This window comes from Lactuca saligna, chromosome 8 (assembly GCF_052625555.1).
Source record: "Lactuca saligna cultivar CGN05327 chromosome 8, ASM5262555v1, whole genome shotgun sequence".
In the NCBI taxonomy this organism is placed as follows: Eukaryota; Viridiplantae; Streptophyta; class Magnoliopsida; order Asterales; family Asteraceae; genus Lactuca; species Lactuca saligna.
The window spans coordinates 286,774,130-286,846,218 of record NC_136424.1 but is presented as its reverse complement, the minus strand read 5'-3'; the positions used below and the strand labels follow the sequence as shown (position 1 = coordinate 286,846,218).

Here is a 72,089-nt window from a genome sequence, read left to right as displayed (position 1 = left end):
ATTCATTGAACTGTTTAATGGCATGTTTCAATCTCGAGTGTGCCCTTCAGGTTTTGTGACTGGGATGCCGAGGATCACAAAACAAGGTGTGAAGTAACCATGCAAATTACTTGGTACCCTTAAGTGTTTACCCCTCAATCGATGTGTCGGTTAACCACACACGCTCCATCGATACTATGATAAACATTAAGTTACCCTTTGCCTACCTTGTTAAATACGAGTTAGTGTGCCGGTTAACCACACACGCTCCACTAACCGACTTAAACAAAGTGCAAAGTGTAATTTCATGGATTAGCACCTTATTCACATTTTCCTAAGTAACTAAGATTGGGTATTTATAAAAGGTTTAGTTACTTAGTATTTATCATTAATACTTTTAATGAAGGGAGAATTTTAGTCCTTGTCCTACCCGTTCGGCTAACGACCCTCTACCGGTCAAGGAAGCGGTGGGTGAGAGTGGACACCCATTAAACTGCCATTTTATAGGCAGTAACCTTATACCCCCCTTATAGATCGGCTTCGTGAATGAGGCCTACTAACGGTAAAACTGACTTTACTCTTATACATATATATATATAAATATTATTAACTTATAATATTATAAAGTATAAGGGTTGAATTTTAACTTTTAAAATTCTAAGGTCTAGTTTGGAATTAAAGTATACATGGGGGTAACTTTACAGATTCCAAAACTTGAGGACAAGTTTTGAAACCTTTCAAAACTCTTGGCTTTTTCATAACTTATGAGTTTAATTAAGGTTTAATGGAAAAAAAATCAAGTTCCATAACTTGAGGACAAGTTATGGAAGACATTAAATCATTTAATGATGACATTAATAATAGACACTCTTCTATTTTCATAACCTATGAGACTTAATGACACTTTAAAAAGAAAAACTTTTCACTTTCCATAACTTGAGGACAAGTTATGGAGTTCATAAAAACCATTAAGATCAAATATTCCAATTAACACAATAATCAAATATTTTTTCTATGATCTAGATTAAACTCATAAGTAAAGATAATTCACATCAACAATTTTCAAGAAATTAGATAATCATATAAACTAATACAAATCTTGAAACTTTGACAATTATCCTTTGAAGACTCTTAGACTTCATAACCTAAAGAGTTAATAAATGAGACATTTCACATCCATAACTAATACAAATCTTGAAACTTTGACAATTATCCTTTAAAAAAACTTTTGAGTTCCAAAATTTTATGACACAATTTGTAACTCCTTAAAACCACTTAGATCAAACTTTTAAAACAAATAAAATAATCATATCGTTCTATCTTTTAATAAACTGACCTAATTCAACTCTTATAGTAAAGTCACTCAAATTTTAGAAATAATTAGTTTTTCATAAAATCAAGTAATTATCATAAAATTTGACAAACTTCATGTTTTTTTTTCTTTTTTTTCATCAACTTGAAAAAAAATACATTTGCATAAAATATAGTAGAAAACAACCCATGGCTCTGATACCACTGTTGGGTTTTGGTATAATACAACATCCTATGGTGCACATACAACCCTAAATACCTTGGATCTATGTTTTCACTAATTATACATGCAAATGGTTTCCAAGGCATTAAACCTATAACTAGCATGCATTTTACATAAACCATATAATATACTAGTTAGGGAAACATACCTTTTATGTGGCTTGAAGTCTTGATGTATTTGGCCTTAAGAGCTTAGCACCAATAGTATGAAATGCCTCAAATGGAATCACAACACACCTAGGACAAAGGTGGCTATTGAGAGAGAATTCCATGCACCAAAACACCTCTATATTTCTCTAAGAAAAGAAGTGGTGATTTTGGCTATGGAGTAACCTATTTATATGTAGGATTCCAAGGGTCATTGGTATCACCCATAATCTATACCCATGGGTTTTATGATCCATGGTTCATGTGGCCCAACTCTTTATGTATCCATACATAAAATTGGTCCAACATGGATCATAAGCCCAAGACATATAAATATAACTAATTATCATAATTAGTCCCCATAGATTTAATTAGTCTCTTTTGACCACTAAATTAATTCAAAATTAATTCTTGATCAATACTAATTAAAACATATGATTTCATATTAATATATTATAACTTATAATATATTAATAAACCATAATTAACCTTCTCTCAAAAGTCCATCCTAACAAATTGTCCTGATGATATGCAACCCAAATGGACCATGCTACTCTCGGGTCGAATACATACCAATAATAGTTATGGGCTTAGACACCTAATCCAACAGTTACGAGTGGGAAGTAATCTATTTATACTAGTTTTCTCGTGGAACCGGTTCGATGATGAGTCAATGTGGGCAATTTGTCACGGAGACAGGCCATCTCCAAACTTCAGATCTTAGATGAAGTAGATGTGATTAAGTTGCAAGTAATTCATTTATTCTTGGATTTTGCGTTTCCAAGGGTGTCTCCCTGGAAAGGGATTATCAGGTTTCAGAAGAGAGGCACGATGGGGCCTCAATTTTCAGGTTGTTCAAGATCTCAGCCCGGGTGGGCAATGTGGCATATCACTTGGACCTGCCAGAGGGGCTTAGCCAGACTCACAACACCTTCCACGTGTCTTAGCTTCGGAAGGGTTCATGGTTGAGTCCGCATACATTTCATTAGATGACATTTAGATGGATGAGAGTCCGAACTATATCGAGAAGCAGGTTGCGATTCTTGATAGGAAGACAAAAGGTCTTCGAAATTGCGAAACAAGATTGGTATAGGTGCAATGACAGCACCGCAGGTGTTCCAAATGGATTTGGGATCCAGAAGAAAGATACGAGAGTTTTACCTAGATTTTCTTGGGATAGCAGACTTCGAGGAAGAAGTCTAGTTCAAGTGGGGGAGACTTGTAACACCTGTTTTGAGTATCAGTTAGAAAGTACCATTTAAGGGAAATGTTATGCATAGACTTGATGAGTTGGGAGTCCAACTCATCAAGTAGGTTCGAGGCATTTTGGACACGAGTCGAAAGAGACTTGACGAGTCGGAAGGCCGACTCGGTGAGTCAGGGTTGTTTAAGGAAAACCCCAATTTTAGGGTTTGACCCTATATAAACATCATTAAAAACCCTAGTAGCCTCCATTTTACACCCTAAAAGTTGTGTACGACCACACACTCCCTAGTGTGTGAAGTGTGTGCATTTGAGAGATTAAATTTGGGAATTTGGGAAGGAATCCAAGTTTGGAGAAGAAGAATCAAGGGGAAAACATTGGATCTAGCACCTATTTCGTATTGGGCATCTGTCTGAGGTATTAATCTGCTACTTTTAGCTTTGATTTCTTTATGGAGATTATGGCCATTCTTGAGGAAATGGAACCAAGTTTGGATCTGGACCTATCACAAGGATATGGTTCTAGATCTGGAACTTCTTAGGTCTCAGATGTCATAAAGTTGTCTCGGTGGTGCACCCTAACTCTTATCCATGCATTTGGGACTTGTAAGAAGCTTGTTGATGTGGTTTTGGCATTACGAGACTTAGTATGAACATAAAGTTGGCAACTTTACGTGGTATTATCACTAGGAGAATATAGATTTGAAGTTTGGGACCTTAAATCCCACTGGAAAGGACTGAATACGTGGGAACTCGTCGAGTCATTCTTGTGACTCGGCGAGTTGAAAGGGTTCACGGTCAAGGGTATGCGACCAAGGGTGTACGACCAAGGGTTTATGGTCAAAGGTGTACGGTTGGTGGTTTACGGCCGTAAACACCAAGGAACTCGACGAGTCGGCGAGTTAAGTAGGGAACCCGATGAGTGAATGATTGTACTTGGCGAGTCAAGGTCAATATGGACTGTTGACCTTGACTATAGACTTTGACCTTGACCAGGGTTGACCTGAGGGTGTTTATGGGATTGTGTCAAGCTAATCACCTGATGATTATGGCTAGTTGAGAAGGAGCACCGTGTGGGATATGTCTGACTTCATCTTATCAGTTTAGTGTTTGATAGGTGAGTCTTCTCACCATACCAATGGGTCTAAGGCACCAAGGTCGGCCCATTTTATGGTAGTTGGTATACTTGCTATGTAAAAGTGTGTGATATGTATGTATGCATGATATACGATAGAGATAGCCTTTGTGGCTAATGGTAGAGATAGCCTTTTGGCTAGTGGTAGAGACAACCTTTATGGGTGATGGTAGAGATAGCCTTATGGCTAATAGTAGAGATAGCCTTGTGGCTAATGGTAGAGATAGCCTTTGTGGCTAACGGTAGAGATAACTTGTATAGCTAATTGATATGTGATAATGGTAGAGATAGCTTTTATAGCTATTAGATATGTGATATGTGGTAGAAGTAGCTTTTATAGCTGATCGATATGTGATAATAGTAGAGATAGCTTTCATAGCTGATTGATATGTGATAACAGCAGAGATAGCTTTCTAGCTAAATGATATGTGATATGTGGTAGAGGTAGCTTTTATAGCCACTTGCTCTGTATTATGCGGTAGAGATAACTATTACAACATATACAATATGTGTTATGTGGATTGTGTGTGGGGTATGCTCTGGGGGACTCACTAAGCTTCGTGCTTCTGGTTTATAGTTTTGCTTTCAGGTATTGTCGATTTAGAAAAAGAAGGGCTCGGATTGATCGCGGTGCACACACCTATGATTTCCGTAATGAATGATTTTGGGACAAACTCTGATAAATGTTTTTAATTAACAATTTTTTGGAATGTTTGGAATAAACGGTATCTACGTTTAGCTATATTAAAAATAAAATTTTTACCCCTAATTTTTGGGTCGTTACACTCTAGTTTGCGGCTGTAAACTCCTTGTGATGGAGTTTCAACTCTTTTGCAACCCACTAAACTTAAGCTGACACACTCCTACACACAATCCTTAAGTGTACTAGGCTTAGAACACTCAAACAAACCCCTAACAATGCTAAAAGATAGTAGAAACATGTCTGACATTTGATTGGATTGATTGGATTTACCAGATAAAAATTCCGAGTTGTCACAGCAACGGTCGGCTGTGCTGCTCTGTGGAAGGAAGGTGGCATACGGTGGTCTCAGCTGAACGATGTCAACTTCTTCTCTGGTCTTCGACTGATGCAACGCCCTTTCCCGATTCCTGTCGGTCTTCGTTGTTGCCGGTGACAAGATTCGTTCGATGGTGCTATGTGGTCGGAGCCGATAGCGATGGCTGGAGGTGAAGGGAGGCATAATGAGGGTGGCGGCTGTGAGCTTTGTCCTTAGGGTTAGGGTTACGAGCAAGGCGACGGGTTATATACCCATCGTATACAATTTCCCCCATATTTACATTTCCAGCCCCTCTTTATCAATTTCTTTCAATATGAATCCATAATGTACCCTTTTAGCCCTCAGCATTCGAAATTCATTTCAATTTAGGTCCAATGTTTACCAAACAGCCCTCCGCTTTGAGAATCTTTTGCAAAACTAATCCAGAAACTACCTTTTAAATCCTATAATTAAACTTAGCCCCCAAAAATCTCACTTATGACATGTTCAACCCTTCATTCTCTAAACATTACAATTTAAGTCCTCATTTTACTCTTTAGCCCCAGCATCCCAAACTTTATTAACAAGTACGATGGTATCATTCAGATTAGTGAGATAGGGGGTTCACACATATACCCTTATAAGGTTGAAGTGTTTTCATATTCCAAAACATACTTAGGTCAATTTGTAGATTTTATTGAACAAATCATATTTATGGTCGAAGTAGACCTTTACTAATTTCAAATGTAACATCCCAAATTTCGAGTCCAAAAATTTCGTTTGTAATTAAGCAAATTATATATCCGTTTACTAAAAAAATTGTTAATATCATATCAACCCATAAACCATCATGAATAAGTCTAAAAATCACAACAACGAACGGTAGTATAAATCAGAGTACAATCCCAGAAAACTCAATGCGGAAATCAACAATGTGTGTGATGCGCTACTACGCCGCTAGCTCTTTCCCCTTGGATGAAGAGGTATCTGAAACCAACGTTGAAACTGTAAGCACAAAGCTTAGTGAGTCCCCCATCATACCACATACTAAAACCACATACATATTCTCGAGCAATTCTGGGGTGCCCGACCTACCCATGTCAAGCCATTATGGGGTGCTAACAAACCCATGTCAAGCCATTTTGGGGTGCTGACCTACCCATGTTAGGATATTATGAGGTGTCAACCTACCCTCCGGTCTACCTCAATCGAACTCAGTGACTATTTCACCACCTACCACTAGCATATAATATCATAACATAAACATGCTGTCAGACATATCTAGGGTGTCCGACCTACCCATTGGTCCTAGCGACCGAATCGGGGACCAATCCCCTCTTACTGATACTATCTCACAGATCATAGCATAGTAGCATACACACATGTCAAGCAATAGCAAACCAGATAATTATCACAAACACAATCATCTCAACTAAACATCTACTAGTGGGCCGGCCTTGGTGCTTTAGACCCACTTCTATTGGAAGGTAACTCACCTCAATGTCGTGTAGTGTCTACATTGTCCTCTGCGTGCAAATCGACTCTCCTTGACTCCTCTACCCCCACACGATAACCTTTCTAAGTTATCAATTTGAATATGCAACCCTAACCAGGGTCAACTCAATTCAGACAAAGTCAACATTGGTCATAGTTGACCTCCAGTTGACCTGACTCGCCGAGTTGGCCTACCAACTCATCGAATCCATACTCCTCTAACCCAAACCAATCCCCGACTCTACTCGTCGAGTCTAACAAGAACTCGACGGATCCACCTTCAATAACACTTCAGTCAGTCTTCAAGTAACTCGTCGAGTTCTTCCTTGAACCTGTCGAGTCCAACTTCAACATATGAATGTGTCCGGTCCATGACTCACCGAGTTGTATGAACAGCCCATCGAGTCTATCTTCATGGTTTGGTAGATTGCCTTGGACTCGCCGAGTCCGATGATTCCCATGTCCCTTATGATCCTAAACCACTGAAGGACCTTCTATCCTAACATTTGATCCAACAACATAAAGGATTTGGTGGTCATTACACCCGGACTCGCCGAGTCCATCCTTGACCATTACTATACAATCGATTTGAATGGGTCTTAACACATCAAAACCATAGATCTGGCCTCCTAGTATCCATTTTACACGTAAAGCTTCAAACTTGGTGTACATGCATGGGGCCTTTGGCTCAAAAAGCCATAAAAGAAGGTCTACAAGATGCATGGGGTGATTATGGCAACAAAGTGGGCACCTTTATGCCATAAAGACCCCCAATAACCCCAGATCTGAAGCACAAACTGACTTCCAATACTCAATCCCGAATACAACCTCTCTATGGCTTAGAAAGCTGTAGAAAAAGGTCCAAAATCAAGATCTAGACAAAGAATAGACAAGGTTTTTAGCTTTATACACCTAATAAGCTGGAAATATGCTCAAAACTCTGGATCTTCTTGTTTCCCCTTGATCTCACAAGCCTTATTCTCTTCTTCAAGCTTCAATTACACAAAATAACACCACAAGGCTCAATAACACACTAAGAACGGATAGGGTTTCGAGTTAGGGTTAGATCTGGACGATGGGGGCTGAGTTGAGGGATTATAATGTGTTTAAATAGGGTGCAAAACCTCAATTTAGGGTTTCACTCAAACAACGCCTACTCGTCGGGTCGGTCTCCCGACTCGTCGAGTAAACTACTTAAACTTCCTGCGGATCACGACTCTACTCGACGAGTTGGGCCTCCAACTCGTTGAGTCCCAAATAAAAACATAAGAAATACATGAATTATAGATATACCAGGAACTAGGTGTTACATCAAACTTCATCTTTTTTTTTTCAATCATAAGTTTTGTTAAATATATCGATTTTTTTCAAATTTACTTGAAAATCCATTTGTATCTCCTTTAACTTTCTACACGGCTTAGAAAGTTGTAGAAAAATGTCCAAAATCAAGATCTAGACAATGAATAGACAAGGTTTTCTGCTTTATAGCTCTAATAAGTTGGAAATATGCTCAAAACTCTGGATCTTCTTGTATCTCCTTTATCTCACAAGCCTCATTCTCTTCTTCAAGCTTCAATCACATAAAGTAACACCACAAGGCTCAAGAACACATTAATAACGGCTAGGAGTTTTTATTTATGGTTTGCTCTGGATGATGGGGGCTGATTTGAGGGGTTGTAATGTGCTTAAATAGGGTGCAAACCCTCAATTTAAGGTTTCACTCAAAATGCTCCTACTCGCCGAGTCGGTATCCCGACTTGTCGAGTATACTACTTAAACTTCCTGCGGATCATGAGTCTACTCGACGAGTTGGGCCTCCAACTCGTCGAGTCCCAGAGAAAAACATAAGAAATACATGAATTATAGGTATACCAGGAATTGGGTGTTACAAATCTCCCCCACTTAACTTTGACTTCATCCTTGAAGTCTGCTGCTCGGTCCTGAAAAAGCTCGGGGTAATGCTCGCTCATCTCGTCCTCCGGCTCCTAGGTCCATTCTGAGCCATTGTGGTGCTGCCACTGCACCTTAACCAGCTCCACTCTCTTGTTTCTCAGTTCCCTCGACTTCCTGTCGAGTATTGCCACTGGACACTCGATGTAATTCAGGCTATCATCCACCTGAATATCCTCTATTTGCACTACTGCCGATTTGTCCACTAGACACTTACATAACTAGGAGACGTGAAAAGTGCTATGAGTCTGACTGAGTTCAGCAGGCTGATCCTGTGTATATCCCACCTTGCCCACCTGGGCTACAACCCTGAAGGGTCCAATATACATGTGGCCCAACTTTCCCCTCTTCCTGAGTCGAATGACGCCCTTCCAAGGCGACACTTTCAGGAGCACCATGTCCCGACCTGGAACTCCAAGTTCGATCGACGCTTGTCGCATAACTTTTCTGCCTACTCCGAACCTGTTGGATCCTCTCTATCATCTTGAGTACCACCTCGGTACTCCCCATGACCCATTGACCAACCTCACCCCAGCATATCGGGGTCCTGTACTTCCTCTCGTACAACATCTCGAAAGGAGGACAGTCGATGCTCGCATGATAGCTATTATTATAAGAGACCTCCACCAACGGAAGGTAAGTATCCTAACTACCTCCAAAATCTAAAATACATGCTCGCAACATATCCTCCAGAGTCTGGATGGTCCACTCGCTCTGACCATCCGTCTGCGGGTGAAAGGCAATGCTAAAGTGCAGACGAGTACCCAGCTCGTCATGAAACTTTTTTCCAAAACCTGGAAGTGAACCGCACATCCCTGTCGGAAATCACTAAAACTGGCACCTCGTGCCGCGCCACTACCTCCCTGATATAGATATCGGTCATCTTTTCGGCCGAGATGCTCTCCTGAATCAGAATGAAATAGGGGCTCTTGGTCAATCTATCAACGACGACCCAATTCGAATCTAGCCCTCACGCGGTCCTGGGAAGCTTCGTGATAAAATCCATAGTAATATCCTCCCATTTCCATAGCGGGATATCCAATAGCTGGACCTTACCATGAGGTCTCTGGTGCTCAACCTTGACCTTCTTGCAGGTCAGGCACCTCTCCACGAACCAAGCTACATCCCTCTTCATACAGGGCCACCAATAATCAAGACGAAGATCCTTGTACATCTTCGTCGCCCTGGGATGGATAAAGAACTCGGATTTGTGTGTCTCCTCCATAAACACCTGGCGCACACCTCCATGATATGGGACCCACATACTACGGTGAAGAATTAATAATCCCCGACTATCATAGTCGAAGGAGGAAACCTGAACCATAATTCGCTCGCTCTTCCGATGTTCCTCCTTCATGGCCTCCTGTTGGGCCTTTCGAATCTGCTCCAACAACGGAGTCACAACTGTCATCCTCACGCAAATGTCCCTGATTGGTGCTGCTTTGCGGATGAGCGCATCGGCCACGATATTGGCCTTCCTCGGGTGGTACAGAATCTCACAATCATAATCTTTTACCACATCAAGCCACTGACGCTACCTCATATCCATGAGATACCTCAAGCTCTTGTGGTCCGTGTAAATAGTACAACGGACCCCATAGAGGTAATGACGCCAAATCTTGAGGGCGAAAACAACAGCCCCTAACTCCAAGTCATGTGTCAGATAGTTCGCCTTGTGAGACTTCAGCTGCCTCGAAACATAAGCGATAACATGCCCTCTCCACATCAATACCACGCCCAGACCTGAGATGGACGCATCACAATATACTACAAAATCCTCCATGCCCTCCGACATGGCTAAGATTGGCGCCTTGCACAATATATGTCCCAACGTCTCAAACGCGGCCTGCTGCTCAAGCCCCCAACGAAAAACCACGACTTTCCTCATCAATCGGGTTAGGGGCACGACTATCTTGGAGAAATCTTGAATGAATCTCTGACAGTAGCTCGCCAGTCCCGGAAATCTCCGAATCTCAGATGGAGACCTCGAAACCTCCCATCTCATCCCGACCTCCACCTTGGCCGGGCCAACCGAAATCCCATTTTGGTTGACAAGGTGCCCAAGAAACTGCACCTCACGCAACTAGTACTCACACTTGGAGAAATTAGCATACAAGCTCTCCCTCCTCAATATATCCAGAACCTCCTACAAGTACTCCTCATGTTGCTCCCACGTCTTGGAGTAAACCAAGATGTCGTTGATGAAAACTATCACAGACCGATCCAACATTGGTCTACACACGTGGTTCATGAGATCCATGAACGCGGCAGGAGCATTGGTGAGCCCGAAAGGCATCACCACAAACTCATAGTGACCATAATGCGTCCGAAAAGTAGTCTTCTACATATCCTCCTCTCTGACCCTCATCTGATGATAACCTGAACGCAAATCAATCTTGGAAAACCAAGATGCTCCCTGTAGCTGGTCAAATAGGTCATCAATCCTCAGGAGTGGGTAACGATTCTTCACTGTTACCTTATTCAGCTCCTGATAATTTATACACATCCGATGCGACATGTCCTTCTTCTTCACAAATAAAATCAGGGTCCCCTCAGGCTGAACTGCTCAGTCTAATGAATCCCTTGTCTAACATAGGTAAACATTGTGTGCATGCTAGGAGCATGGGAAAAGTGTTGGAATTCAAGTAAGAAGTTGATTACCGGAAACGACAAATAATGAGTAATTGATATGGTGATAAGTAAAACGTGTTTTGTTTATACTCAAAGGTTGAGGCCATGTGGGATTAGTATTATTCTTGTGGTTCACCTTGCATGTTTTGACTTCCAGAATAATTGAGTTTATTAAGAATAATCGAATTATTCAAACGGGCCACAGTCGTTCATATGTTGGAAGTAGATATAAATGAAGACTGTCGTGAATTGGTGTGTGGATTGTCTAAAAGAGTATTAGACATAAGCAAATGTTTGCTGCAACGTTCATGAGTGCTTATGAATATGATTTGAGCATTGGATTAAACCCACGCTCACTTGGATCACTATCTCGAGTGATTAGTGAGACGATAACATCTTATATTCTTGAAACCGAGATGTGTGAGTTGTATCTTGCGAATCGGTTGCACATTGATAATATGTAAACGCACTAGTAACTTGGTGTTATAAAACATATTGTTGTGTGTGATTCGGTGAGTGAGTGCAAGCAAGCATTGTATCAAAGTTTATCCGTTCCTTTTATTCAAAGAATAAAAGCGATATCTTTGGGCCCCTCGATGGTTTAGTGATGACATACGTAAATGCTTGGCCGGGCTAGGACTAATTTGATTTGTTCAATTAGTCTGTCGTCATAAATCAGAAATCGAGAAGTAGTACAAAGAGAATGATTAAAAATCATATCTCATACGATATCTAGAATGGAGGAATATATGATCCCTTATCTAAGGACACGCGTATCTGATAGGATCAGAGTTGACAGCGGCTTTGGAAAGCTACGATTGCAGATCGGGATCTGAAGTCATACGCAGAATAGTTGTTAGACTTATCCAAGTGGGAGACTGTTGGATTAGTGTCTAAGTCCATAACTATTTTGGTATGTACTTGACCCGATGGTGCATGGTCCTTTTGGGTTGCCTTCACCAAAGCAACTTGATAAGATGAATTATGGAGAGTAAGGATTAAATATGATTTATTAATATATTATGGGAATAATATATTAAAGGAGAAATCATATTGTTTAATTAATATTAGTCAATAATTAATTGGTAATTAGTTTTGTGACTAAAATAGATTAATTAAACTTAGGGGACTGGAATTGTAATTATAGGATAATTGCAATTTGGGCCATGGATTGCCTTGTATCAAGGGTCAGACGAATTCTATGGGGAAGCCCATAAGGAAATCGTCCAAGGGCTTGATTAAAAGGAGTCTATGGGTTGCTTAGGGCTTAAGCATCAAAATTAGGGTTTCCTTGTTAGATAACCCTAATAGCCCAACTATATAAAGACCCCTTCAGGCTCAAAAACGTGGCTAATGTTCTTGTAAGGGTTACACACGTTTTTGGCAGCCTCCAACCTCTCTCCTCTTCATCCTCTTGCTTATGGTGTTTGTGAACCATTAGAGGAGTGACACTTGTGACTCTAAGCCTTCCAAAGTCAATACAAGGAGGAATTGGGATTGTTATTGCTACATAACAATCAAGGTATGATCTTAAACCTAATTACATATTAATATGATTACTTGTATGCTAGAATTAGGGTTTATAGTCTTGGATTCAAAGCATGTACAATAGAGAAACCTAGATCCAAGCATTAGGGTTTGTATGAGCACATAGGATGTCTTATGACCAAAACCCATCAGTGGTATCAGAGCCTAGCTTGGTTTCAATTGTATTGATGCTTTGTATAACTGGGAAATTCGATTTTTTTTGGATTGTGGAGGCTGGACTCGCCGAGTCCATGGCTGAACTCGCCGAGTCCATGCAGACTCGACGAGTCCATGCCTGACTCGACGAGTCAACTCGTCAGATAATGCTTATCTCGGGATTTCTTGCTGTTTTTGCATATGGATAGTTACCTTATCATGTTAGATCAATATAAATCCGATTTTATGATATATATATATATGACTATATTCTTGATCTAATTAAAGATAATTATCAATTAACAAGATAATTGTTTCCTTATAAGATAATTGATTAATTATTTTGAGTAAATTGATAAATTGTTTTGCAAGAAATCATTAAATAAATCAAATATGGATAATTATGTGATTAAATGTTAATTTAAAATTATTTGTTATTTGATCCTTGTTGTTATGAAAGGTTTCATATTTTCCCCCTTTAGGTTTTATAGTTTAAATTTGAACCCAAAAGTTTTGCAGTTTTGAAATTTAAATAGTTAAAACCCTAATGTTTTGAAAAAGGTTTCAAAACTTGCCCTCAAGTTTTGGAATTTAAAAGTTGATTAAAAGTTTAATTAGGAATGTTAAATTCTGAAACCCTAGTAATGTTTTGAAAAGTTCAAATCACACCCTTATGGTTTTATTAATTAATTAAGGAGTATAATTAAAAGAGATTTAATAAATCCATAAAAGTTTAGGTTAACAATTTAATTGAATTAAAAGTGTAATTGTTAAAGTTAACCATATAGTATTTTAAAAGTGTAAAATACACCCTATACTATATATATAACATTAAAGGTTTAACATTATATATATATATATATATATATATATATATATATATATATATATATATATATATATATATATATATATATATATGTATGAGTAAAAGTCAGTCTTACCGTTAGTAGGCCTCATTCACGAAGCTGGTCTATAAGGGGTGTTTAAGGAAATTGCCTATAAAATGGCGATTGAATGGGTATCCACTCTTACCCACCACACTCTTGACTAGTGGAGGGTCGTTAGCCGAACGGGTAGGATAGGACGAAACCTTCCATTATAAGTATAATGAAATACAAAGTAACTAAATGTCTTTCAAATTCCCAATCTTAGTTACGTAGGCAAAAGTGAATTGATGCAATTCCATGAAATTACACTTTGTGCCCTTGCGAAGACGTTAATGGAGCGTGTGTGGTTTACCGGCACACTAAATGGTTCTAAGCAAAGGTAGCAAAGGGTGACTCAATGTTTTTCATAGTTCGGTGGAGCGTGTGTGGTTTACCGGCACATCGAATAGGTGATTGTAACATTTGAGGGCACCATGTAGTTTGCATGGTTATTCACACCCGCTTTGTGATCCTCGGCATCCCAGTCACAAACAAGAGGGGCATATCGAGATTTAAACATGCCATTGAAATGTTCAATGAATCTCAAAGGATCTAGGAGTTTTCATAGATTTAAAACTTAAATTATTTTTTTTTTTCGTTTTTCATGGTGGAAATTAGTGAATCGTCATTCACTTACCTTCAAATGTTCTTCAATTTGGGTTACGGCATCCCTCTCCCGAGTTGTAGAATATTGTGTTGGGTCCTAGCCTTGGAATTTCATTTGGGTGATTTACCAAGGACTCAATCAATCAACTAACTTGAATTCGTTTTTCTCCCGATGTCAAAGTTCGACAACTGTGATCTTCTCAAATCCCGTGGAACAAGCATTCCACATGAAGATGATATTCCACGATTCGATCGAGGAACAAGAAATCATGCTTCACTTCCTCCTCCTCCTCCAATTATTCTCCCTAACCCACAAGATTGTAAAATTGAAAGGTTCAATATCACTCAAGCCCTTTTGGCAAGTAAACATAAAGAGGGCAAGTCGGTGTGTGCACACGTCTTAGGGATGAAGTCACACATTGATAGATTAAGAATGATGGGACCCGTTGTCGGTGAAGCGATGGCTGTTGATTGGGTTCTACAGTCACATCCTAACTCGTATAGTGAGTTCGTAAGAGAGTACTATATGATGAACCACGACGTGACACTTATAGATCCCACCTACATGCTTATTGCTGCTGAATCAGCAATGGTTTGGCGCAATAGAAAAGCAAAGTTGATTGGTGAATCTGCCTTCAAGACCTCTATGGATACAGACAATGGTAATGAAAGACATGCAATGATCGAAAAGTTTGATCATAAGAAAAAGGCGATGTCTGAGGTAGTTCCATGTGTTGTTCTAAAGGAGTCAGTTTGCTTTTATTGCCAAGAGAAGGAGCATTGGAGACGAAGTTTCCCTATTTACCTAAGAGATATAAGAGATGGGAGAGTCAAAAGTATGACTACGCTTTAGGTAAGAATCCACTATCTAACTCCATTAAGTTCCTATTCATTGATTCTTAATACATGATGTGATAAGATTGCATTTGAATGTTTTGAAGGATCGGTGAAAAGAAAGGAAGCTTGATAAGAGAGCAAGATGAATCTAATCACAAGAGATGGATCTTGATCGCATGGACTTGAAGATTGGATTTTGAGCTTAGATAGTTATGATAGATTTGTTAGAAATTTTCCTTTTACATAGTTTTCAATAGATTTTGCATTGTAAGGACAAATGTTTTTCCGCTGCTTTTATAAATAAAACAAATTTTGTTTGACTTATTTATTTTTTTACTTCCTTGCAATGAAATCGTTATGAAAAATTGATGTTTACATATTTCTACAACGAATGGATATGATTCTTAGTTATGTTATTTATGGAAATGTCGAGAATTTACCAAATAGGGAGAGTTTCTCATCGCCCAAGTTTCAATTGGACAGAAACTTGGAATCATGCAACGTGGATGCACGATGAATGAGAAATTACGTATTTGGAAATTAGACTAATTCATTGATAAAGTGTCAAGTGAAGGACTAGGAGATCGAGTACACAAAGTTGTGTGTTGATCAAGTTCACCATAAGAGTAACAAAGATATTCGTCATGATTTACTAAAGGTTTAGTAAATATGATTATGCTTATAAGATTAAGTGTAATTCTGAATTGATTGAAAATGTTTAAATCAATAGCAGAACGAATTAGAAGAGTCAAGTAGGCAGAAAGATAAAGGTTTCTCCATTCTAAGAAGAAGGGAGAGTACCTTTTATGCTTTATGATAGGTCTTAATGATTAAGAACCATATCTCAATTGATCCTCTAAGTGAGTCTTAGTACAATTGTATGTTTAAGAAGAGGAATCAAGGATTGAAGAAATGGTTAAATCAAGAAGTCTATCATACTTTGTTCCAATAACAAGTCTTACAGTTAAGATTGTGACAATGAGTGAAAAGTATTAAAGGTTTATAACATTCATCAAATGTGGAAAGTTGTGATGTCTTGAATAAGACAAAGACCAACTTGGACCAATTTATGATTTGTTTTGATAAAAGCTACACTAACTCTTGAATATTTGTTTGTCGAGAAATGTTTTGATAAGAGAATCGTATATGTCAAGGAGTCAGTGGGAGTCTTAATAGTCTTGAAAAGTTTCAAGAACAAATCAAATAAACCTTATCGATCATCACTAGCACACGAGTTGAGGTTTACAACCTATCGTGAAGACATTATTTTGTTTCTGTGCCAATCCAATCGAGTTAATTATGCATGTGAGTCCTATGAGTTCTCATTTGAATGCATAAAAGGCAAGGACCTTGATCAATGGAAAGTACATTGATAGGAACACGTGAGCTACTTAACTACTTGGAAGACGTGGTGGGCAGCTGTGCTACCATAAGGCAAGAAATCAAGATTAAGGAAGTTCGATCCGTATGAGTTTGAATTTGTCGTAAACTTTGGTTTTTAACAAATTCACATGGATAGGAACACATACACCGTTTAAATCTAAGTGTCATAAGATTTCCTCCTTCATGAAAATGATTGTGAGAAAATGCTTTCACTAAGAAAGATTTTAAAAGATAGTGATTGTAAAATTTCATTCTCGAATTCGATCATGGTTATGACATCCCTTTCCATAATTTGAATTGTGAGGTTTGGCAATTAGTCTTAATTGTTAAGACACGCATATGAACTATCTAAGGCAAAAGTGTATAAGTTCAAGAAACCTTGATAAAAGATTATCAAAGCACTAAGTATTAGAAACATGAACTTAAGAAATTCAATAAGTATTGTTTTTCTGAAAGTTAAGATGTTTACGAATACATGTCGAAGCTAGTGGGAGCATAAGTGTTATGTTTTATAATAATCATCATGATAGTGGGAGCATAAATGTTATGATTGTATGATTATTAAGGCACGTATTGCATAGTTGGCAATATTAATTATACAAAACAAGAGTCATACTTTGCAAAGTTGTAAGGGTTGTATAGTTGTTTTGCTATAATTAAGGGAGAGAATATTATGCTTCATTTCAAATCTAAAGGATTAGGTTGTGGAATGTTAATAAATTTAGTCAAGGGTACATAGTGTGTTCTTAAAGTTTCGATTATGATTACGACATTCCTCTTCACAATTCGAATTTTGAGAACATAGCAACTAAAACATTATGCGTCGTGTCCCATACGCTTCGAGTATAGGATCGATTGCAAATGATTTAATGTTTTACCATTCTAAAATTTTCCAAATGTCTAGCGCATTTAGAGGGAAAAGGGACTAGAATCGGTTTTGACTAAAATAATTAAACAACTATCAAAGGACAATCCAAAGTTCGACGAGGATTGGTCGCTTGTGAGTAGTTGGAAGTATAGTATTGGAAATTATGGAGATGTTTCCATATTGGATGGACAATATCGACATCATTACGAATAGATAAGATTCTATTAAGAAATGAGTTGTCATATGGAAAATATGGAAGCGTGTCCATATTAGGAAGTAAATATTGAAAATCTATGTTTAGATTAGAAACTTTTATGCAAAAGGATGTTCAAAGGAATGTACTTTGAGTGAGAGACATCATATCTAAGGAATTGTCTTGTAACAATCTCCGATAGAGGACTTTGTAATATCATTGGCAATAGTCTTTGAGACTTTGGTGCAGTGACATTACAAAAGGATCGTTGCATAAAGTGTTAGAATCTAGTATATTCTATAAGTAACAAGAATTTGATATTCTTACACTTAAGAAAATGGATTTGGAGTTGTAAAATGAGAATGATTGGAAATGTGTTCAATTTGTCTATTTCACAAAAGTAAGAACCATAGGTAAACATTGTGTGCATGCTAGGAGCATGGGACAAGTGTTAGAATTCAAGTAAGAAGTTGATTACCCGAAACGACAAATAATGAGTAATCGATATGGTGATAAGTAAAACGTGTTTTGTTTATACTCAAAGGTTGAGGCCATGTGGGATTAGTATTATTCTTGTGGTTCACCTTGCATGTTTTGACTTCCAGAATAATTGAGTTTATTAAGAATAATCGAATTATTCAAACGGGATTAGTATTATTCTTGTGCTTATGAATATGATTTGAGCATTGGATTAAACCCACGCTCACTTGGATCACTATCTCGAGTGATTAGTGAGACGATAACATCTTATATTCTTGAAACCGAGATGTGTGAGTTGTATCTTGCGAATCGGTTGCACATTGATAATATGTAAACGCACTAGTAACTTGGTGTTATAAAACATATTGTTGTGTGTGATTCGGTGAGTGAGTGCAAGCAAGCATTGTATCAAAGTTTATCCGTTCCTTTTATTGAAAGAATAAAAGCGATATCTTTGGGCCCCTTGATGGTTTAGTGATGACATACGTAAATGCTTGGCCGGGCTAGGACTAATTTGATTTGTTCAATTAGTCTGTCGTCATAAATCAGAAATCGAGAAGTAGTACAAAGAGAATGATTAAAAATCATATCTCATACGATATCTAGAATGGAGGAATATATGATCCCTTATCTAAGGACACGCGTATCTGATAGGATCAGAGTTGACAGCGGCTTTGGAAAGCTACGATTGCAGATCGGGATCTGAAGTCATACGCAGAATAGTTGTTAGACTTATCCAAGTGGGAGACTGTTGGATTAGTGTCTAAGTCCATAACTATTTTGGTATGTACTTGACCCGATGGTGCATGGTCCTTTTGGGTTGCCTTCACCAAAGCAACTTGATAGGATGAATTATGGAGAGTAAGGATTAAATATGATTTATTAATATATTATGGGAATAATATATTAAAGGAGAAATCATATTGTTTAATTAATATTAGTCAATAATTAATTGGTAATTAGTTTTGTGACTAAAAGAGATTAATTAAACTTAAGGGACTGGAATTGTAATTATAGGATAATTGCAATTTGGGCCATGGATTGCCTTGTATCAAGGGTTGGACGAATTCTATGGGGAAGCCCATAAGGAAATCGTCCAAGGGCTTGATTAAAAGGAGTCTATGGGTTGCTTAGGGCTTAAGCATCAAAATTAGGGTTTCCTTGTTAGATAACCCTAATAGCCCAACTATATAAAGACCCCTTAAGGCTAAAAAACGTGGCTAATGTTCTTGTAAGGGTTTACACACGTTTTTGGCAGCCTCCAACCTCTCTCCTCTTCATCCTCTTGCTTATGGTGTTTGTGAACCAGTAGAGGAGTGACACTTGTGACTCTAAGCCTTCCAAAGTCAATACAAGGAGGAATTGGGATTGTTATTGCTACATAACAATCAAGGTATGATCTTAAACCTAATTACATATTAATATGATTACTTGTATGCTAGAATTAGGGTTTATAGTCTTGGATTCAAAGCATGTACAATAGAGAAACCTAGATCCAAGCATTAGGGTTTGTATGAGCACATAGGATGTCTTATGACCAAAACCCATCAGCTCCCACGTCTTGGAGTAAACCAAGATGTCGTCGATGAAAACTATCACAGACCGATCCAGCATTGGTCTACACACGTGGTTCATGAGATCCATGAACGCGACAGGAGCATTGGTGAGCCCGAAAGGCATCACCACAAACTCATAGTGACCATAATGCGTCCGAAAAGTAGTCTTCTACATATCCTCCTCTCTGACCCTCATCTGATGATAACCTGAACGCAAATCAATCTTGGAAAACCAAGATGCTCCCTGTAGCTGGTCAAATAGGTCATCAATCCTCAGGAGTGGGTAACGATTCTTCACTGTTACCTTATTCAGCTCCTGATAATTTATACACATCCGATGCGACATGTCCTTCTTCTTCACAAATAAAATCAGGGTCCCCTCAGGCTGAACTGCTCAGTCTAATGAATCCCTTGTCTAACAACTCCTGCAACTATTTAGACAATTCCTGCATCTCAGGAGGAGCCAACTAACATGGTGCCTTGGCTATCGGAGCCGCACCAGGGACTAGGTCGATCCTGAACTCTACCTGTCTCTCCGGAGGTATTCTTGGCAACTCCTCGGGGAATACATCCGCAAACTCTCGTACTACTGGCACATTGCCCTCTGTCGTCTTACCCATCTCCTGGGTATCCATAACATAGGTGACCTATCCTGCGCAACCCTGCTGAATGTAGTGCCTAGCCCTTGCTACTGAACATATGAATGGTCATCGATGTGGCCTCTTGGCCTAAGTCACCAGCTCTCCCCTAGTTGGGGTTATGATCCGCACCAACTATTGTGCGCAGTCGATCACCGCCCCATTGGGGCTTAGCCAATCCATACCTATAGTAACTTTATTCCCCCGCAAAGGTATGGGAACCAAGTCTACAGGTAACGCTCCTCGAACAATCTCAAAACACAATCCCTGAAAACCTCTGATACTCGCAATGACCGGTCATTTGCACTCTCGACCTCTAGAGGGCAATCCAACATGCCCGAGGACTTAGGAAACTTCTTGCTAACCGCAAGAAAGACAAACGATCGAGTAGCACCTGAATCAAACAACACCTGAACTGGGATACCGTTCACATGGAATGATCCTAAACAGAGCATACATATCACATATCAAAATCACAGTGACATAACATAAAAGATTAGAGAGAAGAAATCATACCCATCACCACATCGGGTGTGGCCCGTGCCTCCTTGGCTGTCAACTGAAATGCTCAGCTCTGCACCACTGGAGCCTCTGCCTTGACCTTCCGGCCATCCATAACTCATATTGTCACTGGAGTCGGCGCCACCGCAGGCGCTGCTGCTGATATTACTGATAATCTAGGGCAGTTGGCCTTCTTATGGCCCCTCTGATTGAAATGGAAGCAAATCAGGTCTGCTGTATGAACTGTGGGGGCGGGGGTAGTATAATCCCTGCCAAAGTGCCCCGTCTTGCTGCACTTGTAGCAGCCTGACGATCTTACTCTACAAGCTCCCTCATGCGGCCTGCCGCATTTCCTGTAGCGGCTCGGGCCCGACTGGCCCTTCAACCTAATGTCAGATCCCTTAGGTTTCTTCCCCGAAACCCTTGTAACCTGCTCAGTCTCTTCCTTCCTCTTCCTGAGGTGCTCCAAATCAATCTCCCTCTCTCGCGCCCTGGCAACCATGGACTCCAGGGTCGAGCAAGCTAAATAGCTGACATGTTCCCGTATATTAGCCCCCAACATATCATTGTAGCAGGTCTTCCGCATCTCTTCGTCCCCCGCATACTGAGGTACCAACAAGGTCCTCTCCCTGAACTTGGCGGTGATCTTCGCCACTGACTCTGTAGTCTGTCTCATATCCAGAAACTCCGTGGACAGCTGCTGAAGCTCCACAGATGGCGCAAACTAAGCCCTGAACCTGGTTACCAAATCTGACCAAGTCATAGCCTCAACGACTGGGGCTCCTAACGAGTCACCAACTGACTCCCACCAATCCCTAGCTCCATCCCTCAAACACCCCGCAACAAAGCGTACCTTCGACCCCTCCGGGCAGAAGCTCGTCAATTGCGCAGACTCGATGTCTGCGACCTATCTCCTGGCTGTAATGGGGTCCTTTTCCCCATGACAGTCTGACGCACCACTCCCTTGAAAGTCCTTAAAGGACAGTGTGTGCGTACCCGACTGGTTGGACACCAGGTCACTCCTAAATGCTTAGAGGCGATCCTCCATCAGCTCAACAATCCCTTCCTTGATTGACCCGAAAATAACCGGGGTTGCCTCAAGGATACCTCTCGTGATCTCAGACTCAATGAACTTGCGTAGCGCATCATCGACCTTCTCGGACCCTGTACCCGAGCCTAATCCTGATCCTGAACCTCCTGCTCCATGTCGTGTGACCACCATATTGAAAATAAAACTCGTAAACGTTAGGATCATATATATTTTCAAGAGATCTCACACTCCCCAAGTTTCCTGATTCCATCTTGGCCCTCCTTGACTCGAGTACGGATCCTCTGCTTTCAGTAGTACGGGCCCATACTACCTTCCACATCTATCCGTACTTTCCTCAAGGATTGCCTCAACTTCACCAAGTCCCTTAACCATTATCGCTTTCCAACTGATATCATCCTAGGCTTCCCTAGGGCACCCTCCGACCTACTCACCGCCATCAGTTGCACTAGGGGTCCCTACCACCTTTCCCTAACTAGCTTGCGAATACTGTTACATATTCACTTATTAGTTAGTAAAAGTTAGCCAAAACCCTTATAACACAAAGCACGCAGCATTCGTGCATTGAGTAACCAATCAAGCATAACCTAACCAGGCTATCTCACTGCCAACTAACAGCTCTAACATATGGCTCAATAAGCTCGTATAGCAGGCATACGAGGCATCCTTCTTAGATCCTTATCCATATTCTAGCATGCAGTTTACATAAACACATAACATGCATACAAGGTATCCTCCTAGATCGTTCTCCCTAATCTAGCATGCAGTTCTCATAATCGTATCATATAACATAACAAGTATGGGTATCCTGGGGAAAACTTACTTGAGCTCGGCCGGTCGCACGCATCACACACCTCGATCTTTCTCAAAACTCTTTAATTTAGATTTTAGAAAAACTATTTCCTTGTAAAAATCTTTCAAGCCCTTGGTTTGAGTTCAGACACTCCTGAGGGTGTGTCCGAATCCCTCAAACCAAGGCTCTGATATCAACTTTTAACATCCCAAATTTCGAGTCCAAAAAATTCGTTTGTAATTAAGCAAGTTATATATTCGTTTACCAAAAACATTGTCAATATCATATCAACCCATAAACCATCATGAATAAGTCTAAAAATCACAACATCGAACAATAGTATAAATCAGAGTACAATCCTAGAAAACTCAATGCGAAAATCAACAGTGTGTGATGCGCTGCTACGCCGCTGGCTCCTTCCCCTTGGATGAAGAGGTACTTGAAACCAAAACTGAAATTGTAAGCACAAAGCTTAGTGAGTTCCTCTATTATACCACGTACCAAAACCACATACATATTATCGGGAAATTATGGAATGTCTGACCTACCCATGTCAAGCCATTCTAGGGTGCTGACCAACCCATGTCAAGCCATTCTAGGGTGCTGACCTACCCATGTCAGGCTATTCTGGGGTGCCGACCTACCCTCCGGTCTATCTCAACCGAACATGGGGACTATTTCACCCCCTATCGCTAGCATATAATATCATAACATAACCATGTTGTCAGACATATCTGGGGTGTCCGACCTACCCATTGGTCCTAGTGATCGAATTGGGGACTAGTCCCCTCCTACTGATACTATCTCACGGATCATAGCATACTAGCATACACACATGTCAAGCAATAGCAAACCAAATAATTATGTCACACCCCAAAACCAAGAACGGCGGAAACGTTCTGGGGCGGAGGGCGTCATGTAAAGTATCACAACACAGTAAATGTAAATAAGCAAACAACATCATCCATTGCATTAAATATCTAATTTTAATACAAGCGTGTTCTGTACAATATAGACACCAAAAATAATTTATATCAAAATAATAAGATGAGTCTTGAATGCGCTCCATCTTCTCAAAAGCTGGCCTCGGTACCTGTCTATTGATGACCTGAGAATACAAGTTATTTTGAAAGAGTTTATCAGCATTAAGCTGGTGAGTTCATAAGTATTTTAGTGTCGGTATTTGTCATCCAAAAATGTTTGAACATGTATCAAGTATAAGTTTGTAAAATGTATGTAAAGGTTTGTAAGTGTTTGTAAAAGTTTGAATCTCTCAGAAAAACCTGTATTTTCTATTAAAGTAGCCTTCTACCAAGGCTTGACTGTTTTGTATGCTCGTTGTTGTAAAAGTGTGTAATTTCCCAAGTGTAACTATCATTTAACAAAATATAGTTTGTACATTAATGTTTAAGTGAGGTTATCACTAAAATATGTAATGGGTAAATCATTGTAGTACTGTAGTTTTGTATTATAGGAACTACTGTTGTACTAACTACCTTAAACCGGATTTATATTAAGGTATCATGTGATATATTGCACCATACTATCGACTGGTAACAACGACATATGAATGGTCGTAATAACGGAATGACGTTTGGCACCCGCAGACCTGCAGGTCCGGCTGTAGCTAGCAGCAAGGTGTATGATAGTCAATCCAGTATAGATCTATACGCAAACTCACGCTCTCCCTCGAAGAGAATTCTGGCTACAACTCGGGTCATGACATTTAAGGCATGCTCCGACACAGTGGATCACAATTGTTAACGTGTTCATGTATATGTAATGTTTCTCGTTCTAGTATAGTTGCATATGTTATGTTTCTAGTATAGTTGTATATGTTCTGTTTCTAGTATAGTTGTATATGTTTTGTTTCTAGTATGGTTGTATGTGTTCTGTTTCTAGTATAGTTGTATATGTTCTGTTTCTAGTATAGTTGTATATGTTCTGTGTTACCCCGATGGTAACTAGATATTGATGTACTAATAAGTATGAATATGGAAGTACTTTTATGTCTATACATGTATATATGATATATAACTAATATTGAAACGACCCTCGGATGGTCACCCAAAATCCCACCAGACCACATCCAAATCGAGGAAAAGGAAATAGGGCAGATGGCCTTCCTAAGCCCTTTAAACATTACTTATATATCTATACATATATGGGCATGAAATTTATAAGAAGTAAAACAAAGTTTAATAAAAGCATTTGATAAGTAAAAGAGTTTGTAAAACATTTTGAAGTGAAATAGTTTGATAAACAGTTTGAACAGTGATAAAATCATTGGTTTTCTAGTTATTAATCACATGTGATTAATGTAATCACATGTGATTGATGTAATAACTGTAAGTGTTTAACTTGTATCCCCCCATAAAGTATTTAAAACATTTAAAAGCATTTCAAAGGTTGATTAAAGGGGTATGAACTCACTTGTGGTGAGTATATTGGATTGATGTATCGGGTACCGTGCTAGGTGGCAAACGGAGACTTATTCACACGCACAAGCCTAGTTATCATATAATGAGCATATATATAACTAATTAGCCAATTAATAACTTAATGAAATAAGTTGAGACACTTAGGAACATGTAAACACTTTGTATAAGTGTTATAGGTCCTAATGGTTGCATCTAAGTCGATACGGGACAAGGCAAAAGGGGTTTAATGCACCAATGACCTTGTATATGAGCTTACCACCCAACAAACCCCACCTTTGGAGTTTACGGCCGTGAACCCATGAGTTTACGGTTTTGAACTCCTTACTTGGTGGTTTTGGGTGTTTTGAAGTGCTATATTGATCATAGAATAAGCCTAGCTTTGTTGGAATAATCCTTGAAGTAGTTTAAGGCCTTAGAATGCTCCTTTGGGGAGTTTACGGCCAAAGGACCATATCCCTTAGAGTTTACGGTCGTAAACTCCTATGGGGTGTTGGTTTTAATTCTTTTGAGTCACTTGCACATGTAGGATAGCTTCTATGTTTTTGATTTAGGCTAAAGGGGACATTAGGCACACATTTGTGCCTTTACTTGGAGTTTACGGCCCAAGTGATGTTCCTTGGCCGTAAACTCCCTTTAAGGGATGATTTTGATGTAATTTACTCCCCATTCAAGTCCTAAGTATTAAAGGGTAATTGTCTTAAAGCCTTAAGGGTGTTTAGGGCACTCTTAGCCCTTGAAAAAGGGGTTTACGGCCCAAGAGCATTCCTTGGCCGTAAACTCCTAAAACTTTATGATTTTGAAATGTTTTGGTGTCCAAATTAGCTACAAGCATTAGAGGGTAAATGCCTTAAGCCTTAGGGGTGATTTAGGGCTCACTTTGGCCCTTGGAAATGGTGTTTACGGTCCAAGAAACTCTTGGGCCGTAAACTCCAAAAGATTGGTGTTCTTGAATGATTTCTAGCCTCAAATGTTTATACACAATGTCCTTAATTAGCTACCTAACAAGGAAACGGGACTAGATAGCCTTTAGGCTTCGTTTTGGAGTTTACACCCCAAGAATGTTCTTGGGTCGTAAGCTCCCGGATCTTGTATTTTAGACATGTAAACAATGTTATAAAGCATATAACAAGCATTAAAACACATTTAGGAAAGTAGACTCACAATCCGGGATGAAAACCCAAAGATCCGTCAGAGAGAAAATGGATTTTCTCTAGTTGGAATTGTGAATAATGAATTAATTAAATTCAGAAATCTATTTATAGTCCTGAAATATTTTGACAGAAAATATTTTTATTCCGGAAGTTGGACTATAACATTATGAAACTTGGAATGTTCAAGTTTCACAAATCCAGGGGCATCCACTCTCCTGATATCTCCTGAAACATAAACCCTAATGTACACAAACTTGTTCGGAAAAGTCTGAAAATCACTGAAACTGGACTGGCTTCTATTGAATAGATATTGTTCGTACAAATGGAAATTTCGGGTTGTCACAAATTATCACAAAGACAATCATCTCAACTAAACATTTACTAGTGCGTCGACCTTGGTACCGTAGACCCACTTCTACTGGTGTAACATCCAGGAAATTTAGAAGTAAAGTTGAAGGGATAAAAGTGTACATAAGAAGGTCGACTCGGCGAGTCTATGGATAGACTCGGCGAGTCGATTCGTGTTTCAGGTCGCGTGATAAGTGACCAACTCAGTGAGTCGTATGGATGGACTCGGCGAGTTGGTGCTGTATGGAAAAAACCCTAATCTTGGGGGTTGAGCCCTATATAAAGAACATAATACCCACTACCCAGCCTCTTTACCTTCCCTTTGAGTTCCAGAGGCCCTAGATTCGTGTGAGCTTTCCTTTGTGAGTGATTAGAGCCTCGGAGGAGGACATCTTGGAGGGGAATTTAAGATCAAGAGGATTTGGAGCAAGGGGCTTTGCTGAAATTTGGTTCATTCTCTAGTAGGAGCTTGCATTGGAGGTAAGAGATCTGTTCTTGAGCTTTTATCCATCTAGATCTATCATTTGTGGGATTTTTGGGTGTATATCTAGTGCTATCTTGAGTTTGGAGGTTAGATCTGAGGTTGCTACCTCAGATCTGGAATACTGATGATCCAAAAGAGCATAAAGTCCCTGTTCAAGAGCTGTTGATGAAGTCTTTTAGCCCCAAACCTTAGCCCAAGAGTGTATTATGCTTAGATCTCCTTGGATTCACGTAAAGTTTGCCACTTTACGTGATGGGTGGCTTGTATAAGAGTAGATCTATGGATTGGAGACCCTGCATGGCTTGGAAAGCCTCTGTAAGGGTTAAGAGCTAGTGGTACTCGGCGAGTCACATGGGTGTACTCGACGAGTTGCATGAAGATAGGAAGAAACTCGGCGAGTTGGTTGAAGATAGCCTTGGACTCGGCGAGTCTGGTCTTGAGGTCCTAACCTTTTTCTGGTTAAACTGAGAATCGGTGAGTCAAGGGATGACTCAGTGAGTTGAGTACGGTTTGACTCAGAGTTGTGGGACTCAGTGAGTCTTGGGGCGACTCGACGAGTTGAGTCATATTATGGGAGTTTCAGAGCATGGGGACTCAACGAGTCAACGGGTCAACTCGATGAGTAGAGTCAGTCAGGAGGGTTGGCTTTGACTGAGGACTTTGACTTTGACCAAGAGTTGACCAGTTTATTTCCAGGGGTGTTTTGGTTGTTATTGGTATTTATTGGTTTCGATGATTCAGTGGTGGAGTTCGTGACGGTGGTCGGAGCAGCGTGATCTTATTCTTCAGTCGGCAGTAACAGGTGAGTCTTCTCACTATACTTTACCTAGAGTAGTAATAGAGTTATGTGACAGAGTTATTGTATGCTATCTATGCGATGTGTGGCACTGCATTATTTCTATGTGATTTATGCTGTGTGTATATCAGAGTTAGGACTGAAAGGTCCACAGAGCTAGGACCAGAGGGTCCACAGAGTTAGGTTTAGAGTTATGTGCCAATGTAATTGTATGCTATTTATTTTCTGAGATTTATTGTGGTATGTGATATGCATGATTTTGAGTTTTCAGAGTTAGGACCTTTGGGTCCATAGAGTTAGAACCTGAGGGTTCACAGAGTTTGGGTGCACGGACCCGCAGAGTTATAGCCTCGAGTGGATAATATGTGTTAGAGTGGTATTTTGGGGAACTCACTAAGCTTCGTGCTTACAGTGTTTTGTGTTATGTGTTTCAGGTTTCTCAGGTTCACGGGACGGCACCGGCTCGATTGTACACACCGGGGGAAGCGTTTGTTTGAGGATCCTGGTTTATTAATTGATTAAACAAAAGAGTTATGTATTGTAACTTAAACAAATGGTATTTTATGAAAAGCGTTAAAGAGATAAACTATTTTAATTTTCAAAAATTTGTTTGAAAATTTTCGGTGTTACAACTGGAAGGTAACTCACCTCGATGTCGTGTAGTGTCTGATTTGTCCTCAGCGTGCAAATCGACTCTCATCGACTCCTCTATCCCCACACGACAACCTTTCTAATTTATCAATTTGAATATGCAACCCTAAATAAGGTCAACTCAATTAAGACAAAGTCAACCTTGGTCAAAGTTGACCTGACTCGCCGATTTGGCCTACCAACTCATCGAGTCCATACTCCTCTAACCCAAACCAATCCCCGACTCTACTCGTCGAGTCTAACAAGAACTCGACGGGTTCACCTTCAATAACACTTCAGTCAATCTTCAACCGACTCGTCGAGTTCTTCCGTGAACCTGTCGAGTCCATCTTTAACATATGAATGTGTCCGGTCCATGACTCGCCGAGTTGTATGAACAACCCATCGAGTCTATCTTCATGGTTTAGGAGATTGCCTTGGACTCGCCGAGTCCCAAGAACAACTCGCCGAGTCCTATGATTCTCATGTCCCTTATGATCCTAAACCACTGAAGGACCTTCTATCCTAACATCTGATCCAACAACATAAAGGATTTGGTGGTCATTACACCCGGGCTCGCCGAGTCCATCCTTGACCATTACTATACAATCGATTTGAATGGGTCTTAACACATCAAAACCATAGATCTGGCCTCCTAGTATCCATTTTACACGTAAAGCTTCAAACTTGGTGTACATGCATGGGGCCTTTGGCTTAAAAAGCCATAAAAGAAAGTCTACAAGGTGCATGGGGTGTGTATGGCAACAAAGTGGGCACCTTTATGCCATAAAGACCCCCAATAACCCCAGATCTAAAGCACAAACTGACTTCTAATACTCAATCCCGAATACAACCTCTCTATGGCTTAGAAAGCTGTAGAAAAAGGTCCAAAATCAAGATCTAGACAAAGAATAGACAAGGTTTTTAGCTTTATACACCTAATAAGCTGGAAATATGCTCAAAACTCTGGATCTTCTTGTTTCCCCTTGATCTCACAAGCCTTATGCTCTTCTTCAAGCTTCAATCACACAAAATAACACCACGAGGCTCAATAACACACTAAGAACGAATAGGGTTTCGAGTTAGGGTTAGATCTGGACGATGGGGGCTGAGTTGAGGGGTTATAATGTGTTTAAATAGGGTGCAAAACCTCAATTTAGGGTTTCACTCAAACAACGCCTACTCGTCGGGTCGGTCTCCCGACTCGTCGAGTAAACTACTTAAACTTCCTGCGGATCACGACTCTACTCGACGATTTGGGCCTCCAACTCGTTGAGTCCCAAATAAAAACATAAGAAATACATGAATTAAAGACATACCAGGAACTGAGTGTTACATCAAACTTCATCTTTTATTTTTTCAATTATAAGTTTTGTTAAATATATCGATTTTTTTTTTTCAAATTTACTTGAAAATCCATTTGACTGTATAATCACCCCAATTGGTGCATATTTCTTTTGGATGAAGGGCAAGACCAATCAACAATTGCTACATATTAATTAGGGCATAATCACTCTGTCAGAAATCATGTTTTATTGGTCTCATGATTGATTAATTGCTACATATTTCTTTTGGATATTTGTGCCAACATCTAGAGCTTTTCCAAGTATCTAATATGAAATCTTGATTTTCTTGTATTATTGCAATTATTTGCTTTAGGTATAATAAAGAAATGATAGTGTTTGTATATTTTTTTAATAATTATTCAAGAAGTTGATTCGGTTATTTTATAAACAACAACGTTAAACTCAACAAAAAAATAACACAAAAAAAGTAAAATGATCATGTTATAATTCAACACTCCAGTTCAGAACGTCTAACCAAACAATATTTTTAGATCTTAAAAATTTAAATGCTTTTGACAAATTCAGTTATTAAAAAATCGAGATGTTGCTAAATAGCCGCTAAGAGGGTGTTTGAGAAATATTTTAAAATGATTTTTAGAAGTTTTAGCTTTTTCAAAAAACTAAAAGTTAAAAAAAAGATGATTGGGCATTTCAAAAAGTTATATTAAAACAACTTTTTAGTAAGAATAAAAATAAGCTTTTAAAAAGTCATGAATTTGTGATTTTTTGCAACTTTTAAGTTTTTAGTTTTTGAAAAGTCAAAAGATGAATCAAACATTAATTATGGTTATCTAAATGGTAAAATAAGGTGTCTTTTTAGCCAACCCTATTTTTTTAAGAAGAGGTTGGCTAAATGAACATCTCATTTTACCATTTAGACACCTTATATAGTTTTTAAGGTATTTTTATTGGTTAAAATTGCATTGTTTTTTGAAAAAGATAATTTAAAATAATTACTTATAAGTTTATTTTTGAATTGCTTTGTTTTTTGAAAAAGATTATTCAAAATAGTTACTGTTGACTTTTGATAAAGATATTATAAGATATTTTAATAAGTATGTTAAAAAAACACCTTTTAAAACTATTTTTTTTAAAAAAAACAAAATAAAAATAAAATATAACTTTTACCAAAGAACCTTTTAAAAAAACCCCCTCACTGTGGCAAGGGTCCGTGGGTGGGTCAACAAAGCCAAATGAATGCTCCTCCACAGAAATTTGATGATCTCAAACTCTGTCATTCATCTGTCCCTTCTCCCTCGGCTCACGTTCCTCCGCCTTTTTTCCAATGTCGCCCTCTGCCGCCGTCTTCTCTGTTTACCCGTCATCGGGCATCGAAACCCTCAGAACAACTAGGATCACAGACAGACACATGCCACCACCACCACCATCATCATCATCTTCATTTTCTCCTTTCCTTGGTATCACTCTCAAACGAGCCTCGCTTCGGTCAATCAATCACGGTAGTAACATGCCACGACGCACCACCCTCCTCATGGAATGGCAGGACTGCACGTACTTCTCTTCTATTTAATCCCCTAATGCGTTCGTTTCCTAAACCATTTTCCCCCTTTCAAATCTCGAAACTAATGGCATCTAAATGCGTACATTTAGGACTTGGTCTTATTCTCTAGGTTATTATTACTTTTTACTTGTTGAAGCTAACATAGTTTGTTAATTAAAGAGGGAAGCAGTTTTTGTCGGTTCAAAATTTATATAATGATGATCTCAAATCTGGAACTATTCTTTTCCCTTTTCAGTTAGGCTAAAATTCATTTCAATCTTCTAGTTATTGATTTATGCAGGGTTAAAATGGAAATCGATGTACCAATTTCGGTAGCCTATAATTGCTATTTGGATAGGGAAGCGATCCCTCGTTGGATGCCCTTCATTTCATCTGTCAAGGTGCGTGCTAATTCTCGTACATGCTTCGAAGTCTATCTTTGTTGTTTGGTTGCTAAATTTGAACATTTGTATTGTTTCTGCCTGTATTTTCATTGTCTGTTGTTACCTACTGTCAAATATACCTCATCTGCATCTGATGACCAAACTAGGCACTAGTTATTGTTGAGTTATATGGTCCTAACTCCTATCAATGAATATGTTGTTTGGGAATCCATATTAACGAATTAGTTTCCCTTGACATGCACATTGTTTTTTTTTTTTTTTAAAAGTATTTAGCTAATCCCAGTCTGGTGCTTTCAGATATTAGAAGAGAAGCCTGAGTTATCACGGTGGTCTCTAAAGTATAGCGCATTTGGGCGTGATCTTGAATTCTCTTGGCTTGCTCGTAATATGCAGGTAAGTGTATGTGTACCCCTTCTTCTCTACAGTACAACTACAAACTGCTTTCTCAATTCTCACATCCCAGTGTTGATTGTTGAATCTTGCAGCCAATCCCAAATCAAAAAATCCACTGGAGATCTTTAGAAGGTCTGCCCAACAGGTAATCATTCATTCATGATGGTTCTAAGCTACACATTATACAAAGTAGAAGCCAGATTGTCCTCATTGTTGCTGATAATTTGATCTCCTTTCGGACCAGGCATAAGGTCCATGCAATTGACTTAGGCATATAGTTAACTTATATAATCACCTATAGATTTGTGTGTGCATGCAAAGAACGAGGGAGTGAGGGAGAAAAGGTTTTACTTTTAGAAACATTAGTTATCCAAATATTATACCAAGTTTGATGAAACACTACAACTGGAACCATCTAGCCTGGAGATTTGACATGATTCCTAAAGCCCAAGGTACAATTTATAAATCTAAATGATACCAATGAAGAAAAGAAAAAAATCTTAATGATATTAGCTATATGTGTGTCTGTGTGTGAATTTGAAATTAAGAATAGCATTTTTACACTGGGAGGTACAAAGTGTGTTAGTTTTACTATCTAATTGGGGGGATAAGTTAATGAAAAGCATTGAAATCACACAATTCTAGTCGATATGAGCAACAAAGCATCTGTCCCTTGTGTTGCTAATTTTTTTGTGGAGAATGACCAACATTGGTTTGTTAGTTAATCTTGGAGTATATAATATATATGAGAATGTGTTTTTGTGGTTGCAGAGGAGCTGTACGATTTTTTCCCAAAGGTTCTTCATCATGCTTAGTTGAAGTAAGTCCCCCTGCCTAAATATTTTGGTTATTTTTTTTTTTTTCAATCATGGCAACATGCTTACCCGCTTACATGATGAGGATAATAAATGATCAATCGTTTAATGATGTGATTTTCCTTTTTACAGCTAACTGTTTCATATGAAGTACCTCAATTATTGGCCCCTGTGGCATCTGTAAGTCTGTAGTAGATTTTATTTGAGATAAATCTTATATATGAGTGGGAAGGGGTATGTAAACATGATTTGTCTTTAAGCAGGCGCTACAACCTTTCCTTAAGAATTTGCTGGGAAACGGCTTGGAAAGGTTTGCAAATTTTGCAAGGACATACCAGCATGAGTCTTGATAAAACACAACACAACACATTCATCATATTATCTTTTTTTCCGGGTAAAATCTGAAGAAGCTGTGTAAATTCATTCTGTCATGGTGATGGTGATGATATGTTTAGACTTTAGATAGATACTTTTCCTTAAAAGGAAATATTATAAAAACAATCATTTTTCGGCTCACCCATTTATTTACAGTGGACTCCATGTATGTATGTATGTATTAAAAACACAACGAATATTCTCCCTCCCTCTGCTTGTTTTGTTGACTTGGCATCACACCCGACAGGTTTATTTTGAAGCTGAAACACATACTGCTATTACCATCATATGGGTTATTTACATGTCCCATTTATGGTTTCTTTTTTTATTTTGATTTAGGTTTAGGTTTGGTTGTTTTGTTGGGTTTGTTGAAGATTCATATTAAAAGAAGGTGGTTTCCCTGATATAAATTCTTATACATATACGGATTTTGGGACGAAGATAGAACATGATTTTATATGCTCATATATCCAAATACAAACACAAACCCAAATTGTTAGTTTGAAGAAGATTGTATAGGGTTTTGGACTTTTGGGTCTTAGGCTTCCGATCCAAACACAAACACATTCAAAATTGTCACATTTTGTATTTGCTGTATATGATCCACATCTCCTTTGCTCAGATCTCAATCACAAGCATTGTATATCAACAAATTCTTTGGGTTTGAGTTTTAAAATCGAAAAACTAATAAAACTCAAAATATACTTGTGGGTTTTGATGAACATGGTTTAAAAACACGAAAACTACGGTTATACAATTGTTTTTGGTATGTGTTATTGATTCTTTATGAACAATGATGAAAAGTACATCTACATCTCTGTTATTGTAAAAATAAGTTTGGACCAATGAAACTATAAAAATATATATTGTATGAACACAAATTGAATTAGTGGTGGTGGTAGCGGTGTTGGATGATGGTGGTTTGGGGAATAATAATAATAATAATAATAATAATAATAATATATAATGTGTGTTTCTAAATAAATTAATGTAGATGTCATGTCAATGCCATATTGTCAATGTTCTAATAAAACTCTAACATATACTTATCAGTTTGGATGAACATAAAACTAATAAAAACCTAAAACTACATTTATGCAATTATTTTTGGTATGTGTTTGTTTGAACATGGTTTATGAACAATCATGAAAAGTACAACTCTTTTATTGTAAAAATAAGTTTTGACTCAATGAAAGTATAAAAAATATATATCGTACGAACACAATTTGAATTAGCAGTGGTGGTAGGGTGCTAGATGATGGTGGTAGACGATGGTGGTTTTGAGAATAATAATAATAATAATAATAATAATAATAATAATAATAATAATAATAATATATAATCCTTGTTTCTAAATAAATTCATGTAGATGTCATGTCAACGCCATACAGATGAATATGGATGAGTATTTGTCAATGTTCTAAAAAACCCATCATAGCCAAGACACGCCATAACTCCAACACTTGTACTTGCCGCTAAGTTTTAACCAAATGCCGCCTTAAATGATAAGAATTTGGATTGCGATTCGCCAACTTTAAATTCCAATTGGAGCTCAAGTTGTTGTGATCGCCAATAGCGACCAGAAGCGAAAATATCAAGAGCTTCCGAAAGGCGTTTCTCTAACAAAAACTTCAGTTTGTAGTGCAAAGGATTGCAACTGGAGGATGGATGCGATTGATTGCGAACGTATGTGTGACAACCCGAAATTTCAATATTGTACATCCATTCGATTCAATCAAAGTCAAACTTGTTTTTGGCTATCTTCTAGCCCTGTTGAAGGTCTGTTTGGGTGTGTTAAACCTAGTACCTTTAAGGATAAAGTGTTAGGAAGTATCGTATGAGTTCAGTGTGCAACTTACAAGCTGGGAACTCCACCACATGGAGTTTACGACCGTAAACCCCTCCTTGACCATGAACTCCCTTCCTTAAATATGATATCCCTTCTTCCTTCACCACTTTTTCCACCTCTAACCTCAAGAACTCGAATTTTTCTCTCAACATTTATCAAGTGTTCATCTAGATCTTCAAAAGAGTAAGTATTCCTTCCTTTTCCTTGTTGATTCATAGATTAACCTAGTAAAGATCCATGAAATTATCTTTATGTTGATAGATCTTCAAGTCTTCTTCATGTTTCACCAAGAACATACTTGTTCTTGACCGTGAACCCCCTTCAAGCCTCCAAAATGTAATGATCTCTTCCATCTTCTAGTTAGGCTTGATAAACACTTGATTCCTTGCCTTAAAACATCATTTAGAGCATGAACACCAAGAGTTTACGGTCGTAAACCCTTGCATGGCCGTAAACCCTTGTGTTGGTTCATGTTTTGGCCTTCAAACTCATCTAAGTCCAAACCTAGGACCAAGAATACTTAGGGATGCTTGTTAGGGCTTTAGAATGCCTCGTTTGCAAACTTTTCAATTAGTGTACGACCGTAAACTCCATGGCCGTACACTCATTAGCCGAAAACTCCCTTTGGTCGTAAACTCTTGGCCGTAAACCCCTTAGTGTGGCCGTAAACCCCCTAGATGCAATCCTTTGTGGTTGTAACACTTCAATATAAGTGTTTCCTAGTCCCCAAGGTGGTTTCCTTGTATGATTAGTTGTATATACACTAATTATATACATAAATGTGTTATTATATGCATTTTAGGATCTGTTGGTGCTTGAGATTTCACTTAGCACTCAACATCCTTTACTGATCTTACAGTCGATCCACTCACTACAGGTGAGTTCATACCCCTAACTAACCCTTTTAAATGATTTTAAATTCTTTTAGGGGGGATACAAGTTGAAACATTATAGTTATTATATCAATCACATGTGATTAATAATTATCAAACCAATGGATTTCTTATACTTCAAAGCTATGTTATCAAACAACTATTTCAAAACATTTTATCAAACTCTTTTATATGCAAAAACTCTTTATCAAACTCTTTTAAACTTATATATTGTCCAAAATCATGTCTATACAGATATAGTTATATAAATAAGGTTGAAAAGACTTAGGACCGATAACTCGCTTTATTTCCTGTTCCTTGTTTGGTTGTGGACTTAGAGTACCCTGTTGTTTGTCTGAGTGTCGTTTGAATGGTAGTTATATAGTATGTATATGTGTATAGATATAAAAGCTTTTATCTCAGTTTCAACACCTTTGAGTAGCAAAGGTGTACAATCATACTCTGTCATTCAAACAACATTACTAAGTAAACTATAATATGTATAGTTTAGGAGATTACTACTCACTATTTATAGTACAATGAAACATACAAGAGTCAGTTCATACAAGAGTCAGTTCATACATGAGTCAGTTCAAACATACTATAACGAGAAACAGAAAGAACATACTATAATACTATAATGAGAAACAAGGAGGAACATACTATACACTATACAAAGAGAGCATACTATATAATATACAAAGAGAATACAATACACTAGAACAGATATAGCATACTATACAAATACAAGAATACTATAACATAAATGTGAGCCACTACTTCGAGGCATGGCATCATACTGCTGTGTCTCGTTTTGTAACCAGAGTCTCCTGGACTCTATACTGGATTGACCATCCTACACCTTGTTGCTAGCTACAGTGGGACCTGCAGGTCTACGGGTGATGAATGTCATAACATTTCAACGTCTCTGAGCGTCGTGTTTACTACTAGTCGATCAAGCATGGTTACAATCATATCACATTATACCTTAAATAACAATTTATTTAAGGTAGTTGGTACAACAGTAGTTACTATATACAATACTATAATACTTTATTATTTTCCCATTGCATTCACATTATGATATTCTCACATAAACACGTAATGTATAAGACTCTATTTTGGTAATGATAGTCACACTTGGTAAAATACTCACTTTTACAAAGAAACAAACATTCAGAACATTCAGGTCTTGGTAGAAGGCTACACAAATACTTATACAAGACCCAGTTTTGACTTCCCATTAATCCTTATACAAAACCCGGATTTATAACAGTTTTGACTGTTGAGAAAAACTGGTATATGATAGTTTTGACAGTTTTTCAGACAAGGAAGGTTTATAACCAATTTTAGTCATTTTTCTGGTACTCACGAAATTACACCATCTCATTCTCTCTGATTTTCTCTGAGTCTTATCCAATTGAGGATTTGGAAGTACCACCCAAATACTTTGATTTGAAAGTGATTATCACGATTCCCAGATCTCCAAGTGCTATAAAACCATATTTCTAACAAAAAATATTTCAATCATTTTCATTACCCTTGTAACATGTTGAGAAAAGGGGATACTTTCATGGATATTACATGTCAAACAGAACACACATATAAATTATAATATGTATAATTTATGGAACTCTCAAACTATTTACACTAATCAGTTATACAAAGTTTAACGGTATACTCTCGTACAAATACTTTACATTAAAGTATACTAGAAAAAAAAAACATACTATTAGTTCATTTATTTCAAAATGACTTTTCATCATTATTATATACGTAATCGTTGATATGGTTTTTGTGAGACAATGTTTAGTTGTTTATTCATTTAGGCAATACTATTAAAGTCCCGATATTATAACCAGATCTCCGGACAGAGAGCGAGACAAATGTGTATAGATCTATACGGGATTAACAATCCCACACTCAAACTGTTCGCTACAGTTGGGCTATATGCCTATGAGTGAAAAATGTCGTTAACAGTTTCAGCGCCTACAAAGTGTCATATCAGGCCATCTAGTCATAGTATGGTTATAATAACTCACAAAAAGATATGATCAAATACGATTAGTGTATAATTAATTAACCAAAGAGTACAAATACAAAGTATTGGTTTTACAATGATACGATTTACAATATTACATTACAGTTTTACAATTACAGCTGGTGGAGTCAGGCATACTCACTTTTACAGGATTTACAAAGAGTACAATTACAGAACTTGGAAAGCATAAACAATACAGAAAACATTCTTTTTATAGTTTTGTGGTGAACTAAAACTATGTCATACTATTTTATAGTACAACAACACTTATACAAAATGATTTTATGGTATTAAAATTACTTTTCAGTTACAATAGAAAATATTGGATTTTCTGGAACAGTAAACATACTAATTATTCCAAGGAACAGAAAACAGGCATTTAAATATAAATACTTATGCACTCACTCAACTTAAATGTTGATACTCTATTTTCAAAACATTTGTATTCTTAGGGAACCAGTAAACTGGTACATCCAAGGGATTTTTGAGAAGATGGAGCAGTTTAGAGTCATGTCTTCTATCTTTTGATGTATATAACTTTTGATTTCATATACATATGACTTGAAAACCATGTAAAACTTATAATTTATTAATGCAATGGTTGTTGTACTTTGATTACTATGATGCACGTGTTGTGATACTTAACATGACGCCATCCACCCCCGGACGTTTCCGCCGCTATGGTTTGGAGGTGTGACAATTTTGGCAAACTAACTCCAAAATATTTCGCAAGAATAATTTGAGGGCAACTGTTAGGTCTAGGATCTCGGAACTACTATGAGATCCTCAAGTCAAGGGATCCTCAAAAGCTTAGGATCATCAAACCTCAGGACCCTAAATATACTCAATGATTCTGATTGATATTTTTTAATATAACTATAGCGACTATATATTCCATTATCTTTCTCACATGTGCAGAAATAACCAGTCAAAGTCATATTCTCAACGAATAGTCATCACAACCATGCAAAAGACCTGGAGGACCAAGACAAGAAATGACTATAAGTTGATCTCGGAGGATAGCTTTGGACTCTCTCTCTCTCTCTCTTTCTCTCTCTCTTTCTCTTTCTTTCTCTCTCTCTCTCTATATATATATATATATATCACTTTTATTTACCACACAACAAATGATTTATGGCAGTATACTAGCTCTTGTACTCGTACTCATTACCTTTTCTATGTAATCATTCATTTTAATCAATAAAATCATCAAGGCAGGTGATCATTATCACCTCCCAAGGTTTTATGCCGGAGATTATCACACCCCCAAACCAAGGATGGCGGAAACGTCCGGGGGTGGTGGATTTCATGTGTAGTATCATAACAACGAAGATAATAGTGTTCAAAGTAAATACAACCATCACAAATATAATCAAAAAGCTACATCGTAGTACGTGTTCACATATTCTAAAATCAATTACATTATGATGACAAAATGAAATGTTTAACGTCTAAGCGTCCCATCCTTAAAAGTTGTTGTTTATCTGATTTACTGATTTCCTGAGAATATAAGTAGTTTCGAAAAAGTGTCAACAATTAAGTTGGTGAGTTCATAAGCTTTTGAATGTGATGCTAAAATCATTTTCTTTGTAAAAGTGATGTTTGTTCAAGAAAAATCCAATATTTCCCTTATAAAACGCATTATAGTCTTAAAATTTATAGTCTTAAAATTTAAGACCGAAATGTACAAGTATCTTTCCATACTTAAAATAAATTTTATGCAAGTCAAAATCGACCTAAACTTGTTAAATTTAAAAGTAAAACCCCATAAATCTTTTTTTTTGTTAATACACCATTTGAGTTATTATAACCATACTATGACCTAGTCGGCCTCGTAATACGACGTTCTTTAGGCGTCGCCAGTTAAATAGCACTTGTCACCCCAGACCTGCCGGTTTAGCTGTTTCATGCAACTTAGGTGTGGGTTTGTCGGACCCAATATAGATCTATACAAAACTATCACGTTCTCCTTACAAGAAACTCTGGTTACAATTTACAAGACTTTTGATTTCGGAACTTTGGATGTAACGCAAAGCGAATGTCTCACAAATTTATCCATTAACATATTTACGTGAACTGACCTGCAAACCTTTGGTAATGAGTTTGAAATGTAATTGAAACATAAACTATACCTATTATAGTTTAACATAACTGTTGTAATGTATATGAAACATAAAATATATCTATTATAGTTTATCCAAAACGTTTGTAATGCAAATGAACCACATTTATGTGAGTCGAATGTATAGCAAAAATATAACTATGTTTATCATGCCTAATCTGGTATTATTTGTAAGGACAAAGGACTCTTACCAATCAGTGAGTATTTTCTATTATATAATTATACCACAATGGAAAACACAGGTAAAATATGAAACCATCAAATAGTAACACTTTTCTCAACATGTTACTGATGGGTTTTGAACATTCTAACACTTCCTAAGTGTACATGCAACCCTAATAACCTTGGATCTATGTTTGTCTAATTATCATGCAAAGTTGAATTCCGATGCTATATTCCTATCTAGCATACATGGGGAACAATTTTAACTTGAATGATAGATAGAATAACTTACCTTGTTGTTACTTGTGTTCCTTGAAACCTTATGAGCCTAGCACCCCAAGTGTGATGCCTCAAATGCTTCACACAACACCAAATGCTCTTGGAAAAACTTATGAGAGAACACACACTTCTTGAAATCGGCCAAGCCCTCTTGTTTCCTTAGTGTAGCCGATTTTGATGGAGAATGAGATCTTTATATAGTGTTGACACATCTAGGGTTACACCATGTAAACCTTAATGTGTCATGACTCTTCATTTCCATGACCCATGGGTTTGTAACTCCCATGGAGCATCCTATGGGTGAAACCCAACTTGATAATCCATGGAGCCTCTTAGTCCACTATACAAGATATGGATGATTTACATAATCAACCCATATATTTAATTAGTTATCTTTTGATCACTTAATTAATTCTAAATTAATTCTTGATCAAACTAATCAAATAATATTATTAATATATTAGAACTTATAATATATTAATAATCTCCAAGTGTTATTTCTCTCATTTAGTCTATCCAATTGCATGGTGCCATGCAACCCAAATGGACCATGCCGGGTCGGGTCAAGTACATACCAGAAATAGTTATGGAATTAGACACCTTATCCAACAGTCTCCCACTTGGATAAGTCTAATAACTATTACTGCAAGTATGACTTCAGGAACCGATCGACAATCGTAGCTCTTTTCAAGGTTTCTCGGAACTGAGAAGATGATGGTACGCCATTTAAGATAAGTGATCATATAATCCTTTGTTCTAGATATCAGTCGGACAAATACATGGAACAATGTCTTACTTATTGTCCAACAGTTTGTTTCCCGATTTCCGATTTGTTTGACAAAGAACTTAATTGAACACATCAACTTAGTTCTGACCGGGCCCGGTACATAGGTCAAAACAAAATCATCGAGGGGCCCAGATATCAGCTTCTAATCCAAGAAGGAACAGATAAAATTCGAATCATATGTTTGTTCTACCACTCATTGAATTACACACAAGAGCACGATTTATAACATCGAGTTACCAATGCGTTTTCGTACAATCAATGCATAACCAACTTGTAAGTAACAAATCATATCTCTAGGTTTGAAGACTTATATGATATTACCGTCTCACGATCACTCGAGATAGAATTCCATGAAGTGATTCCAGTGAGCGTGGGTTGAGTCCAATGCTCAGAACTTATGAGCACTCATGATTGTTGTAGCCTTGTCTAACACCTTAGACCTTTGCAACCAATCATGACAGTCTTGATTCATACCTACTTCCGACATATGACCGACTGTGGAGGTTTGAATAATATGTTATACCAAACAAAATTATTCTGGAAGTCAAAACATGCAAAAGAAATATAGTAAACGATTGACAAGAGATAGTAACACTTTACTCATAAATAAAACACCTTTTATTCATAATCTAATGTCAATTACACTTTACAAATTTCGAGGTCATCTAACTACTAAATATAATATCATCCTTCAGCCCTATGCTCCGAGCATGCTGGAGATGCTTAACCCGAGTCAGTCCCTTCGTGAGGGGATCTGCTGGGTTCTCATCCGATGATACCCTCTTTGCCATGAGGAGTCCTTCTTCTATTCGATGTCTAATAAAATGGTATTTTCTGTCGATGTGCCTGGATCTCCCGTTATCCCTTGGTTCCTTGGCTAAGGCAACAACGCTTTCACTATCACAGAAAATTTCCATTGGCTCTTTAATAGCTGGTACAACTCCAAGGTCTCCGATGAAGTTCTTTAGCCATATAGCCTCCTTTGCCGCCTCGCTCGCTGCAATATACTCTGATTCACAAGTGGAATCTGCCACTGTCTCTTGCTTGGAACTCTTCCAAGAAATTGCTCCTCCATTTAGGGTAAAGACCCAGCCTGACTGAGAGTGGAAATTATCCCTATCAGTCTGGAAGCTAGCATCACTATACCCTACAACTCTCAAGTCATCACTCCTACCGAGGGTAAGGACCCAGTCCTTAGTCCTTCGTAGGTACTTGAGAATATTCTTTACCGCAGTCCAGTGTGCCTTGCCAGGGTTCCCCTGAAACCTGCTAACCATGCTCAAGGCAAAGGCTACATCAGGTCGAGTACACGTCATAGCATACATGATCGAACCTACAGCCAAAGCATAAGGTACTCGACTCATTTCTGCTATCTCAGCCTCAGTGCTAGGGCTTTGTGTCTTACTCAACTTGGCGTTACTCTGGATGGGTAACTCTCCTTTCTTGGAGTCCTGCATGCTGAACTCTTCAGCACCTTATCCAAGTAGGTACTCTGACTAAGTCCAATTAGTCTTTTACTCCGATCTCTCAAGATCCTTATCCCTAAAATATAGGTAGCTTCACCAAGGTCCTTCATAGCGAAACACTTCCCAAGCCAGGACTTTACTTCCTGCAGGGTTGGAATGTCGTTTCCTATGAGTAGTATGTTATCCACATACAATACCAAAAAGCTAACTATACTCCCACTAGCCTTGACATACACACAAGATTCATCTTCACTCCTAGAAAAGCCAAATTTCTTGACCTTTTCATCAAAGCAAAGATTCCATCTGCGAGGTGCTTGCTTTAATCCATAGATGGATTTATCAAGCTTACACACTCTATTAGGGTACTCGTTGCTGACAAAACCCTCTGGCTGACTCATGTAAACATCTTCAGCCAACTTTCCATTAAGGAAAGTGGTTTTGACATCCATTTGCCAAATTTCATAGTCATGAAATGCGGCTATGGCTAACAGAACCCGAATAGACTTAATCTTGGCTACCGGAGAAAAGGTCTCATCATAATCCACTCCAGGAATTTGAGAGAAGCCCTTTGCAACCAGTCTAGCCTTATAAGTGTGTACTTTACCATCCATGTCGGTCTTCTTCTTGAAGACCCATTTGCACCCTACAGTCTTACGACCTGGTACATTCTCAACCAAGTTCCAAACTTGATTGTCATACATGGATTGTATCTCGCTATCCATAGCCTCTTTCCACTTAGCAGACTCGGGGCCTGCCATGGCTTCCTCGTAGCTGTTAGGGTCATCTTGACTTACTAGTGTCCCATCACTAATAAGTGTCTCACCTTCTGCAGTAATATGGAATCCATAGTAATGCTCAGGTGCACTCCTAACTCTCGTGGAACGCCTCAGAGGTACAGATTCGTCAATTGGCTCAACATGAGTTTCCTCCTCAAGTTGAGGGCTAGAGTTTGAAGTTCCTTCACCACTTGACTCTTGAATTTCTCCAAGATCAATTTGCCTCCCACTGTCTCCTTGGCTTATAAACTCTCTTTCTCGAAAGACTCCTCTTCTTGCTACAAAGACCACATTGTCACTAGGTCTGTAGAAGAGGTAACCAAAGGATTGCTGTGGGTAGCCGATGAAAATACACCTCTCGCTTCGAGGTTCGAGCTATCATGAGTCTCGCGTCTCACGAAAGCCTCGCAACCCCAAATATTGATGTGGTCTAGTTTAGGTACTTTACCAGTCCACATCTCGTGAGGAGTTTTGGCAACTTTCTTTGTAGGGACTAGATTAAGGATATGGGCGGCAGTCTCTAAGGCATACCCCTAGAATGAGATTGGTAGCGAAGCTCGACTCATCATGGAACGAACCATGTCTAACAAGGTTCGATTACGCCTCTCAGCCACACCATTCAACTGCGGTGTCCTGGGAGGTGTCAATTGTGAGACAATCCCACATTCCCTTAGATAGTCGAGGAACTCTGAACTAAGATACTCACCACCTCGATCGGATCGAAGCATCTTAATGTTCCTGCCCAATTGATTCTCGACTTCCTGTTTAAAATCCTTAAACTTCTCAAAAGTCTCTGACTTATGCTTGATTAAGTAGACATATCCATATCTACTGTAATCATCAGTAAAAGTCAAATAATAACGATTAGCATCCCTTATGGCATGTTTGAATGGTCCACACACATCCGTGTGTATAAGGTCCAACAAACCTTCACCCCTTTCACATGAGCCTGTGAAGGGTGACTTTGTCATTTTTCCAAGTAAACATGATTCGCAACTATCATCTGACTTTAGGTCAAACGACTCCAAGACTCCATCCTTTTGGAGTTGGCCTATGCGTTTCTTGCTTATATGTCCAAGACGACAATGCCATAATGATGCTTTATCCAAGTTATTATTATTAGGAGAATCAATACATAAAACATTATTTCCTGAGTTATCTACAATAGATACAGCGTATACACACCATCACAAGGTAATGCTTTAAAATAAAGAACATTATTAAAGAAAGCATTAATCGAACCAACTTCATTATCAAATGAAAAGGTGAAACCTTGTTTGTACAATGCATGAAAGGGAATAATATTTCTTGCCATTTTTGGCGAATAACAACACTTATTCAAATCTAAATTTAACCCACTACTTAGCGATAAAGTATAAACTCCAATCTTGGTGACAGGTGTAACTTTCCTATTCCCCATGATGAAGTTTATTCTTCCTTGCTCCACATTCTCACTTCTTCCTAGTCCCTGCAAGTCACAACAAATGTGAATACCACAATCGGTATCAAGGACCCAAGATTTCGAATGGGGTGAGTTATTAGAAATGATAGTGTAAATACCTGCATGGTTGGGTTTAACTTTCCCATCCTTCTCATCTTGCTGGTATTTTGGGTAGTTCCGCTTCCAATGTGATTTTTCATGGCAATAAAAGCATTCAGCCTCGTTTGGGTCAGAAGAAGGAGTGACAAAACCTTTCTTGGTTCCGCTTGAAGAAGAGCCATCAAGGGTCCTAACCTTGGTACCCTTCGAAGAACTCTTTCTCTTCTTCCCTCGACTTTTCCCGATTGCCAAACCGGAGTGGAGTTTGGAGTAGGAGTGTTAACAACCGACTTCCCCTTAGACCTGATTCTGTGGTCTTGAGAAGTCCCTGAAGTTTGCTGAGTGTGACCTCTTCCTTATTCATGTGATATGTCATGCGGAATTGATCATAGCACGATGGTAAGGAGTGCAAAATTATATCTATTGCAAGCTCCTCAGGGAAGTTCACATTAAGCTTCAGCAATCAATCCACATACCTTTTCATTTTCTGCATGTGGCTCGTGATGGAATCCCCGTCCTTCATCATGGTTGCTATCATGGAGCAGATGATTTCGTACCTCTCTTGTCGTGCACTTTGATGGTATCTTTCCATCAAATCTTGGTGCATTTCATAAGGGTAGAAATCCTCATAGGACTTTTGGAGTTCTGTTGTCATTGTGGCCATCATGATGCATGCTACTTTTGTAGCATCCCTTTCATGTGCCTGAAAGTCAGCGATCTCCTGAGGAGTTGCAGTGGTCTCATCAATCTCCTTAAGCTCCTTGTCGAGGACATATTCTTTGTCCTCGTAGCGGGTAATCATTCTGATGTTTCTGATCCACTCATTGAAGTTGGATCCATCAAAAGTGACTTTCCCACACAAGCTCATAAGAGTAAAGGAGCCATTAGGATTTGAGCCAGAAGCAGCATTGTTTGAAGACATCTGAAGGAAGAGGACAAGATTAGTTTAGATATTAAGAGAGTCCTTAATAAAACACCCAAATGTAATATTAAGGCTAGGATCCAATCACAATATATTATAACTTAGAAGAGGTATGCCGTAATACAAGCTATAACATATTTGAAAGGTAGGTGAATGACGATTCACCAATTTCCACCACGAAAACCGAAATATTAGATATTAGGTTTTATGATTGGTTCTTAGAAATTCCTAGATTCTTTTAGATTCAATGAACTTTTCAAAGGCATGTTTCAATCTCGAGTGTGCCCTCCAAGTTTTGTGACTGGGATACCGAGGATCACAAAACGAGGTGTGAAGTAACCATGCAAATCACTTGGTACCCTTAAAGTTTATCACTCAATCGATGTGCCGGTAAACCACACACGCTCCACCGATACTATAATAAACCTTAAGTCACCCTTTACCTACCTTGTTAAGTCCAAGTTAGTGTGCCGGTTAACCACACATGCTCCACCAACGAATTAGACAAAGTGTAAAGTGTAATTTCATGGATTAGGACCTTATTCACATTTTCCTAAACTAAGATTGGGAATTTAATAAAACATTTAGTTACTTTATAATATTCATCATACTTTGAGTGAGAATTTATAAGTTCTTGTCTTACCCGTTCGGCTAACGACCCTCCACCAGTCAAGCAAGCGGTGGGTGAGAGTAGACACCCATTAAGTCACCATTTTATAGGCAACAACCTTATACCCACCTTATAGACCGGCTTCGTGAATGAGGCGTACTAGAGGTAAGACAACTTTGTTCTTATACATACATACATATATATATATATATATATATATATATATATATATATATATATATATAATTATTAAATCATCATAATATAAGTATAAGGGTTGAATTTTAACTTTTAAAATTCTAGGGGTTGGAACTAAAGTTTTAACTTACCTTTACTTGTTCCAAAACTTGAGGGCAAGTTTTGTAACTTTCAAAACTTTTCATTTCTTGTAACTTATGAGTTTAATAGAGTAATAAAATGAAGACTCTTCATTTTCTAACTCTTGTGTTCTTTTAATGGTTTTAATTCAAGTATGACTCTTGGTTTTCCATAACTTGAGGACAAGTTATGGACTCCATTAAAACACATTATGATCAAGAATTAATCTACCACATAGGTTACAAATAATTCCTATGATCATCTAAAACATCATAAGAACAAGAACATGAATATGAACACATTCATAAATCAAAACTACACCTAAAACTTTGTAATTTTGATAACTAGTTGTTGTAAATGAATTAGCAAAGACATTACACCATCTAAAACAAGTTTTCAAGTACCAAAACAGTTTAGGGTAATGTTTCTAATTCATTTCCAGCAACTCAAGTCAAAATTCTGCAACCTGTCGACCCTACTCGCCGAGTTGGTTGAAGATACACATGAACTCGACGAGTCCCCCCCCCCCCCCCCGCCCCTATAGACTCGACGAGTCCATTCGTAGACAGCAAGATTTTCGACTTTTTTCAACTTTTAAGCACAAATAAAAAGCAAACAAGCCTAGTCTCTGATACCACTGATGGGTTTTGAGCATTCTAACACTTCCTAAGTGTACATGCAACCCTAATAACCTTGGATCTATGTTTGTCTAATTATCATGCAAAGTTGAATTCCAAGGCTATATTCCTATCTAGCATACATGGGGAACAATTTTAACTTGAATGATAGATAGAATAACTTACCTTGTTGTTGCTTGTGTTCCTTGAAACCTTATGAGCCTAGCACCCCAAGTGTGATGCCTAAAATGCTTCACACAACACCAAATGCTCTTGGAAAAACTTATGAGAGAACACACACTTCTTGAAATCGGCCAAGCCCTCTTGTTTCCTTAGTGTAGCCGATTTTGATGGAGAATGAGATCTTTATATAGTGTTGACACATCTAGGGTTACACCATGTAAACCCTAATGTGTCATGACTCTTCATTTCCATGACCCATGGGTTTGTAACTCCCATGGAGCATCCTATGGGTGGAACCCAACTTGATAATCCATGGAGCCTCTTAGTCCACTATACAAGATATGGATGATTTACATAATCAACCCATATATTTAATTAGTTATCTTTTGATCACTTAATTAATTCTAAATTAATTCTTGATCAAACTAATCAAATAATATTATTAATATATTAGAACTTATAATGTATTAATAATCTCCAAGTGTTATTTCTCTCATTTAGTCTATCCAATTGCATGGTGCCATGCAACCCAAATGGACCATGCCGGGTCGGGTCAAGTACATACCAGAAATAGTTATGGACTTAGACACCTTATCCAACAGTTACAAAGTGTGATGAAAGTTGTAAGCTGTTAACTTGTTTTTAACATTTCTACACTATTTTAGAAAAATCACTGAAAAATCATACGTAGATGAAAACTGAATCCGTAAACTCTGGGAGTTTATAAAATGTGTCTAATTTGTTCATAAATTTTAGTATGATTTTTAGATGTCTCTAACTTGTGTGAAAATGTCCATATTCACAGACTGGTCCGAATTCGTAGCTACAGTGATAGGTAGTTTTGTAAAAAAAATCGCCATAAATTGTAGAAAAATCGTATGGACATGTGTAAGTAGTCATTTTAAAGGTATAAACCTGAAATATTTTCATATAATACAGTTTTGAAAACTAAAATGTTTAAGTTGACTAAAATAGTCCGTGAATGGAGTTAAACTTTTCTGATGAAAGCTGTTGGATGAGTTTAGTTATGTTCTTGGTGTTTTAACTTGTATTCTCCCCCCCCCCCCCCCCCCCCCGCCCTCCCCGTAAAACTTGAGAAAACATGAAAATATAGGGGTATGAACTCACCTTGAGTGATTTCAAAAGATGGATGGTGAATAGAAGGAGTTTCCAAGTCAATAACACTTGGGAGATGCTTGAAGATTCGAAGACCTAGCAACAATTATGATGATGTTTGAGTAAGGAATCCACGAATTGAGTGAAGGGATGCAAGATAATCAAGTGTAGGATGAATATACTTACCAAATGTGGAGGGAATGCTCAAGAACAACCTTGAAATCTCGAGATTTATAGAGAGAAAGTGATAGAGAGAATGAACTTTGTTCTTTGGTGGAAAATGAGAGAAATATAGGAAAGAGAGAGGAGTTTCTAGCCTTTGACTAAGAGTATTTCTGGAAAACAAATGGTGGAAAAGGACAATGAAATGACCAAGTATGGTGGAAGGACAAGGGCTGGTCATTGAGTGGGTATGGGGTGGTTGCTTGTGTCATACACTAAGGCAAAGTCAACACTCCACTCATAAATCTTACCTACTAGATTTTATTCTTAGGCAAGGATTTCCCCCAAAATATAATTAAAGTATGAATATTTAGGGTTGATTATGTTAAAATATGAGTTTGGGTGAAAATCCCGCGTTAAAATCACGAAAACGGGGTCAAAACGCTAAAAATATTGAAAACCGGGTAGAAATTGTTGAAATCCGAAACTCAGGGCCGAAGGTGCGAAGGTTTGGCTCCTTAGGAGCATAGAACCGAAGGTAGGGTTCGGTCTCAGTTTTGCCTCTCAGAACCGAAGGTTCTATCTCGGATCGAAGGCTGCAATCTTGGACCGAAGGTCATTCTTGTCAGAACCGAATCTTGTCAGAAGCGAAGGTGAAGTTCGGTCGAGGAGGCTTCTTAGGGTTTCAGCTCTAAGAGGTTTTGGTTCCTTAGGGGAGGTTCGGTTCTTAAGAGGGTTTGGCTCCTTCAGGCTGTTTTTCGCGTAAACTTCCGTTTTCGAGCGGTTTTCATCTAAATTAAGGGTCAGGATGCCTCGAGTGATTATAAGAAGTTGAGAGAGATTTGGGAGAGATTTCACATACTTGGAGAGATTTCTCATTCAGAGAGATATTTGGGAAATATTTCACATGCTTGGAGGGATTTGGGATAGATTTCCCATACTTGGAGAGATTTCTCATTCAGAGAGAGATTTGGGAGAGATTTCACATAGAGAGAGATAGAGTGAAAGAGATTGAGAGAGACTTTGTTTGTGACCTTTTTAAGTGTTTGGATTCGTAACGCAAGGTTTGTACATCCTGTTAAGTCTCGTTATGATTGTTATATGCCCCCGAGGGTTAAGGAATAAGGTTTTATCGAATAGATCCATCACTTGCTCTGATTAAGGTTTAGAATTTTCGAATATGCGAACTTTCCAAGTGATAACTTCTTATTAAAATAGCAAGTTGAACAACTTTAAGCATAAGGTAAACCCTAATATACAAGGGTTAGATGAGTTAACCGGTTTGACCCGTTGACTTTGTTTGACTTTGACTTGACCAGAAATTGACGATTGTCACAGAGATCCTAGCAAGGATCAATGACTTTCCTTGTAAATCACTTTTGTAATCTTGTTCTAATTTCGTTAATCACTTTACTAACAACACCATAACCTCTCATACACGTTGGTTGATATCCCGCTTAGTCAAGTTTTGACCAAAACAGTTGTGTGCATAATACATGTGTATTTATAGTCTAGTCTAAGTAACAATAAGTCCGATATTCCCAAGATCCTCTCAAATAAAAATACACACATTGGTTTGACTTGGTATTCCCAAGTCTTTTTCTTCGTTGTTGAGAATGATTCTTATGTTAACTAATTATGTACATATGAGAAAAAGACTAGAAAAATATTCGTTAGAAGTGTTAGAAAATAATAATAACAATGTTTAGGATCCTAGGAGGTGATTGGGATCCTGAAAGAGCTTGAAGGTCCGAGATTTTGAATAGGGTTGTGGATCTTGGCCCTAACAGGCTCACTCTTATGAAAATCTATTCTTGGGAATCTACCAACATTTTATCTATCTTTTTTCAAAGCCCCTTTTAGAGTCCTCGATTCGCTTGAGAAGATCAGGAGGCGCTTCCTTTGGGGAAGTACATATGAAAAAAAAGAATATTCATTAGGTATCTTGGGAAAAGTTTGTGGTGCCCAAAGACAAAGGCGGTCTCAGAGTTGGTTCGATCTATGCTCTCATCGTTGGTCTAATTGTGAAGTGGTGGTGGCATCTAAAAAGTTGTCGTCTTCTCTTTGGTGCAATGTTATCCGTGGTATACATAAGCTTAAAGGAAAACCAACCCATTATATATCCAATTCCCCGATCATCGGGGTGTGACACCCAAAGTCAGGAAGGCCAAGAAGGAAAGAAAACCCTAAGTCAAAGGGGTCAACTCGCCGAGTCCAGTGCGAAACTCAGCGAGTCCGAGCGGGATCCGGGTTCAGGAGTTAGTGACCGACTCGGCGAGTCGGCTATGGGGACTTGGCGAGTCTGGTCTGAGCAAGGAAAACCCTAAATCCCGGACTTGGAGCCTATTTAAGCGTCTCATTCTCTTCCCTAAGGTTCCTTTACTGCCTCTCTAACCCAGAACACCGAACCCTAAGCCCCATTGTTACTCTTTCAAACTTCTAAGCCATTTTTGGGTGATTTGAAGGAAGAGGGAAAGGGGGAAATCATTGAAGCTTCAAGGATTGGCCTTAGATCCAGAGCTTGTGGAACCTTTCAGAGTTATTGAAGGTACTAAGTCGTTTCCTTCATTTAGATATATTCTAATTATGAGTTTTGGGGCTTTTAAGCCATGCTTATATATTCATATGAGTTAGAAGCCAGATCTGAGGTTGCTACTTTGGATCTTTGCTCATTTTGGCCTGGTGAAGCATAAAGTAATTTCCCTTGAGTTGATTATAGAGCCTCCTTGCCTTAAACCCTAGTTTATGGTGTGTTTAGCCTAGATCTCCTTCTCTACACGTAAAGTTTGCAACTTTACATGAGGAATAGGCTTGGGAAGGGTAGATCTACAATTTGGAGTCCATGCATGACTCAAAAGTCCTCTGCATGTATGAAGATCTGAAGGGACTCGACGAGTCCTTTGAGTGGACTCGGCGAGTAGCATGAAGTTGGGTAGGAACTCGGCGAGTTGGAAGAACAACTCGACGAGTTTGTTAAAGATTGCCTTGGACTCGGCGAGTCTGTTCTTGGACTCGGTGAGTCAAGTCACGAAACCCCAAACCCTTTCAAGTTAAGACTCGGATCAGTGAGTTGAGTGGGGACTCAGTGAGTTGGATAGGTCAGGACTCGGAAATCGGTGAACTCGGCGAGTCAACATGCAGAATCGACAAGTAAGGTTGACCTTGACCAGGACTTGACTGTGACCATAGTTGACTTAGTTGACTTTTAGGGGATAGTTAGACTAAGTGTTGCATTGATATTGGTAGCTCGGGGAGCTAGTGGAGCAGGAGTTCAAAGAGTTGTCGGGCAGCAGCTAGAGGGGTTATCAGCAAGTTCAAGTGCAGGTGAGTTTCCCTTTGTGTGAATGGGTCTAAGGCCACAATGCCGGCCCATGTAGATACGAGTAGGAAGACCCAGGGGTTAGCCCTAGGCACAGCATGCTAGTATGATATTCAGGACGAGGTCCAATGATAGCGGGCGGGTGCCCAAGGAATGGTTTATATGATAGTTTATACTTGTTGTCTGTGTGATACATGTATGTGCCTGGTAGGGAGGTGAGTGTGGGCGAGGTCCCGTATCTCACCAATAACAGAGTGTGGATGGTGTTCCACATCTCATTAGCAGCAGAACAGGGGCGAGGCCCAAGTTAGGGAAAGGGTGAGTGTGGGTTGGGCCCATATCTCACTATCAGTAAGGGCGTGGACGGGGTTCCATGACTCATCAGTAGTAGGACAAGGGTGAGGCTCAAGATACGTGAGGCCTCACGACAAGATTTGTGAGTATATGTTAGCTTATGTGTTGTTATATGCCTATGTGCTATTATATGTTAGCGGGCGGGGCCCAGTGACAGGCGATGCCTAAGTTTAACAGATCTGTATCCGAGCGGGGCTCGAAGCCAGGCGGCACCTGGAGCGGCGGGGCCGTTGTATTGGGCGAGGCCCAGGATAGCGGGCGTGGCCCAACATGTGCAATATGTGGTTATGCGTGGTATCTGGTAGGGTGGGGAACTCACTAAGCTTCGTGCTTACGATTTTCAGTTTTGGTTTAAGGTACTTCCGGTAGCGGAGGAAAGAGCTCGGGGTGATCGCATAGCACACACCATAGATTAGACAGTCTGAGAATGTTTTACTCTGATAACGAACATGTGTTTTGGAAATTAATACTCTGTTTATGTTTTGGAATGATGATTTTTCTTTAAGTAATGTTTTATTAAAAGAATTTTTTTTAGTCTTGAATTTTGGGTCGTTACACGGGGTGTGGAACAACATATCCAAAGCCAAAAAAGATATTGAAAAAATTGATCTTATTTTTTTTTAATATTTTTAAATTGCAATAGGACAATCATGATTGAAGTAGAGAAATTTAGAGACGCGCTCTTACTTCTGATGGTCTGTGGAGTCCCTTAAGGCGAAGATCAATCATAATCCCTTTGATGAGTCCATCCCGATTGTTACGTGGCGCAAAGAAATTTCTATAAAAGTGTTGGGTTTTGTTTGGAAGGCGGTCCAGGGCAAGATACCCTCTGCTGAGGCTCTTTCCTCTTGTGTTATGTCGGTTCTATCGACAACGTGTGGTCGTTGTGGTGATCTCGAGGATGTTAACCATATATTGATCTCGTGACTGTCTGCTTCTCAGGTGCGATCTTGGATAAGCTCTTGGTGTGGTGTTTTGCATTCCCCCTGCTCCAACACCAGTGATCTTTTGGAGTTTGTGATACATTAGGGTAGATGTTCGAAGAAGAAGCTAATTCTTACTATGATCATTTATGGCATTCTGTGGAGTCTTTGGAAAGCCAAAAACGATAGAGTTTTCAACAAGCATGCTGTTTCCGCTTCGTGGGTCTCGGATGAAGTCATTTCTTCTGATTTCTTTTAGGCTATTCACATGGGTAATTTGAGTACTTGTAATTGTTCTAATTGGTATTTCCCCCATTCTCTTGTTTGTAACGATGTCGCTTGCTTGGTTTGGGTTTATTTCTAATGCATTGGTCGTTTAAAAAAAATAAAAAAATAAGAATGCATGTGCAAATTGAGAACTGGACCATCATTTTTGACTAATAAATTAATAATAAATATTATATTATATTAGTTGGATTAAAGAAAGTATGCGAGTTTGAACGGTCAAAAGGATGATGGCAATCGGCAGCCAATGGCATTGACATGTATGATTGATTATTGTTCAACTCTCTCTCTCTCTCTCTCTCTCTCTCTCTCTCTCTCTCCAAAATCATTTACCTCTTCAATCTTCATCCACACACCCACACTTTTTACTTCTTCTTCTTCTTGCATACGCCTGTTACCTCAAAGGTACCTTCTTTTCATCTTCGTATCTATCTGTATCTCAATTGCTACCATATACCAATTCCTTGTTGTCTATTTTGTTCCAGATCCTCATCTCTTATTACGACTTTAATTCTATATGTTTCGAAATTCCTCTTTTAGTTTTAATTGTATATGCTGAAAATTTCTCTGAGATCTATTTTATATTCATCTTTGGAAAATAAATTGCTTTACCTGGGACAAGTCTACATAGTTGGTATTCGTTTTCATTATTGGTTGCTGTGGTCTTTGGGTTTTAGTTACTTACTTTACTTGGTCACATTTCAACCGCTGAGGTAGACTAGATTCCTCATTCATATACTGTTATATTTTCTTCTTCAGCTGTTTTCGCTAGTTAAATCTAAAAATTTCGCATGTAAATTGTAATCGATACTCTTGAATGACTTGGTTTTCTGTTTGACAAGTCCGTGCTTCCTGTATGCAGGACCTTTTTCCTTGCCTAACTTTCCATAACACACCCCACCCATGGCGTCGGTAAGTGTGGTACCTGCATCTGGAGTAAAAGAACCCAGTGGAAATACAGTTGCCGCTGAAAAGTTGCCTGATGAGATGAATGACATGAAAATTAGGGATGACAGGGTTAGTCTCTTAGAGTAGTTTCTTGTTGTTAGGATACGACTATTACTATACCATCAAACAATAAATTTCATTTCTGGATTCTCACCATTAATTAGGAAATGGAGCCTGCAATAGTTGATGGCAATGGGGCAGAGACAGGGCATATAATCGTGACAACCATTGGTGGTAGGAATGGTCAGCCAAAACAGGTAACTTTATTACCCTTCCCTTACTACTACTAAATACTAATTATTAATTAAGACCGAGTGATCCAATTGTTGTCTCCAACATTACTTCAGACAATTAGTTACATGGCCGAGCGTGTTGTTGGGCATGGATCATTTGGAGTTGTGTTTCAGGTAACTTTTTTTTTTTTTTTTTTTTTTTTTTTGAATTGTTAGTTATTGGAGTGAACCTAAAGCATTGGATTCCAATTCCAGGCGAAATGCTTAGAAACCGGAGAAGCTGTTGCCATTAAAAAGGTTCTACAGGACAAGAGGTATAAGAACCGAGAGCTACAAACCATGCGCATATTGGATCACCCAAATGTTGTTGCCTTGAAGCATTGTTTCTTTTCAACCACAGAAAAGGAGGAACTCTATCTTAACCTTGTATTAGAGTATGTCCCTGAGACTGTGCATCGTGTTATTAAACACTACAACAAGATGAATCAAAGGATGCCCATGATCTATGTGAAACTATACAGTTATCAGGTAACATAACACTTTCTTCCTTTGAATCTTTTAATGTTGAACTTCAGTTATCTCAACCTCCTACTAGAGAATGTCTATGAGATTATGTTCAACTTTAGCTGTATGATCGCTAAGCCATTTTCTTTGATTATGCTGCTGCAGATTTTCAGAGCCCTGGCCTACATTCATGGTAGTATTGGAGTGTGTCACAGGGACATCAAGCCTCAAAATCTATTGGTATGCTTCTCTACATGTTTGAGAGCAATTTGGTTCAGGTTGATTGTAGATTTATTTGATCATTTTGTGTAGATAACTCAAGTGTCTATGTTTCTCCTTAACTCTAACAGGTAAACCCACATACCCATCAGGTGAAGCTATGCGATTTTGGAAGTGCAAAAGTTTTGGTGTGTGCCAATGTTTATATCATAAGATATGATATGTTTTTACGTTGATCTTTGTGTTGCATTACATTTGATGTGTTTTTGATAGGTAAAAGGAGAGCCAAACATTTCTTATATTTGTTCGAGGTATTATCGAGCACCTGAACTAATTTTTGGGGCGACTGAGTACACCACCGCGATAGATATCTGGTCTGGTGGATGTGTTTTGGCAGAATTGCTGCTTGGACAGGTGGGAGGGTCTTTCAGATTCAATTCAAGAACTATTTTTTATTTATTTAATAAACATCGTATTTTTATGACCTGAAAGCATGTCTCTCTTGTAATTTCAGCCTCTTTTCCCTGGTGAGAGTGGAGTTGACCAGCTAGTGGAAATCATAAAGGTACGTATTGAAATTATGTAAACTAAACTGAGGTGAAAGACACATTTTTCGCCTTGCAACAACGTCAAATGCGTATTATATGTATATGATATGACTCAGAAACAGTTGGTTTTAAAAGCATTATTTATTTGTTTGCTGTTTGGTGATGTATAGGTTTTGGGTACCCCAACAAGGGAGGAGATAAAGTGCATGAACCCCAACTATACAGAATACAAATTTCCCCAGATTAAAGCTCACCCATGGCATAAGGTAGGTAGGTAATTAATTTGATGTCACAACCCCTGGCATGGCCTAAAACATACATACAAATACAATAATATTCTCAGATATTCCATAAGCGGATGCCTCCAGAAGCTGTTGATCTTGTCTCAAGGCTCCTGCAGTACTCCCCAAATCTTCGAAGCACTGCTGTTAGTTGCATCTATTCTATTCTGTTCTAAATATTAAACATATTAAATATTCTCGAGACTAAGTAGAGATTGTTATTGTTGACAGTTGGAGGCAATGATCCATCCATTCTTTGACGAGTTACGTGATCCTGCTGCTAGGCTGCCAAATGGGCGTTTCCTTCCACCACTTTTCAATTTCAAGCCCCATGGTAATAACGATTTGGTTCTGTTTGATTTTTATTTTTTTATTTTTATTTCAATTTCAAGGATGTTTGTGGTTTTTGTAGAGCTGAAAGGGGTGCCTGTGGAGATGGTTACCAAGTTGGTCCCAGAGCATGCCAGGAAGCATTGTGCATTCCTTGGTCTGTAAAAAAAACACAAAAAGGAAGGATACCTATGTTTCTTCATTTGTTCCTTGTAGTTGTGTGCCTGCTGTCTAGAGATGTAAAACCTAAATGTTATCCAATATCAGTATGCTATATGCTATATGCTATGCTGACCCTCCTTGTGCAAAGTAAAAAGTAAATGTAACCCCCTATATTCATTTTCATTCACTGCAACTGCTCTCTCGCTCTCTCTCTCTCTCTCTCTCTCTCTCTCTCTCTCTATATATATATATATATATATATATATATATATATATATATATATGTATGTATGTATGTATGTATGTGTGTGTGTGTGTAAAGCTTCCCCAGCTGGTGTAATAAAGTCTGTGATCTCTCTCTCATTAATTGATTGTATTTTATAAAAGGAAGTTGGTTTTGTTGTTACAATGGCTGTTACGTGAATTGCATTGTTCAAATGAAAGGTTGTAAAAGAAAGGAAGGGATGTGTTTGTGAGGTTTAATTAGTAGCTGTGTTTTGATTATCAGATGCCAGGGTTTATTGATTGAATGGATCCAAAAGGATGTGGATTCTTGACAAACAAATGAATGTGAAAATAGTCAAGGTTAATTAAATATTATACATTTGTTGAATAGAATCAGTGGTAAAACTCGCAACAATGTTTTAGAGAGGTATATATATATTTCTTATTTATAGATGGAGGGATGGATGAATTAGTGAGTGAGTCCGCATTGTGTTTAAAACCGTCAAAATTGCTCCCAAATCCACAAAACCATAAGTTAAAATTCATCATACAACATTATCAACTGCAAGACCTTAATCAAATTACAGTTTTTTCATCCAACTCATTCAGACTTGGACCATTTATGTGGCAGAATCAGGTCGACCAAAACCCCTCTAGTGATGCCACGGACAGGATTTTGGCAGCAACAATCCTATTTGCAGCTTCTGTGTAGTGGACACCATCCCATACGATGGCAGATGTTACGTTATTGCACATGTTGTATCCCGGCTGCCCGCATGTCGCTTTCACATTGTAATTATTGGGAGGCCCACCATACCCACAGCACGCCTTGAATGGTTCTACGAATCCTGTGCATCATCCATTAATTAATTACCAAATATGAATTCCAATATTAATTGATCACCTTTACCTACCGTATTTCGAGGCCTTGGCAAACAGATTGTATTTGATGCTGTAAACATCCACATAAAGGATGGCTGCATCTTTCAGTTCTGATCTCAACTCTTTGCACATGCTGCGTAACCCTCTGTTAAACAGTTTGGCCAAATCATTGTGGACACGAAAGCATCCAATCCTGTCAAGGTCGGTATCATTGTGTGCATGTAATGCAAGCTCTTTAGGAGCACAGCCCTGTGGCCCAGTGCTATATACCCAAAACTTTCTCCCACCAGACTGGTATAAATTCTAGGTTCCACACAAAACCTTCTTCATTCATCGTAAAATACATTTGTATCAAACACGAAATGAAATCAAGAGATGCTTACTTGAATAGCTAGTTTGGTTTCAGCTATAAAAGATGGAATTTGGGCTGCAACTGGTGCGTAAGTAAGGTTTGATGCATACAGTGCTTCAAGCAGATCATTTTGTCCAACATCTATCATGTAAAGCGCCTTATGGAATTCATCTTCATTGATAAACTCCCCAGAACCTGTTGTCAGTAGTACGACAGATTAATTAATGATGACTGGTACGGATGAACGTACATATTACATACCCAGTGAGAGGAGTTGAAGGGAACGATTCTTGAAGTGCAGGAACTGCCGAACTTGAATATCAAGATGAAAAGGAACAAACTGTGGTAGAATCATGGCTCCAGCTACTGCAAAATTTACCCCACTTGTGAAATTTGGTGCCAGCGATTCCAGATATGGGCTCAAATAACCCAGCTTCAGATGTTCACCTGTTGAAAAGATGAATCAGGAAGAGCAGAGAGATTAGAGAGAGAGAGAGAGAGAGAGAGAGAGAGAGGACTGACAGATAAAGTCAAGGATGAGTCGACCGTCACCGAAACGACCAGTGCCTCTGTGAAAGAAGGTAATGCCGTGCGGAAGGCCAATGGGAAGTCCTGCACCGGCCAGCACTCCTCCAGTGTCGGAGTTTGCATCACCGAAGTTAATTATAAGCATATCTGGTCTTGCTCTTGTGGAAGCCGAGATACCAAACACCATCCAGACCCATAGGAGCCACAAAATCACATTCACCCTGTTGAAACCCATTCTCCTACTATACTGCAATCCCGTACAAAATCATCCTCCATTAGTACACCTGCGCTGCAATCTGCAACTTGATATTTAAAAAACCTTAATTGGACGTCGTCATCCATTTGTTCCCTTGTGATTTCATAAGCATAGATTACTGCAACTTGGTTTTATAATTCCTGAAATATGATTATTCTTTTCTCCTTGGACCTTGCTAGCTGTTTTTCACGTTGACGCTTCCTTCAAATTAATATTTAAAGACCCGTCTCTGACTACTTAGACTACTCTCCCTCACATCATTTTCTCCCATGCTCCCTCATTCAGTCATTCTTAACAACTTCTTTCCCAGTCAATTTAACGAAAAAAAAAAAAAACCTAAAAAAATTCTAGTTTGTTTTTTTAGATAATATCATAAAAAAACCTTTAAGTTTGACAGAAAATGTCGGTTTTACCTTTTAATAGATTTTTGGTTCGTTTATGACGTAAATTTTCATTTGTTTGTCGGTTTTGCCCTTTTGATCTATAATAGCAAGTTTTCAGGTTACCGTGAATTATTATTTGCGAAAAAACCCATAAATTTCCAAATATTTTGCAAAAAAACCTTAAGGTTATAAACAAATATATATATATATATATATATATATATATATATATATATATATATATATATATATATATATATATATATATATATATTCAAAATTTGATAAAAGTAAATAGTTTTCTAAAAATTTAAGATAAAATTACAAAAATGGTCCATGTGGTATTGTAACAACGTAAATTTCCAAAACAATTTTTCGCATTTTATAAAAACATAATTCATTTATTATTCATAAAACATCATTGTTTGAAACTCAATTCATAACATATATCAATCCCAAGATCTCATAGCATAAAAATCCCGTGTGTGTACTGATTAAGCCGGCACCTTCCCGCGATCCTCACTAGTACCTGAAACACATAACACAAAACAATGTAAGCATAAAGCTTAGTGAGTTCCCCAAAATACCACATATAACACATATTAGCCACTCGAGGCTATAACTCTGTGGGTCCGTGCACCCCAACTCTGTGAACCCTCAGGTTCTAACTCTGCAAGCATACACAGCATAAATCACATAGAAGAATGCAGTGCAACAAACAATATATATAAAACACTGTATCACATAACTCTATTTACCTACTCAAGGTAAAGTATAGTGAGAAGACTCACCTCGGATGTCTCAGTAAATCTCTGACTCGGTAACTCTGGTCTAGCCTCTGCCTAATCACATGAAATAAATACCCTAATTAATACAACCCTCAAGGCTAGGCTAATCTCTTCCTCTTAGTACATCCACTAGGAAGGGTAAAAGACTATCCTACCCTTCCTAAGCTCAAAACATTGACTAACCCTAAAAGTCAACGGTCAACCTTGACCAAACTCGCCGAGTGTGCAACTGTGACTCGGCGAGTCCACACATGTTCTTCACTCTCCTAGTCTTTATTCGACTCACTGAGTCAACCTCAACTCTGTAAATCATCACTGATCACAATCTGTGAAATGTCCTGACCCAACTCGCCGAGTCCGGCTCTTGACTCGGCGAGTACCATCTTGCACTCTGTCCTCTAGATTCCCTCTGACTCACCGAGTCACTTCCCCAACTCAGTGAGTCACCAAATGTGTGATTATCGGGAAAACCCTCGTCCTACTCGTCGAGTCGGCTAAAGGACTCGGCGAGTCCATGCCATGCTCAAGATGAACTGACCTCTTGAGGTCAGATCCGCTTCTCTAAACCATAGATCCAGCTTCCCAAGGCATTATAATCACGTAAATCTAACATCTTGGTGCACATGCAAAGGCTCAAAGGCCTTATTTGAAGATATGGCCTCTAAGGTGACACCCTAAGTTCATAACCTCCATTAATGCTCATAAAGCTCAAGGGGAAAGGGTCTCTGGACCTCTTTGGGTCCAGATCTACAGCACCAACACGAGAAGGGACCAATTACTCCATAAAATCATCCTCTAATGGGGCTAAAAAGCCCTAACTCTAAGAATCACATCATAAACTGAAGAAGGGTTCGAATGGATACCTCAAAATGAAGTCTCTGAGCTCTGGAATCACTAGCTTAGCACCCTCTTCAGCCTCCGCTTGTCTTGGTCCTCTTCTATTTGCAAAAACACCAACAAAGATCAAGAAATAGCTCATTTCCTCTCACAAACGCTCTAGCACACTTAGGGTTTCTCTCTGGGGTTTGGTAGCCGCAAATGATGGCCATCAGGCCCTTTAAATAGGCCCTAAACCCGAGGAATTAGGGTTTCATTAAACAGCGTGGACTCGATGAGTCCTCGGGGCGACTCGCCGAGTCCAGCCGTCCACCCGGATAATGATTCGCGTCTCTACTCGACGAGTCTACGCATCAACTTGCTGAGTCCTTCCACAAAACTTGAAATTTAAAAGAATAAATATAATACCTGAAATTCCGGATGTTACAATTCTCCCCCACTTGAATCAGACTTCATCCTCGAAATCTCATCCCTGAAATAACTCCGGATGCTGCTCACGCATCTCCCGCTCTGGCTCCCAAGTCAACTCGGATCCTTTCCAATGTTGCCATTGAACCTGCACCAGAGGCACCTCCTTGTTCCTCAGAACCTTGATTTTCCAATCCATAACCGCAACTGGTCTCTCCACGTAGTTTAGGCTCGCATCCACCTGAATGTCCTCTAACGTCACTACCGCCGACTCGTCGGCTATACACTTCCTCAGCTGAGACACGTGGAAGGTATTATGAATCCGCTCCAACTCCGCAGGTAGCTCCAAGCGATACGCTACCCTGCCCATTTTCGCGATCACTCTGAATGGCCCGATATACCGGGGCCCTAGCTTGCACCTCTTCCTGAATCGGATCACTCCTTTCCAAGGAGATACCTTCAGAAGAACATAATCACCGACTTGGAACTCAAGCTCGGATCGTCGCCTATCCGCATAACTCTTCTGGCGACTCTGAGCGGTCAACAACCTCTGCCTGACCTGTTGTATCTGCTCTGTCGTCTGAAGCACGATCTCCATGCTACCCATCACTCGTTTCCCTACCTCTCCCCAACAAATGGGAGTCCGACACCTCCTCCCATACAACAGCTCAAAGGGTGGCATACCAATGCTCGAATGATGGCTGTTGTTGTAGGAGAACTCCGCTAAGGGAAAATACGTGTCCCAACTTCCACCAAAATCCAACACACATGCTCGGAGCATGTCCTCGAGCGTCTGAATCGTCCGCTCGCTCTGTCCGCCAGTCTGTGGGTGGTATGCGGTACTAAAATGCAGCCTCGTACCCAACTCTTCATGAAATTTCTTCCAAAATCTGGAAGTGAAACGCACATCTCGATCTGACACAATCGAGATCGGCACCCCATGCCACGATACCACCTCTCTCACATATATATCTGCCAACTTCTCCGCAGAAGAACTCTCACTAATGGCGAGAAAAGGAGCGCTCTTTGTCAAACGGTCTACTATCACCCAAATTGCATCGACACCCCTCGCTGTTCTTGGCAATTTAGTGATAAAATCCATGGATAACTGTTCCCATTTCCACTCTGGGACTTCCAGTGGCTGCAACTTACCATGCGGTCTCTGATGTTCGGCCTTAACCTTACGACAGGTTAGGCACCTCTCAACAAACCACGCTACATCTTTCTTCATACAAGGCCACCAATACTCCTTTTTAAGATCCAGAAACATCTTAGTGGCTCCGGGATGGATCAAGAATCTCAATTTATGTGCCTACTCCATCAAGATGGTACGCGTTCCTCCAACAAACGGTACCCAAATCCGACCCTGGAAGGTCATAAGCCCTCTGCTATCGGTCACGAACTCCGACACCTGTCCGATAACTCGCTCTCTCTTGCGGTTCTTTGGTCTCACTGCCTCAACCTGATCCCCTCTGATGGTGTCCAACACCGGAGTCATCACTGTCAATCTCATACAAATATCCCGAATCAGGGCGCTCTCTGCTCTACGACTCAGGGCGTCGGCTACCACATTAGCCTTGCCCAGGTGGTACAGGATCTCGCAATCATAATCCTTTACCACGTCCAACCATCTCCTCTGACGCATGTTCAGGTTTGTCAGATCCATCAAATACTTCAAACTCTTGTGGTCCGTGTATATCGTACACCGAACCCCATACAGATAATGGCGCCAAATATTGAGGGCGAACACTACAACCCCCAACTCTAGATCGTGGGTGGGATACCTTGCCTCATGGGGCTTCAGCTGCCTCGATGCGTATGCGATCACATGCCCCCTCTACATCAACACCGCGCCCAACCCAGATATCTATGCGTCACAATACACCACGAAGTCCTCCATCCCCTTTGGAAGAGTCAACACCGGGGCTTCGCACAATCTCTAGCGAAGAGTCTCAAATGAGGCCTGCTGCTCTGGGCCCCAGCTGAACACCACACTCTTCCGGGTCAACCTGGTGAGAGGAACATCAATCTTGGAGAAATCCCTGTTGAACCTCCAATAATAACTGGCCAACCCTAGAAAACTCCTGATCTTAGAAGGAGATTTTGGCACCTCCCAACTCATCACCACCTCGATCTTGGCCGGATCGACCAAAATCCCCTTTTGGTTAACGAGGTGACCAAGAAATTGCACCTCTCATAACCAAAAATCGCACTTGGAGAATTTGGTGTAAAGTAGGGGTGAGCAGTTGGACCGGACCGGACAGGATCGGCTCTTGGACCGGACCGGTTATGGAGAAAATTGTAGACCATGGACCGGACTGGATGCATCGTGTCCGTATCCGTATCCGGGTCCGGGTTTTCCGGTTTTTGGACACATTTGGACCGGTACAACTTTGATTGCATAGAGTCCCAACCATCTCTGGTATCTCAGCTCAGATGGCCGCAACCACCTCATCATGAATCATCTGGCGGAGCTCCTCATCGCTCGCACCCCCTCGCTAGTCCCCAGTCTGTGGTGTGTCCCAACCATTATGCCTCTGAAATATAACATAAAAAATATCAGGGACTCGCTTGAGTATAGTCGTACTCGATAACTCAACCCTACTTGCTCCCTAGTACCCGAAGGATTCTTACTCGGACTGCGCACTGATCCGGTGTCTTCGGTAGTACGGGCCTAATACTACCGCCCACATTGCATCAACATTCACCCCAAGTCCTCCTCCTAGGATCCCAAATCACAAATACTCTACATCTCGCTAGCATAGGCTACCCTTCGGTAAGCCTCTCATAAGCTCCTCATTGCTACCTACTCGCTCTCAAGCATCTCTTAGCAGCAGAAATCCCCTAGGCTAAGGCATCACAAATCAGGCCACTCTAGTCCTACCATGAATACCTAGCCTACTCTAGCATGCTTAACATATCATATCGTATCTCATAACACATAATGTAAGGATATTTTGGGAAATCACCGTTCGGGCGCTGGCTGATCGTACACACTGCTTCCTTCTGCTTTCCTCAAATTCTTTTACTTTTTGGAAAAATTGTTTCTTTTATGAAAATGTTCCCCAAATCCTTAGTTTGAGTTCAAATACACCCGAAGGTGAATCCGAATCCCTCAAACCAAGGCTCTGATACCAACTTGTAACACCGAAATTTCAAAACAATTTTTCGTTTTTAATTTAATAAAAATACTCCAATCATAATTCTCGAAAACATGTATCAATTGTTTTTACATAACATAAGTGCAAATCAAATTCCCAGAATCTCAAAACATCTCCACCATAAGTGTGTACTAATCATACCGGCGCCTTCCCGCGATCATCACTGGTACCTGAAACACATAACACGAAAACGGTAAGCAATAATGCTTAGTGAGTTCCCCAAGATACCACGTACAACACATACTCCCTTCTAGGCCATAGATCTATGGGATCTTCCGATCCAAGTGTCTCAGGGGATTTCCATCCCATAACTCTGTTGACCTTTCGGTCCATATCATCATACTCATATCATAACAAATAACATATACAACATACATTACATTTTCATCATACACATAAAACCTTCCGGTCACACATAATTACCCCGTCGGGTAAGGCATAGTGAGAAGACTCACCTCGAAGATGTCGAATAATCACTCGCGCTCAATCCTCCAACCTAGCTTCCTCCTATAGCATAATTGCATCTCTAATTAATACCTTCGTGACTTAATTTGACTAATGCCCTTAAGTCAACACAAGTCAACTCTGGTCAACATTGGTCAATGGCCACTCCTTTGACCCAAATCGTCCAGTCAGAAACTGACTCGACGAGTTCAGACGTGAATTTCTAGTCCCCTAAATCCCAACTGACTCACCGAGTCTTTCCCCCAACTCAGCGAGTCACCAACTGTGTGAGTCATGGGACAACCCGGTCCGACTCGTCGAGTCTGCTCATGCACTCGGCAAGTTCATTCCATGCTCAAACTCAAATAGCCTTCTAAGGTAAGATATGTTTCTCTAATCTATAGATCTAACCTTCCCCATCATGATAATCACGAAAAGGTCACATCTTGACACCCATGCAACGCCTATAAGGCTTCTGTTGGTGAAATAACCTCTAAAATGGTAACCTAAGTCCACAACTCAAGAGGAAAGGCATAAAGCAGAGCATTTGGGACTCTCTGGACCTTCTAAGGTCCAGATCTAGGTACCAATTCCCCATGGGACCTCTCACGCTCAAAATACAAGCTAATCAAGGCATGAAGAAACCCTATATTTGACTATATCAACAAGAACACGAGAATAAGCTCTGATTAATACCTCAAATATCCTCCTCTGCCTAAATGAAAGTAGATCCAAGCTCTCCAACTCTCCTAGCTTGACCTTCTTCTTCCTTTCTTGCTAAAACACACAAGGATGATGAACAATGGCCTCTTTTCTCACTCACAAGGACTCTCAGGTGATCTGGTGCTCTCAAGGACAAAGGTAGCCGCAATGAAGGGATATAAGGTCCTTTAAATAGGGATCAAACCCAAGAAATTAGGGTTTTGGTTGCCAGCACGGACTCATCGAGTCCACTCATTAATCCAATCATCACCACACGACCCTACTCGACGAGTCTAGGCATCAACTCGTCGACTCTCTCTCTCTCTCTTAGACTCCAAAAATGAATGATAAAAATAATACCTGAAATCCCGAATGTTACAAATGGATAATGGATCGTTTTCATGTTCCTATCATGGCTGACTCTATGCTTTCATCCATTGCTACGTTTCACACTACCAACATCATTGTGACTCATCCTTCAAAATTTGTTTTTTTTTTGGGTCCATTCCTGATTCAATGTCTGCCTTTGTGCCTCCTTCGAGCAAGATTATTCAGGAATACAAAAAGCTTCCCTCCTCTGGTCCAAGGGAACTCACTGTCGACATGGTGAAATCAATTAATGATGCAGACAAACCTGCAAAGAGAAGCAAAAAGCCAGAAGTGAAAAAGGGAGATAAGGGGGGTCAAGTCTCAAAAGTTCAAACCCTAGGAAGCGGAAGTCTGAGAAGGCAGCCCCAGCTCAACCTAAGCCGAAGAAAGTCAAGAAACCCACTCGCCGACTAATTCTTCAATCCTCAAGTGATTCTGACTCAGAATATGTGCTGCCTAATCAACCCACAATTCTTCCCAGTGAATCTGACAACGAAAGCTCAGACGATGAGGGTTCGGTGCATGGTGATACACCACCTCGCTCGCCTACACCAGAGGTACCTGTTCGGTCCCAAGCACCTTCTCCTCCACCTGTTTCTATACCTATCTCCATCCCTCCTATTTTTCCTGTCAACCATCCTCTACCATTCCCATTTATGCACCCATCTTCACTGAGGCTACTACTACCACCACTACTAGAGTTCGAACTAACATATCTGATACGGGGGCTCGTTCTTTAGCACTCGAACCTCCGGTCACTACCGAACCCTCTATCACTACCGAACCACCATAACCTACCCCATCTACCGAAACTAACACTGTTCTTGGAGGAGAGGACTTGGAGTTTGATTCCAGTTACTTGAGTCCCTACGGTGTTCAAAGTGATGATGATGACGATGCTCTTGTTACCAAGCTCCATCTAAAGACGGTTACTAACAAACTCAATCAACTACTTTCTTCCACATCAACTGGTGCTTACTCCGAAACTGCTCTAAAGGCATTATGTTGTCAAAGAGCATGATGCATCTCTCTCCGCCGCAGCAAAGGCTATCGATGCCTCTACATCTCAATGTCATAAGGCCTCGCTTGCTGTTGAGGCCTCCACGAAAGAATGCAAAGATGCGACCGCAAAAGTCGAAAAACTAATTTATGAGGCTCAGCTATTCCTAGATTCTTTGCAAGTTGCTGTTCAAAAGAACTCTCAGACAGTGAATGCTTTGGTTGATAATCTCCAGCATTCTCTTGAACCCGAAAGGACTAATCTTGAAGTCGCTCGAAAGGACATTGAAGCTTCCAATGAAAATCTTCATGCTAATGTCAATGACCGTCTGACTCAGCTGGAAGCCGAACTGGCTGTTGAAAATCAAATTATGGATGAGCTTGACAAACGTACTTCTCAGCTGAAAATTCAAAATCTTAAGCTTCATTCTACCACAACTGAGCTTAATGATTTAAAGTCTGAAAGAGACGTAATTAGAAGCTTCGTGGGTGACGTTCATTCCATTCTATTAGATCTTCTTGACCCCCATGACTTTATTCTAACTATATCCATCAGATGCCATTTAACTGAAAAACTCATACCTACGTTGGATATCCTTAGTCGGATAGAGGGTGTTTTGGTGACTTCTGTCCAGCCAAAACAAGGGGGAGAAAAGGAAAAGGAAAAGGTTAATACTCAACCTCCTCCCAAACCCAAATCAACAGATGCACCGTAGGTTAATGTAGCTTCGGTCAGCAAAAGGGATAAGAAGAAGAAGAAAGTTGGTGAAGATGATGCTGCTGATGATGATGATTTTGAAGATACTTTGGGTGAAAATCCCTCTAAGCCTTTATAGAAAACAAAACCCTCTGACAAGGAGCTTGCAGAAAAGATTGAAAAGGAAACGGTTGAGTTAGAGAATAAGCTAAAAGAAAAGGAGCTCTTAGATAAAAAGAAGTCCATTTTTCAAGAATGGACCATTGATTCGCTCCAGAAAGAAGTTATAGATGAACCGAGTACTTATTAGCTCGAACCTGTTATGTCGTTCGGCCTTGAAAACTTGAAGGACATGCAATTTGATATGCCAATCACTCGAAAGGCATTTATTTTTCATTGCTTCAACTCAACTGCTTTCATTCCCTCTCCGGACCCGAAGGTGGATCGGGATTTGTTGGAATTTTATCTGGAATTTGCTCAGCCATAGTACTTGACCTGGAGCTCACAGAAGATTACTACTGTCAAGGTGCTGAAGCCTTGTTCACCTGGGAAATTTGTCAACTTCAAATTTAAAGTTACCCGAGGTTCTGAAGGCTCGATTTATAATTTTTCCCTGGCTGATCTATCGAACCTTAACCCTCATAAATGGATACTCCTCAAAAACATTCTACTATCCAATCCTCAGGAGTATCAGCCGATTATTGACCACATCAAGTGAATGCTTGTTTGCTACATTCATGAAGTAGCGAAAATGGATCAAGAAATCACATCTGCCATTCACAAGTGACCAACTATCACACCAATTGGGAAAACTGGCAATGTGAACGTGATGGTCAAGGGTAAAATCGACCCCCAATTTCATACAGTGATGTTTGTTAGGGGTGAAAATCACAAATGTCTTTTTGCACTTTGTGATAAGCACCTGTTCTCAACTGCTTGCTTGGAGCATATTTTGGAGATCATTCACAGGTGTAATCAGAATTCTGCAGCTGACAAGAAGTTATTTACTGACATGCTACAATGGTATATTCAATTTTGGCAGACTCTTCTTGCTATCATTCCTCGGCAGTTCAAAGTTGTGAAGAAAGTGAAGGCTACTCAACAGAAATAATCTCTCGCCTCATTTAACGCAAAGGGGGAGATTGTTGGGTTGTATAGTGTTGCGTCATGGGCTCGGTCCTTAGCCCTGTTTTGTAGCCGGTTTGGGCCTGTCCAGCCATGCATTATTTTATTCTAGGGTTTTAGTATTTAAGGTGCATGCATGCATCCTTAGTAGGTAACGCTTTTATTATTTTCTCATCAAAGTATTGTAAACCCTAGCTCACCTCTACAGTGGAAGTTCTTTATCGAGCTCTGCTGAGGCGTGACTATATTTGAATCATAAGCTTCATATTGATTACATATTTTGTTCTTAATCGTATTGTGATTGAATTGTTTGTTCTTTATCAATATACCTATGAAAGATCTAAACGGTCTAGAGATTTATTCTCATCAACTATAATAACTTAATGGTTTTAAAATGTATTAAAAAGTTTAAATTTGGCTTAAATTTTATGGGTGTTATAAGTTGGTATCAGAGCCTTGGTTTGAGTGAATTGGAGGAACACTCGTGTGAATTTAGTCTCAAATCAAGGAAAGGATTTTAAAATGAATTTTTAAATGGTTTTCAAAATAAGTAAAGGAGGATGCAGGGTGTACTATCAGCCAGAGCTAGTAAGTAGACCCCTGAATTCCATATAGTTATTTGATTATGTGATATGTTAGAACAACATGCTAGTACTAGGCTAGGGATCTTCACGAATTGCATGATAGAATTGCCTGATTACATGATGCCTGCTAGCCTAGGGTTTCCTTATATGAGATTGACATCATTACTATAGTTACTTGTGTATGCATCACGACTATATATAATTAAGATCTTATAGCCTGAGAATGATTGATTTGGCCTTATGTTCTATTCTTATTGATTAGGGCTTAGGGTAGGATTGAATATTCAAAAGTCTATGGGGTCCAGCGTTATGTATGTCTAGCATACACTAGTGCTGCAGGGTTGGTGGAAGTTTCATGGATGGGTGGGTTGTGTGAGGCCGAGAGGCCAGTTATGAGATATTTAGCATTCCTCTAGGACTGATGATTGAGTGCTCGTTATGTTTATGTATATTTTTAGGGCGTTGTGATGATACTTGAGACAAATATGGGTAGGTGTGGAAGGTACTATGGACCCGTACTATTGAAAGCAAAGGACCCATACGCGTAGCAAGGAAGTCACAACCCCTAGGGTTTGGTTGGGAATTGGATCTTTGTCATTATATGGGTTATCAGAGACCTTTCTGGTGTGTTACCAGAATGGTGGTTACGAGACGTCTTGAGAGCAGATTTGAGTTAGGATCGGGAGCTGGCAGCCAGGATATGCCAGCATTGTCAGTGGATCGTGTCGGTGAGATCATCTGGGAGGAGGTGATCGAGATTTGTCTGGGGTCAAATTCCGGATATGTTTGGGTCTATCTAGACCGCCATGGTTAAATACCTTGATTAGCGCTATGTAGCCATCATTGAGACGACTGCTATGATAGCTTCAACAGCTGTAACGATGGCAGGGAGAGGAGCTGGTCGAGCTTTTCAATACCGGGACTTGTTACTAGGACATATTCTGATGAGCAGAGGGCTACAGTTATCTGGGATCAGGAAGACGATTTGTACTCGTTATATTTCCACGGGAGAGTGGGAGAGGATAACACCTTAGTTTCTAGATTTGAGGATCGGGGGTTTTGCTCGAGGCCGAAATGTGAGTCGTCGGGACCCCGGAAAGGAGTAATGATTGTGTTCAGATGGAGTTATGGAATAAAAAATGGTTTATTTATAGGATTAGAATGTCGTTTTATAGGGCAAGAATTGTGCCCTTTCAGTTTACGAGCTCAAAGGATTAAGCTGGCTTGTGACCCCAGGATCAGGTTGTATTCTAACTCGGGGTTAGTTGGTCGCCAAGATTGGCGACAATAATTTAGCGTGGGTAAGCGCAGGTGCGTCGATGTGGCATAAGTATTTTGGAGGTCCATTTCGCCTTGGATCTCTTGTATCGGACGGTAAGGATTGATTGTGCGATCTATTGCGCCTTCGGGATTGTAGACTATGTCTTGGGAGTGGTTGTAGCCTGGTTCAGGGCAAAGGTTGTTTCAGCTACTGTAGTTTAGCTGTGGATGATTGAGCTGGTGAGTGAGTCAGGGTGTGTGGCCCTAAATGATATGATTTCTAGAGCCGAGAGCGGGAGATTTGTTGGAGCACCTTGGGAAGAAGGGTATTATATGGGAGGTCTGCGGACTCGGTCCCACATGATGGTTATTCAGCATTGTCAGGATTCAGTGGTTTTAGTAAGTGTTATTGATTAGTATAATAAAGCACCAAGGGAAGTAGCTCGTTGTTGTGACATTAGTTGGAGTGTCTATCTTTGGAATTTAAGATTTGGGAGTGGGATCGTTCGAGCATTGGGGACGGTTGGTGTCCCTGAGATTCAGAAAGTGTTCAGCTAGTTGTCAGAAGGGTGTGATCACCAGGGATTGCCTGGTAATGGAGCACTAATTGGTAAGAGTTGGTTGTATTTTGATCGATCGTTGGTAGTGAGAAAGATTGGAAAGTCTCCAATTTTCATGTATTGTGAAGACTTAGTCGAATCTAAGTGGGGGAGAATTTTCCCATGATTTAGAGTCATGATTGGTTTTGGAAATAGGATAATTTTCGCATCATTGTCATGAAGGAAGACAACCTAAGTGGCTATTTGGTTTGTGGGTTGCGTGAATTGGGAGTTCGGTAAAACTCCTGAGCATGTTTATCACGTTTTCCTGGTGATTGATAGCAGAAGTTGGG

General features: G+C 39.4%; 3 protein-coding genes across 4 annotated transcripts; 2 read left to right on the top strand and 1 right to left on the bottom strand.

The window, feature by feature from the left end:
* The first annotated feature begins 30,963 nt into the window (after positions 1-30,963).
* On the top strand, positions 30,964-33,477 carry LOC145012579 (Polyketide cyclase / dehydrase and lipid transport protein). Its single transcript, XM_078971377.1, has 7 exons — positions 30,964-31,293; positions 31,584-31,683; positions 31,984-32,079; positions 32,172-32,224; positions 32,851-32,899; positions 33,027-33,074; positions 33,158-33,477. The coding sequence occupies exons 1-7, from the start codon at positions 31,067-31,069 to the stop codon at positions 33,242-33,244; spliced, it is 660 nt and encodes a 219-aa protein (XP_078827503.1). The 5' UTR covers positions 30,964-31,066; the 3' UTR covers positions 33,245-33,477.
* A 20,737-nt stretch (positions 33,478-54,214) lies between these two features.
* On the top strand, positions 54,215-57,384 carry LOC145009061 (shaggy-related protein kinase alpha). Of its 2 annotated transcripts, none has more exons than XM_078967720.1 (13): positions 54,215-54,377; positions 54,835-54,989; positions 55,085-55,177; positions 55,268-55,327; positions 55,409-55,681; positions 55,823-55,897; positions 56,008-56,064; positions 56,150-56,290; positions 56,391-56,441; positions 56,595-56,690; positions 56,768-56,851; positions 56,937-57,039; positions 57,118-57,384. In XM_078967720.1, exons 2-13 carry the CDS (start codon positions 54,876-54,878, stop codon positions 57,198-57,200), a joined length of 1,230 nt encoding a protein of 409 aa, XP_078823846.1. In that variant the 5' UTR covers positions 54,215-54,377; positions 54,835-54,875; the 3' UTR covers positions 57,201-57,384. The 2 variants fall into 2 exon arrangements, with proteins under 2 accessions (XP_078823846.1, XP_078823847.1); XM_078967721.1 differs by lacking the exon at positions 54,215-54,377 and adding an exon at positions 54,442-54,685.
* A 546-nt stretch (positions 57,385-57,930) lies between these two features.
* Positions 57,931-59,708, bottom strand: LOC145009064 (GDSL esterase/lipase At3g62280-like). Its single transcript, XM_078967723.1, has 5 exons — positions 59,179-59,708; positions 58,918-59,103; positions 58,688-58,851; positions 58,337-58,607; positions 57,931-58,270 (listed from the first exon to the last, which is right to left on the bottom strand). Exons 1-5 carry the CDS (start codon positions 59,417-59,419, stop codon positions 58,056-58,058), a joined length of 1,077 nt encoding a protein of 358 aa, XP_078823849.1. The 5' UTR covers positions 59,420-59,708; the 3' UTR covers positions 57,931-58,055.
* Between the last annotated feature and the right edge of the window lie 12,381 nt (positions 59,709-72,089).

Coding starts and splice junctions, on each gene's coding strand:
- LOC145012579 (XM_078971377.1), top strand. CDS start 31,067: ATGTCGCCCTCTGCCGCCGTCTTCTCTGTTTACCCGTCATCGGGCATC. Junction 31,294..31,583: donor ATGGAATGGCAGGACTGCAC/GTACTTCTCTTC, acceptor TGATTTATGCAG/GGTTAAAATGGAAATCGATG. Junction 32,900..33,026: donor CTTCATCATGCTTAGTTGAA/GTAAGTCCCCCT, acceptor TCCTTTTTACAG/CTAACTGTTTCATATGAAGT.
- LOC145009064 (XM_078967723.1), bottom strand. CDS start 59,419: ATGGGTTTCAACAGGGTGAATGTGATTTTGTGGCTCCTATGGGTCTGG. Junction 59,104..59,178: donor ACTCATCCTTGACTTTATCT/GTCAGTCCTCTC, acceptor TCTTTTCAACAG/GTGAACATCTGAAGCTGGGT. Junction 58,608..58,687: donor AAACCAAACTAGCTATTCAA/GTAAGCATCTCT, acceptor TGTGGAACCTAG/AATTTATACCAGTCTGGTGG.
- LOC145009061 (XM_078967720.1), top strand. CDS start 54,876: ATGGCGTCGGTAAGTGTGGTACCTGCATCTGGAGTAAAAGAACCCAGT. Junction 54,990..55,084: donor TGAAAATTAGGGATGACAGG/GTTAGTCTCTTA, acceptor ACCATTAATTAG/GAAATGGAGCCTGCAATAGT. Junction 56,291..56,390: donor CAGAATTGCTGCTTGGACAG/GTGGGAGGGTCT, acceptor TTGTAATTTCAG/CCTCTTTTCCCTGGTGAGAG.